The sequence below is a fragment of the Symphalangus syndactylus genome, chromosome 15, assembly GCF_028878055.3.
Source record: "Symphalangus syndactylus isolate Jambi chromosome 15, NHGRI_mSymSyn1-v2.1_pri, whole genome shotgun sequence".
NCBI classification, from domain to species: domain Eukaryota; kingdom Metazoa; phylum Chordata; class Mammalia; order Primates; family Hylobatidae; genus Symphalangus; species Symphalangus syndactylus.
The window spans coordinates 110,628,499-110,700,587 of NC_072437.2; positions in this window are offsets into that span (position 1 = coordinate 110,628,499).

The following is a 72,089-nucleotide window of genomic DNA, read 5'->3' on the forward strand; positions in this document are numbered from 1 at the left end:
AACTAAACATACTCCTACCACACAACCCAGCAATTACATTCCCGGTATTTACTTAAAGGATTTGAAAACTTACATGCACACAAAAGCCTTCTTCCCATGAATGTTACAGGAGCCTTATTCATGATCACTAAAATCGAAATGTCCTTCAGGAAGTGAATGGAAAAATAAACTGTGGTATATCCAGGCAATGGAATAGTATTCTGTCAAGCTACAGAAGACACACAGGAACCTTTAAATGCATATTGCCAAGTGAAAGAAGCCAGTCTGAAAAGTCTACATACCGTATGATTCAACTACATGACCTTCTGGAGAAAGCAAAACTATGGAGACAGTAAAGAGATCAGTGGCTATTAGGGATTTGGAGGAGATTTGTGCAGTCTAAACATGTCATGTGCCAACAATGACGTAAAGATATGTGAGATAAAGTATGACGAATTCTATTGACAAACACACGCAATGGCTTCCATTTAACTGAGAAGAAACCATATACCTAGCACAAGTCTTTTTCTGTGCATTAACTTTTTGTAATACAACTATATGAAGTTATAGCCTATTTTATATATGAATAAAAGCATTTCCAAAGGTTAAGAAAGGGCACAGTGAGAGTGAGAACCACAGTCTGGGTAGGCAGGTCAATCTAGTTTTCTATCTGTGCTTTAAACTGCTATAACCATCAACTCAATCTACTAATTTATCTTCTACATAAATTAGTAGAGGAAACGATGAACGGATGGAGCAAGGAAGAATTTTAGGAGAGTGAATCCATTATTCTGTATGACACTGTAATGAGGATTATTTGTCATTACACATTTGACAAAACCTATAGAATTCATAAGACAAGGAGTAAACTCTAATACAAACTACATACTTTAGTCAATAGTAATGTACCAATATTGACTCATCAACTATAACAAATGTACCACACTATTGCAAGATGTTAAAAATCGGGGAAATTGGGGTAGAGGCTGAGGATGACGTGTGAATGCTTATTCACTTCTTTCTACAAACCTAAAATTGCTTTTAAAGAGTCAATAAAAATTAAAACAAGGCAGGGTTTTCATGCAATGGAAAAAAACACACAACTTTAGTAAGTGACTCATAATTATGCTTATGCCACTTTGCTAGATTACACTTCATTAATAAATATAGTTTCATTCTTTATGTTATAAAGCAGAATAAAGTCAGATATCTAGAGAAATTGATTTTAATGATTAGAGTAAAAGCATTTTCACCTCCAACGTCAGAATGAGTTCTTCAGAATCAGTCCATTTTATAGTTAAATCAATCATTGATTTTAAAAAAATATTGAGAAAAACTTTAACTTCATTTTTTCCATCAAACTCAATGTCATGACAGCATTGTCATTTCAATCTAGGATTAAAACCTATTTCTGGACCCAGTGGACTTACTGTGATAGATTCTGAAAATGTCAGACGTTAAAGTCCAGTCTTTGATCTGCTGTCCTCTGCAGTTATCAAAAGGTCAGTTTATCCTGCTTCTTTTCTCTCTTTTTCATATATCTTGCACTTCAGCTTAATATTAGTATTAAGCTAAATTTCTTATTTTATTTTGATTGATAAAGGAAAACAGATTGTTTCAATACAGTTACTGAGAATAAGCAGCAAAACGTACTTATAAAGTACACAAGAGAGCTATAAGATAAAAATTTGTTCAAAAAAAGATTTGGAAATTTTTATTGCATGAATGTTCAAATGGAAAGGAAAACTTTCTGGATTCTTTTTCCACCACACAGGAGTAGCAGCACTAAAGTAGTGAATAATGTCCGTTCAATTGGTAGTTTTCATGTATTTCTGATATCAGAAATGGACTGTTAGTAACTAGTTTTAAAAGCAGAGCATTTTTGTGCATGGCATTCCCCTGAATTCCAAAGCCCAAACTTAACTTAGGCTAATTTCTCTCTGCTGGGAGCACCATTAATTTCTCATAGATAACATTTCATATATATGCGGCATTCTGATGATGTAAAGGAATTCACACTTTATGGGCCTACAAGCCAAATTTAATCAATGGCTTGCTTCATATGGCTGAGAGCTAAAAATTGTTTTGGCATTTTTGAAGTGTTTAAAGAAGGAGAAGGAAGGGGAGAAGAAGAATGAGTAGATGAAGGAGAGACAGAGACTACATATGGCCAGCAAAGCCTATAATATTTACTGTCTAGTTCTTTACACAAAGAACTTTTCCAATCTTGAACAAAACACACACATTTTCGTTATGCCAAAAAAGGACTACAATAAGTCTTCACTTAACATCATTGACAGGTGCTTGAAAACTGGTCATAGGTATATATATTTATGGTCACGTGATGTTTTGATACACGCATACGGAGGGATAGATTGGGGATGGTTAATTGGTACAAAAATACAGTCAGCGAAACCCATTTTACCATAGGTTGACATCAAAAGAGTTCAGCTTCTATGGCTTTTGGTAACTAAAACGTCAACAAACTTGTAAATAAAGATCAAAACACTTCTAATATTAAATGCTGAAATAAATTTCAGCTATTCATACGTTTAAGATTAATAAAAGCTAGTAAAATCATTATTTACCTACTTATTTCAGTTTAGGGTTGCAGTTGACCGCAGCCTATCCTGTCAGCTCAGGACGCAATGTGGGAACCAGCCCTGGACAGGGTGCCGTCGCATTGCAGGTGCACTCACACATACCCACAGTTACTCAGACTGGGACCACATAGACACGTCAATCAACCTCACATGCACAGCCTTGGGAAGTGAGAGGAAACTGGAGCCTCCAGAGAATATCAATGCAGACATGGGGAGAATACATAAGCTCTACACAGACAGTGAACCCCAATTGGAATCAATTTGTTTTTTCTCATCAACATCATAATGAAATGACATTGAATGAAACGTCGTTATTCAAAGACCTGTTGTACTCAGTTCTAAACATTTCAGAATTAAGAGATCTACACACATCCTCTTCTATATAATGGAGTGGGTCTCTTAAAATTTCCTGGCAACATACTCTTAGCCTGCCTAGGAAACACTTTAGAATACAACTGCATTATAATAAATTTTCATATTCTATTCATATCTTCATATTTCTCCCTCTACTTATTAAGGTATAGTCTTGTATATGTAATCCTTCAGTTCCTGAACAAGGTGAACGTATGATCTCATGATGTGTGTTTTAATTTCTTAACTTTGTTGAGATTTGGGAATGTGAGGATGATGGAAAGGAAAGAAAGGAATTCAGCAGCTATAAAAGAAATCTGACCTTTAATTTTTTTATTGAATTTGTTTCTTGTTTTATTTTTCCTTCCTTTGCACAAATGAGAACTTCTAGTTTTACAAAGGGTACCATCAACTTTAGGACAAAAATTTGTATTTGTGGCATAACACAAGTTGGAGACACAATGATTTAGAGATTGCATATCAATTTTATCAAATAAATGTGATAAAGTAGGTGATATGCACACACACACACATTTGTAGTGACAAAACCATTGACACAGATACCCAGATGGCACTTAATGTACTTTCAGCCTTAAATTCTTTCTCAAGGACAAGCCATTTGTTTGCAAATGATTTAGCATTCAAAAATGATTAAACACGGGAAAAAATGCATTGCACATAAAGTTCAGATTACAAGTGAATTAAAGTCACACTAATATAACTATAATTTATAATGAATTCAAATGGCTTTCAGAAGGGTCATCTGTGGAAGGTGAAGAGCAATCTGAATTTATTTTTCTGGTAACTGGTCACAGCAATGTTTTCTAGACTAGTGAGTGAGTGCTCATACAGCACCATGTGTGTTCAACAACACATAAAGTTGGATGACAAAATCTACTTTAGTGAGAAGGTAGCTATTTCCAGGGGCACCAATAGTAATGTCAGTTTTGAGTCTTGGGTTTGCTTTTGTTTGTTTACAAGGCGATGAAATGTTTAAGGAAAAAATAAATTCTACCAATCCATGTTGAGTGAACATTTCAATCCTTGTAAAGACCAAAGTCAGCTGCCACCATGCCATGCAAACCTTATAGTACATGACATGTTAAATCGGTAACCTCGAAAGGGACTTCTGAGAAGCTATGAGTAAAAGGCACATACAAAATGCCTCTGAGATGAATTCACAAATGAAATGGAAAAGGATAACTGTGTACATCCAAGAAGAATAGTAATTAACAGAAAACAAGAACACTTCTAAATTGAAAGAATCCCTAAAGTAAAAGAAGACCAAAGAAAAAGAAATAAAGATGAGAAGTGAAATGAGGCGGAAATGGTGAGCGACAAGGAGATACACTGAGAAAAAAAGTAGCTAAAGTTAGTGTGTTATTATTTCAGCAAAATTAAGTATATCAATACTGAGAAATATGACTTGAAATAGATTCAGTACCTCAAGCAGAAACATAAACAAATAACACCTGGGTTTTTCTTTTGATAACCAGTATTTTAAATACAAAAATCTAAAAATTTTGTCTTTGTGTAAGAGTTACACATTTATCATACCAATCAATAACAAAAAGGCGCTATAAATACTGTATGGAAATAAATGTCCTAACAGATGTTAACCAGACATCAGTCTTCACCGGTAAGGATTAGATTTGAAGGTGTTTGCAGATAATTAAAACTTGTTTTTATAACATAACTTAGCAGCTAAGTAGTATAATGAAAATGGGATATTCAAATTATAAGATATAAAATATTAAAGATAGAAGAACATGTTTATTTTTTCAATATAAATATTGTTACAGCTCAGAGAAACAGTATGAAATCTCAGGGCTCATGAAAGGCCACATTCTAGAGATAGTGATTGACAGGTATGGTAATTCCCCTACAGCGTGGTGCCTGTTGTCATGGAGTAGCATGTCTCCTACAGGGTACTACCAGCAGGTTCATGTAGGAAGAGCCAATAGTCCATGTGAGAAACCCCGGAAGGCTAAAGATAGAAGGAAATATTTGTGCCACGTTGAAGAGCAAGTTCACCAGGTGAATTGGCATGTGGCTAGGGTACAACTTCCCATACATATATAAATAATGAAACACACAAAAAATTATCAGAAAAGTATTTTATTATTATTAGAGTCACGATTAGCACTCTCCTCATCAGGAGAGTTTTAGGTTTTTTTCTAGCCCTACTCTATACTTTTTAAACACAGTCTCCAAGTTTCAAAATAAAAGTTTCTTATTTTTAATTCAAATCTCAATTAAAATAAAACAAAAACCGAAAATGTAGAAGTTCCTTATTTTGACCATCTATATATCATACACAACAAAAAGACTGATAAAATTCCACTAAACACAACAGCTAGATCCGTATTCCCGTTACTGCTTAAGCCCATTCCAATAAGGATTTTATACCAAATCTGCCCTTGCCAAGGCTACCTGGGGCCTTCATTTTATTATTTGCAATGGACAATTTTAACTTCACATCCATGTTGGCTTCCTTACATCCTAGATGCACATACAGCCAGATTTTTTCCATCAGATGTGATTTGATCCTCCAAATTCGGAATGCCTTGATGACCTCCTCTTTATCTAAAGATCACTTTAAAAAGCCTGAAGTATTTGGCTCTTCCCTAAATCTTTGACCAGATGTAATGTCATCCTCCCATTGGCTTTCTTTGTCCAAACTACATTAGCCTTATCTCAGATCTTCAAACAAGTTGTATTTCCTGCCTAAGATCTTTCTATGAGTGAGTGAAAGGTGTGACGAAGATAGTTCCTCTTTGCCCCCAAAGGTTTCATTGATCACGCTGATAATGAATTTACTGTTATTTTAATCTCTTACTGTTATACTCAGGCTTAAATTCTCTACCCTACACACTTCAGTTGACATAATTTTAATTTCCACTGTGATGCTTCTCTCTCTTCTGTCAACACTCTCTCCTCACAGGGTTTCATCCAGATCAGGAGTCAGTAACATTTTTGACAAAGAGCCAGATAGTAAATATTGCAGGCTTTGTGTTGCCAAGAGGCAAATTTATGGAACTTTCCCTGCTGAAAAATTTCCCTGTATTTTACATTTTAGACTTATAAATGCCACACGTACTTATAACTCATGAGCCATACAAAAATAGGTGGCAGACCAGATCTGGCTCATGGGCTATAATAGTTTTCCAACCCCTCACCTAGATTCATGACTTTAGGCATGCTCTATAGGCTACGATGATCTAACTCACATCTCTAGCCAAGTCAACTTGTCAGTGCCTACTTGATGTCTCCACTTGGATTCTAACTAGCGTCTTAATTTAAGATTAAAAAATGTAAAATCAATCACACATACGCACCTACCCACACCTCTGTCACTTGCAAACTGCCTCATGTCATCAAGACTTTGCCATATCACTAAAAGTGACCATAATCCCCCATGTCCCTAAATCCAAATACCTTGATATAATTCTTGCTCAGTAAATTCAATCATCTTCAAATCAACTTCCAATCTCAACTGATTTTCTCCAACTTTATTGCTACACTCATAATCCCAACTACCATCATCCTTCAACTGGACAGGTGCAATAGTCAGCTAAATGAACCCCCTTCCTTCACTAGTGTACCCTTCCACAATAGTACACCCTCCTAAGAGCTAACCTCATCGTATCACACATCCATCATACACTTTTCAATGTAGTTAATTTATATTCACATTTTGATATAAGATCTAGATTTGGTCCCTGAGAACACTCATGTAATCTCTCTCCATGCTCTTCCTTCATGGACATTCCAGCCAAACCGGCCTTCTTTTCTTTGTAAGAAACTATCAAGCTCTCTTTTTAAATTACAGAATCTTTATATCTGCCCTTCTTTCTGCTCAGAGCACCCCAGATCTTCAAAGTACCTTCCTCTTTGTCTTCACTCAACTCTCAAATGAAATATTACCTCCTCAGAGAGAAAAATGCTCTGAAATACCTACAGCCAGATCAGTGCCTTCCTCCTTGACAGTTTTACTCAGCCATGTTATCACATGTAATCTTCTTCGTAGTAGTGTACTTTATAGCCCTTCACACCATTGCTTTGTTGAGGTATTTGTATGTCTTCCTCCTCTTTCCCTCCTCACTACAGTATAGCCAATTGTGTCTTTGCCTTCTTCACTGCTATATCCCCTAGTGCCTGGTAGGCTTTCTATAAACAGCCATTTATTGACTTATTGACTACATGTATATGCTAATCCTTTTTACTAATTGTTGTTACACTATAAATTTCTCTTCTCCCTCTCTTCGCTTCCCTCTTCTCATGTCCCTTGATGCTTCCTACTCAATATTAACATGGACATCATTTTGTGTCTTCAGCATTTCTCTTTTCATTATATTATGATAGGTTAATTTTCCTAAGAAAACACTATTTTGACAAAAGCAAAGCATTAAAGTAAAGCAGCATAGGATCAATTTTTTCCTATTGAAAAGGAAACACCATCTTTCCGAGAAGACAATTCCACCAGGAAACAAAACAAACACACACATTTCCGGTAAGTCCTAGTTCCCAAGACTTGAAGCCAGTATGTTTTTCCACTTTCAAGTATCCTTGACTGTAGAGATAAAAGGTATCCACTTAGAGATATTAACTCATTACCGCTGCCTAAATTTGGTTTCCAGAAACACAACTTAATATGACATCAATGGATGTGATAATCATTTGAAAGTAGCTTTATCAAAATCATCCAACAGAACAAGTTACTTTCCTAATTAGCATCCTCGGTTAAATACCTAAATCTGATGAATAATAAGTTATGCATTATGCTAAATTGCATTGGCTCACTATCTTAGAATGCTTTCAAACTAATTAAAAATGAGATATTCAGTGATGAGAAACATAAAAAGATAAAAACCTATTTCAATCAGTTTAAATTAGAATTTAACATTTCTTCAATACGCTCTTTTGTAGTCAATTGCAAGAGTAATAAAGCAAAATTATTGAGTCTATAATAGTGACCGTTCAAAATTCATAGTGAATTATTAAAAAGAAAACTAAGGTCCCTGCCAACTTTCCACCTCACTTCAAAGCATAGCCAAGGTCATTACAACAGCAAGTAAAAGACTCCACACAATTCCCACTTCTTCGCCTCTATACTGTTACTTCTGGAATCTTCTACTGCTCCAAATTGTGTGTTTGCTCCAGACTCAGCAGTTCTCACCACCTTGTTCTTCCAATTGCCATCTTCTCTGTGCGGCCTTTCTTGACTACCCAGTTAAAAATTATCCTATCAAAATTATCTGATCCCCATCCAGGATTACTTTTCACCATCTAACTTACGATACTTTGCATATTTATGTGGCTCATTGTCTGTTATCTGTCTCCCTAAGTTAGAATGCGAGCTTCATGATGGCAGAGTTTTGGTCAATTTCCTTCACTCAATAATTCCTGACCCAAAGTAAACACTTCATAAGTATTTTTTGAATATACTAATATATAGTCCGAATTATCAAGGAACTTATAAATAAATAAAGACACAACCCAGCATATAGTGCAGCTTGAGAAATGTTGATAGTGTGGTACAGGAGGAGGTATGTAAACTATGAGAAGCAACAGTTAAATAAGAAGCAATCCAGAAAGACACACAGTGTGGGTGACATCTGAGTTAAAGGACAGAAGGTAAGAAGATAACCAGATGGAGAAAAGAGAGGAAGATCTTACAAACAAGCATCAGAAGTTACCATAAGAAAAGCAAGTACAAAATCATCAGAAGAAAAACAATTGCATCCCAGTTATTACCACAAACATAATTAACTATGAAAACCCAGAACAGTTCATGCTTTGATAATGCTAAAGTTGATACGTAGATTAAGATGTGATATAACAATCTGCAAATCTTAGTTTTCAGAAAACCTTTTTAGGCAAGATATGATGATTTAAGGAAGAAAAGTTGCTGATGGATGAGGCATGTTGTCCCTTAAAGACAAACACTATGAAGACTGCGTACAGCCTTTATAATGGAAAGGTGCCACGTTTTTTCTTTTTTAAGTCCTTGGAATCTCAGTTGGCAACTTTGAAATTCATGTGTAATTCATGAGTTTTTTAAAAGAAATGTAATAAGTAACACAAGTGATTCTAGAGCTTGTCTTTAGGCTGAGGTAGATATTGGCATTATAAATTGAAGTGCTAGAAAGGAACAATAAGAATTAAGAATAAGCAGTAATTTCTGCCAAGATCTGTGGCACCCAGTCTCACACATAAGGCTTTTTGGAATCTCTTGGTTTCCAAGGTTCAGGCTCTCATACTTTAGTTTGTACATAAAGGACTTAAGTTATTCTTAAAGCACAGTTTTAGCACTTCACACCAGGAGATGGTTATGAGACTGATCACAGGATAAAGTGAAATAGGATGTGTGCCTACTTGTAGAAGGAACCTCGTTCCTTTGGCCATTCTATTCCTACTTTTCTGGCAGGAAAGTCCTAGAAAAAATTTCATATACAGATTAATTTTAAACAACTTACATTATATTTTACTATTAATAGCTTCTAGAATATCTTAGCTTAGGCTGGCCCTGGTGGCTCACACTTGAAATCCCAGAATTTTGGGAGGCTGAAGTGGGCGGATCAACTGAAGTCAGGAGTTTGAGACTAGCCTAGCCAACATGGTCAAACCTAGTCTCTACTAAAAATCCAAAAATTAGCCGGGTGTGGTGATGCGTACCTGTAATCCCAGCTACACAGGAGGCTGAGGCAGGAGAACCATTGAGCCTGGGAGGTGGAGGCCGCAGTGAGCCAAGATTGTGTCACTGCACTCCAGCCTGGGCAACAGAGCAAGACTCTGTCTCACAAAAACAAAAAACAAACAAACAAAAAAAGAGTATCTTAGCTTATATATTTCTCACATCTGATCCTACCACTTTACTTCTTTTTTCCTGTTTATACCAATTATTTCTATTCCTCTTTACATATAGGCAGAAAGATAAGACTAAAATGTGTCATAGACAATGACATCTAGTAAATTGACGTATTCTTCATGTTTAATTCCACAACAGATTTCAAATACAACCAAAATCTCCAAATAAAATCTTAATTCTAAATTGAGTGCTTGTACAGTCTTCAAATATGTTCAAATAGAACATCAAAGCTCAATAAAAATAGTTATATCACTTGGGATGGTGTTTAAAATATTTTTTCCTAAATAAATTCAGCTTCAGAGGATGAGAAAACCTTCGTTAGGAGATGTTTTAAAGAACAAATTAAGTTAAATGTGAAGGAAATCATACTTTATTTTGTTGAATAGTAAGATTTTTTTTGTTGCTATTGTGAATTAATGCCATCCAAATATTGAGTGATGTAATTCAATTTAGTAAAAGAAAAAAGTCTAAATTATCAACTTCTTTCCTTATAAAAATGAAATATGCTATAACTTGCATTTTTTCCATGGCAATGACCCTGATGATCAGAGAGGTTAAAACCTAAAAACATTTAAAATCATCTAATCTAAATTATAAAAAAGAAATCCCTTTCTTCAGAAAAAATAATTTTTTAAGGAAGCACTCATAAACAAATCTCTACTAGTAGATATACAGCATACACATCTCTTACTATCTCCCATGCAGACTGCATAAACAGGCGTGCTGGCTACTTTTAAGAAAACAACATTCAGATGTCTGGAAAGTATCTGAAATGCATGATTAATCTACACAGATAATTTTCTCAAGAAACCAAATTTTGAAGACAAGTAATTCAAAAGTCTATTGTCTATAAAGTAAATCCGCTGGTATACTTAAACTGCTGTAATCCTTTCTCTGTTTACCTTATAGTGTGCACCTCTCAAGCTATGGGAATGCATGTCTTCTCTAAGAAGAGCTGACTTCTTTTGTAGGAAAAAGCTGTTGGAAATGACTGTTAGGATTTCAAATGTTTGGGAGTGTGTATTCATGTGGGTTTTACGTGTTGAATATTTGCATTCGTAATTTTAAGATGCTTAAATCAAAAACTAAAATGACCTATGCAACATAATTCTGCCATAGGATAAATTAAATTCAATTAAATGTTCCCATACAAATTATTATCTACCACAATGTAAAAATATTTATATATCACAAAGATGTAAGAAACACTGACTTCTATTATACAGCAGAGTTCAATTTCACTACTACTTAGCTTGATGATATTTTAAGGTCATGTCTCTTGGAATACACATTCAATATTCATTGCCAAACGTCTGAGCTCACCTCTCTTGAAGCAATATTCAATTATCAAAGGAAAATAATTTACCAAGCAACCTCACAAAACACAAACTCTAGGTAGCATCAAGGTTTTTCAAAGTGATTATTCCTTACTGGTCGAGATCCTAAGATATTAAAACTCATAGATCACATGATCTGAGATTTTCTAATTGAAAAGCTGTAGCTGTAAACCTTTCATTCAAAGTCGGATACTACTTTCAGCTGTCAAAAGAATTATGCAATCACTTAAACTTCTGGAATGAAAGAGAAAATGAAGGGAACAATAAAAGTAACTGAAATGCACTGAGAAATGAACATAAGGAACCAAATGGAGGCAAAGACAGAGAGAGAGAGAGAGAGGGCTGTTTATCTAACCTTCCCTTCTTGAGTGGGTTTTCTCTGATATCTCTAGAGAACAATTGGATGTGTAACAATGAAATACAAAACACAAGATACTGTCTTCGTATAATTACTTGTAATGATTCCAAGATGGCATAATTTGAGAACTTGCTAAATAGGACAACAAAGTGATCTGCTTTTCCAAAATTTTGCCCCTTAGCTTATATATTATTTCATGGTGAAGATCAATAAAACTGAAAATTGGAATTGCCAGATATTATCAGATTTTATTTTTTGAATGCTTAACAGCTGACCCAAAATCTGGTCATAAAAATGGAAGTTAAATTAAATTGTCCTCAAAATTTAAGTTTGCTACATTTGTAAGAACCACTTGCTTCTTCAAAATCTCAAACTTTCTCATATCTAGCAGCAAATTGAAATTAGGAATTTAAGCATGTAAATTCATCATGGAAACCAAATTGATTAAAATTTTCTGTGTATTCATGATAATGTTTAAAATTTTTGCTACATTTAAACCCTAAGTTAGTTACAAAAACCCTAAAATTATGCTTGTTTAAAAACTTGGGCTAACTTGCTTTTGAAAACATACTGACATATTCGTTCCATTCTTCTTATAATTATTTTTTTGTCACTCCCAAGCAGCACACCATTGTATATATCCCCAAAACGGCACTTCTTTGTTAAAGCCATTAGGACAGAAATATTTTTGAGCCAGATGCAATGGCTCATGCCTGTAATGTCAGTACTTTGGGAGGCCTAGGTTAGAGGACTGCTTGAGGATAGGAGTTTGTGACCTGCCTGGGCAACATAGCAAGACCCAGTCTTTACAAATGAAATGAAAATAAAATATAAAATAAACTGGCTGGACAAAGTAGTGCACACCTGTGGTCATAGCTACCAGGAGGCTGAGATGAGAGGACCATATGAACCCAGGAGTTTGGGGCTGAGAATGAGCTATGACTGCACCACTGCACTTCAGCCAGAACTATGGGTTGGTGAGTTAGAAATAAGTTCTCAGTTCTGAATATAATAACTGCTCCTGGCACTCCCCAGAATGAGCTGGGTTTTCTTTTGCCTCTCTATAGTCCCTCTTCCTCAGGAAATACCCCCATGGTTCTGCCCGCTGTGCTATTAATTACACCAATGCTTATTATATGTCAGTTCAGTTTTATCTAGATTCTCCCAAAGTCAGTGCTGAACTTAGTTGTTTGAAAATGTATATATTGTAATAGTTACCAAAAAGACCAAATACAGCTAGATATTTATGCTATTTGTTTTATTTCCATCGTAGGTATATTTCCTTTTAAAATTCATATATATCTTTCTCTAAGGATTGTCTCCGTTTTCAGATGTTAAGCACTTTCTCATGCACACACCACCTAAGCAGCAAAGACAGAGTCCACGTCAGGGAATGTCACATTCAGGATAAGTACCTATTATTCTGTAACTCAGAAGTAGGAAAATGGATGTCCTCAAGCAGATGCTTTTCTTGACAGATACAAAAATTTGACAAGGATCACTGACTGACTTCCAACCCACCATTCATCACTTTTATCTTATTTTGGCCCTAAGGGTCCCAGAGGGATAATGGCACTACATTCCTATTTAGAATTCAGATTTCAGATTGCATTTCTTATATCATTGTTTATAAGTAGTGGTTGCACACAGTCGCGATAATACTATGACATTAATCTACATTCCTCGTTAAATCGATTTTTGTCTTCCGTTTTTGAGCTTAGCTACAATTTCTCACACGGTTTCTCTAGGAAGATTCCTCAATGACTGAAACATTTAGAACATGGTCGATTCATAAATACGACACTGGGATTCCCCAATGACTGAAACATTTTGAACATGGTCCATTCATAAATACGACACTGGGATTCCCCAATGACTGAAACATTTAGAACATGGTCCATTCATAAATACGACACTGGGATTCCCCAATGACTGATACTTTTAGAACATGGTCCATTCATAAATATGACATTGGGATTCCCCAATGACTGAAACATTTAGAACATGGTCCATTCATAAATATGACATTGAGATTCCCCAATGATTGAAAAATTTAGAACATGGTCTATTCATAAATATGAAGAGCTTGTGTAGAAAGTATAATTTACTTATCCTATTATGCTTAAGAAATTATGTGAAATAATGTGAAAATAATCTTAAAACATTTGCATGCATATTTGCTGCAAGAGTCATCTTTCATTGATACTTAATCATAATCATGGACATGGTGGGTCCCAATAACCAATATTTAATGCAAGACTGTAAATTTAATAGAGAGAAAACCTTATTTATAAATTTTCATGTGTTCTTTTCTTGACAATAAGGAGCTGTGAGATTTGTATTTTAAAAGATACTTAGTAATAAAAACTTTAATTTTTAAAACTTTTATTTTTAAATTCTGCTTAATTGCATAAAAGTTAAAAGGTAATATTTAATATTTAATGAGGCTTATTGAGCTAAATGATGATATGCAGCTTGGGTTATACTTGCAATTATAAGATTTGCTCATTATACCTAAGCAATCTCCTTCACTCAATCTAGCTACCACTAAGGAAGCAAAATTCCCTGAATCATAGTATCAAAGCATTCCATTATGTTTTCTATTAAGTTGTTTTGTTCTTTGAATCATTGTCTATTTTAATTTATCCTTTTAGAAAGAAAACAAATTACTTAACTTGCATTTCCCACTAGAAGCTTCACTACAGCTAGACTTGGAATTGATTTCAGGCCATTTTTTAATAAATGATGGTCCCTAGTGAAAGATAGAATACTTGAGCCATCAATATTGAGTAAATAAAAGGGTTTGGGTAAATAAGAGAGAAGATACCTATTTTTCTCAAATATTTTAAATATCTAATAACCTATTCCTCATCTAAAACAAGCCACAATTACTGGAAATGATGGTCAGAGGAAGGTATTAGCAACCCTGTGTAATACTACATGTCATGTTGGATGGCTATTACAGAGAAACAGTTGTCATGCTGCATTTTAGTAATTCTACACATCACCAGAGAAATAGACAACTCTTATAGCCAAAGAAATCCAACGTAGCTACTGTCTACATATTCTTGTTTTAGACCTTTGGTGAAAAAAACTACTATGTGTATTGAATATATTTTACATTAGTTTTATCACAAAAGAAAAATGAGAATTCTATTAGATGCAAATACAAATTCTGAATGACAGGAAAGAAAAATTAAAATCAAAGCTGATCTTAATTAACAAAATGTATTATCTGCTTACATGTATATACAACTGTTCATATACAAAGGCACAGATGCATTTGTGGTTTTGAAAAAATATCTATTTCATTTCAAATCTTCATTGAACAATATTACATATGGCAAGAAAACTGATCTTTTTGAAGGATCTTTTAAAAAGTGTTAAACTTTATTAGATACTCCAAACTAGCAAAGCTCAACTTCATCACAATTATATAATAACACTGCACACTTTCAATTTTATCTGGAGAAATATATCTATCCCTTGAAATAACTCTGTAAACTTCCTGCTCACAGATTTCATTTCAAGCCTTGAAAATGCAGAAAATCAATGCTGAATATACTTGCCCCGAAAGGAAAAGAAAATTTCAGGGGTGTCAGGATGTTTTATCACATAAAGTACAGAATTGCAATTTGTATATGAGCAGGCAACACACCTCCAAAAATAATACAATACTTATCACAAAATACATTCACAGATACTAGATTTGGCACAAACCACTCCATACAGCTATTGATGAAATCAGTATTGAAAGCCTTATTCCAAAATCTATGGCCCTTTTCTACTCTCCAACTGACATTTCAGGATGCCACAACCTTGCAGCTCCACTCTCTCATTAATTTCCCCTAAATACCCTTGGCAGAAGAACGAGAAACGTCACATTTTTCATTTAATTTCTAAAGAACATCACATCCTTTAAGAATAGGTTCTTGAAATTTTAAAATGTTAAACATAAAAACCCTAAAGAGACAAACATCCAAAAACATAAAAACCCTAAACAGACAAACGTCCAAAAACTTTTCTTCAAAATCACAACAACTTTATATGCTACGTGTTCCTGTAAAATACCACATACACAAACTCACAGGCACACCCACCCACCCAAAACCCACACACTCGAATTTATATGGCCTCGTAATACCTCACATATATATACATGTCACCAAATGCAACAGAGACACACGCATATATATGGCCTCATAATACCTCACATATATATACATATCATCAATTACAACAGAGAAAAGCCAATTTCAGAAACATGGCTTCAATTTTGATGCATTTACTCACACTTAATTCTATTTCAATTTAACTGCAGAGATATTACAATACCCTGTAACAAAAACCTGACGGAAGATTGTAACAAATTGCTTAAACATCAAACCAAACACTAAACATAATTTCATCACAAAGTGAAATTCGCATCCAACTCGCAAAGAATTAGAAAATCCTTGCACTTACCTTGGCCTTGTCCATTCCCCAGATGACCCCAAAACACCACCGTCATCATCAACAGCCCCGGAGCCCACGTCCACATCCTTCTAGTGACACGCTCGTGTCTTCTGGCCATTGCATCTTAAACTCTGCATATTCAGTGGGGTGGATGTGAAAGTACAATAAATTACATTCTTAGAGAAATACACTACGACTCAAATCCCATATCTAATATGCACTGTGCATTTCTGAATTATCCTGCCTACAAGGAGGTACATTTGAAAATCATGCTTCCCTTTAGGGTTGTCATATTGATGATTAATACGAAAGCTCATTCATTTTTAATCTTTAAGCATTCATCTGAATTCCATTTTTAATATCATTTTCCAAAACAGGCCACTTAACCTATGAATGTTAAAAAGTACTCCCGATATACATATTGGAGTTCAGTCAAGCAAAAGCATGGTGTATGGACACTACTTAAGTATAACTTGATATTTAGGCAAATTGATGAATTTAACATACCATGTAATCTCTACATATATACAAAAGGACTTTTCAACACATTTATGTAAGTTTTGCATAAATACCCTTGAAAATATTCTCAAGTTTTAAGTGGTATTCTAATTATGTCAGTAATTTTAACTGAATAAAGAGATGCATCATGTGCAAAAACTAATCTTGTTTACTTAAAATTGAGAGTAAAATTAATTATAGAAGGTACAAAACACTTGTAATTTTGATTTCAGATATATGACCCACAGGAACCTTCATATATACAAATATTATACACATATATGACAATGTATATTTGAATGTTCATTTTCTAACTGCTTTTCATACTGATACATGAAAATACTTAAATGTCCACCAAAGCAAGGTTATTTATTCATACATTTGAATGATATACAGTAGCTCAAAAGAATAAACTTGAGTTGCATGTACTAATATGGATAAGTGTCCAAAATGAATAGTGAAGCAAAACTAGCAAATTTAATAATGATAAGTTCAAAATTACACCTTTCATATGTAAACATGTGCAATAGTTAAAACTATAAATTTTATGTTGCATAAATATATAATACAGTATAATAACGCATAAGAATGAGAAACACCTTCAAGACTAAAGTTAGGAAATTACAAGACTACAATTTAAATGGTTAGTAGGTGGAATTTTAAATCAGAGGTTACTCCTAAATCCCAATTTTTCCACAGTTGACAAAATAACGGAGTTAAGAAAAATAAACTTAATGATTTCCAGAATGAATGCTTTATTCAAAATGCTACGTAATTACAATTCTAATAAACTTGCAAGGGAATCCAGTCACCCAGAAATTTTTTATGCCTTTCTCCTACATCACGAAAGGGGAAGATTTAATTACCAACTTTGCATTACTTAACGTCAGACTCATAGTATCAGAGCTAAAGAGAAATTTAAGAAACACCTAACTCAACCTCTCCATTTTAAATGACCAAATGAGTTGAGAAGGTTACAATGACATTTCTAAGTTCATATGTAAAAACAGAATTTTGATGACAATGACAGTTTAAGTACTAATAAACACTCCTGGAAAAGTTACTGTAATCCAGGTTATTTTACTGTGCTAAATGCCTTACATTCTTTACCCAATTCAGTTTTCACAGAAATCCTATGAACAAAGCACTTCCAAAATTTACCACTTCACAGCTAAGAAAACAAGGCTTAGAGAAATGCTACACGATCCCCTAGTCATGAGGTTAGTAGGTACCACTGTGGAGACTGAGGCAAAACAGGACGATTTCAAAGCCTATGCTCTGAACAAGTAAACACTAAGCAGGAATTTAGTTCTAGATCTCCCAGTTGTAGTCCAATAATCAGCCAAAAAATGGTGCTGAGAAGAGGGGAAAGAAAGATGTCTTGTATGTGGAGCCTCATGTATTTGATCCCAAATACATCTTCATATTGAAAATCATTAGAGCACAAGGCAAAAGAATTATTAGTTTGTTTCTAAAATCATCAACCTTTCCCAAGTTGAACATACAAATATATTTTATCATATATATACTATATGTGTGTATAGCGTGTGTTTATCTAAGTATTCCTGTGGTTTATATATCTGGATGTGGAATTACAAGTGTTTTGTGGTTTATTATTTATTTATTATTATACTTTGAGTTTTGGGGTACATGTGCACAATGTGCAGGTTTGTTACATATGTATCCATGTGCCATGTTGATGTGCTGCACCCATTAACTCGTCATTTAGCATTAGGTGTATCTCCTAATGCTGTCCCTGCCCCCTCCCCCCACCCCACCACAGTCCCCAGAGTGTGATGTTCCCCTTCCTGTGTCCACGTGTTCTCATTGTCTCCCTCTGTTGCTCTGGCTGGAGTCAGTGGTGTGATCATAGCTCACTGCAGACTCCAAGTCCTAGGCTCAAGCGATACTTTTGCCTCGGCCTCTCAAGTAGCTCGGACTACAGGCACGCACCACCATCCCCGGCTAATTTTTTTACAGAGATGGGTCCCACCGTGTTGCTTGACTGGTCTCAGCCTCCTTAAGTCAAGGGATCCTCCCACCTGGACTTCCGAAAGCACTGAGATTACAGGTGTCAGCCACCGTGCGTTTTTTGATTTCTTCAATTAATTTTACTTATACACTTGATTACACAAGATTAATTTTGTGTACATAATGAATCTCTTTTGAGGTTTAAGTTACTGATTAATTAGAGTACCACTTAACAAGCGTGTCATCCCAGCACTTTGGGAGGCTGAAGTGGGCGGCTCACCTGAGGTCAGGCATGAGCCACCGTGCCCGGCTTACACACATTCTTTTCACTCCTGCTTGCAGATCTCTGTTCCCTTCTAATTCCAGTGGAACCACTTTCACTTAGTATCAAAATATCCAGATCCACTCATCAAAGTGTAAATAATCCTCCAGCAAATTACCTTTGCAAATCTATTTTTATGTAATATTTCCTTAACTTCTTCTTACCTACATCCAGTAGTCATTTTACAAGGCAGAATTTTTTCTATTTTATATAGAACTGAGGCAGTATTTGAAAAAAATCTCAAAACACTCTTCAGGAAGGACTGGCATCTAAAACACCAGTTCCAATATATATTTCAGTAACATTTTAAAGGACAGATGCTTTTCAAAATGTTATTATAATTTAAAAAAATGTAACCTTCCTCTCTGAGTTCATGTTTATGGAAAACTAATATTTCATAAATGCCAAGTTACTATGATGTATTATCTAAATGCTGCCCCTGCCATTCTATAAATACAAAAATCATAACCTTCTAACTAACTTTGGTATTAGTCAACAACTGTGCTGATGAAAAGTAAAATCAATTCATTTAAAATAATTTTCCATGAACAAAATCAAGTAACTTGTAAGTAGTATGGTAGATGAACCAAAAAATAAAGTAACATTAACCAGAAAGACATGCCATGGACTTCTCTAATCTTTTTTTGGAACACCCTTTTCATGCATATGAAAATAAAAATTAAATATAAAATACCTACTTTATGTATGTACTTTTACTTGTGTCTATTGTTCTTTAAAGATTAAAATAACTCCTAAAGCCTGGATAGCTGAGCCCATTGTGCTCTTCTGCCCATAAAATAGATCGGATGTGCAGTGAAAGAGGTAAAACTTAGGCTTTCAGGTTAGTTATGACGATGGAAACACAATTCTATTCAATAGTGTTCATCTTGGTCTTTCAAATGTTTAAGGTCACAAGGCAAAAGAGAACAGACTTTAAGAATGTTCGTGTATTACTTCTCGTCTTACCCAATAGCTACATTAGTTCAATTAGGCCAGTGTTTTGGAGTAAACAGCACTGTGAAATGTGTCGTGGAGTCCGGAGGCTCCACCACCTACCTCCATGTAGTTGTTCTGTCCGATGGAGCCTAGAGTAATACCTTAGGAGATGCATTACATCTACAGGTACCAACCAGGAAGGGTAGTCTTGAATTAAATGGCTTTAGAACACGTTATAAGAGCAAATCGAAGCTTCTAGGTATTAGAACCACTTCAATCACAGAGCGTCTCTGGGTTCTATCTGTGGCCAGCATCAAGTATCTGTCTGCCCTCCCCGAATGCTTTCTCTCATCATGTGGATCTTCTAGATGGTCTTATTCTTCCCCAGCCAGCCAACTTGATCAACAAGCCTAGGTATATTAGATATGTATAAAGTTGGTTCTTAAATAAAGTCCATTTCTGTATCTAGGTAAGTAATGTCTTCAGACTTACAATTTCATTGATATCTAGAAAGAGTGACTCTAGTTACCTTCTAGTGTCAGTTTTTCTAGCAGCTTCTTTAAAAACAAAAATCCTCCCTGGAACAAAGCTTCCTTGCAAGTATTGCTGTTGGCAATAGTCCTCTTTACTGAAATGCTTATCCGGTGAAACTTGCGCTGTGCCAGTGAGCCTGCAGGTTGATGGTCCTTTTGTTCAACTTCTCCATTATAAAGCAACCTCTCTGATCACTCTTTTAAAACTAAAGACCAAAGAATCAAATGAGATCAGGAAGTGACCAGAGCTCACAGGTCATCAACTCCTCTTCTTAGCATATTATAGCACACAGTCTAAGCCCGAAAAACACAGCAGAACCCATTACAGCTCTCGAGTTCCAGTTATTAACATTGATTTTTTCCAATGGGAAATTTTCATTAGAAGCTATCACAGGACTCACATTCAGTAATAACTTAGATTAGGATACATACTGGAGCCTTTGTCCTTAGAGTAGGTGCCACTGAGTCACTATTAAAAGGAGTCTTTTTGATCTTAGTAAATTCTCACAGGGCTTATCTCAGTCTAAACTGTAACTGGCCTTTACTAGTGATGTCATGTGTAGTTCAAATTAATATTGTAATGTATATAAATTGTATATATAGGTATAATACATGCATGTATTTACAATTATTTATTTTATTTTATTTTTTAATAAGATAAAAGTTAGAGGTTAAAATATGACTCTAGGCCATTGTGCTTTAGAATGAAGAGCACAGACATGGGTTGGAAATGTAAATTTTGGCCCAATTTAATTTCTGTGACAAATTCATTAATGTCTTCAAGGTTCAGGCTCTATGTATGAGACAAATGAAAACAGCTCTAAGATTCCTGAAAACCCTAAAATATTAAAATTCCACTCTGCCATTAGTTCAGATAAATCATTTGCCAATTTGCCCCACAAGAACCAGGCATCTTTAAATGGTAACATAACATGCACTTCTCTCTCCCAAAGTGTGGTGCATAAACGTTCTGCTTCTCAATAACACAGGATGCCTGCTAAAATGTGCTGTCAGGGGGATTAGTAAGGAAATGTTGTATCAAAACTTCTGCAGATGTGGCCCTGAAATACACATTGTAATAAATCCTCCAGGCCTCTCAAGTTAGGAATAACTGGTTTATAAAATTGTACTTACTTAAAAATTATAGATAAACAGATTTCACCGTAACCCATTCTTTCTGTTCTGAATGAAATAAGGCTCTATATTCAGACTGAATTTTCAGTGAAAAACAACTTAAAATAGTGACAAATCGTCTATAAGTTTAAATGAATATAACTAGGAGACCTGAAAACTCAGGTTTAGCAGTCATCTTCCAACAGTTTGAGAGCCCACAGGAGCCACAGAGCCCTCATGTCTCTCCAGAGAAGCAGGGTGATTCTTCCCCCTAAACACCATGCAATTCTTGAAGTGAGTGAAAGCATCCCTGCTCACACTGATACCCTCTCAAGTGAACTCAAAGTTAAGCCATCTCCAGCCAGACCAGATATCCTGGCCCATATCTCATTCATTAATATATGTTGAGAAGCCTTTGTTTCTTGGAAACTACATGAAGTGAATAGGCTGTGGACTCCACTGGACATAGTGGTCTATATTTAACCAATTCCCTTCACACATATGTATCAGATGCTCTCTTAGTTACGGAGCTGCAGTGGTGAATAAGAAAGCCACAGTCCTGTACTCCCAGGGTTTCAATTCTGAAGACGAAGACAGGCACAGAAACCCAACTGAGCAAAGAGAAGAGATTATTACAAAATGTGTTCACATGCAAAGTGAAGCAAGGGACTGAATATACAACAAGGGTTTTGGGGCGAACATTAGATACAATCTTAATTCAGATTATATAAGATTCATACATATAATTTTTATATATAGATATATTAATTTGGGCCGGGCGTGGTGGCTTATGCCTGTAATCCCAGCATTTTGGGAGGCCAAGGCGGATGGATCACTTCAGTCCAGGAGTTTGAGACCAGTCTGATCAACATGGCAAAACCCCATCTCTACTAAAAATAAAAAAGTTAGCCGGGTGTAGTGGTGTGCGCTTGTAGTCCCAGCTACTCAGGAGGCTGAGAAAGGAAAACTGCTTGAACCCAGGAGGCAGAGGTTTCAGTGAGCCAAGATTGTGCCACTGCACTCCAGCCTGGGTGACACAGCAAGACCCTGTCTCAAAAGAAAAAGAAAAAAAGAAATATTAATTTGGATTATACAGATTCTAACCACTTCTTTCAAGTGAGAATATTTAAGGTAAGACCTGAGAATAAAAAGAGTTAGCTTTTCATACACTACAGAAAGATTCGTCTTTTAGGAAAAACCCCCAGTGTTCATGGACCCTAATATATGAGCAAGATCTTGGCATGTAGAAGAAACCTGTGAATTGGATGAAATGAAAAACTGAAAAGTAGGAATCTGGATGAAGTACAGAAGGGAGAAAGACTAATGTGAGACGTGGCTGAAAGAGAAGGATATGTGAAACAGTACAGGTCTTCATTAGTAATGATGAGGAACATAAATGTTAGTCCAAGTACACCAGAAAAGTGGGAGAGTTGGAAACTGAAAGACATGTGAAGAGATCACTTTGGTTTCTCTGTAGCTAACAGGGTGTAGGAGATTAAGAATTAAAGTAGGTTGACTAAGGATGACCTAAGAAAATAAGCATAGGTAAGAAAATATGTGGCTCTGGCTAGGCTGGGGACATTGGAAATCAAAAGAGGTGGAGGAAATTACAGATGTATTTGGAACCAAAATATTTTTTAAATGAATGTTGAATTGGATATTGTCAGAATATTGAGGAAGGGCCAAAAATGACTTATAAGCGTCTAGCATGGCTGGCAGTGCCACTTACTGACATGTGGGAAACCAGGACATGTTACCTCTGAATTATTCGAGTGCTATTGTCATGTAAATCATCAACTCCCAGAATAAAGGTCTGGGCCAAACTCTAAGACTGGAAATTATGAGCTGTTTAGTAGTGTTTAGAGCTTAGAGAGAGTATGTGTGTGGAGAGAAAAGAAGAGCAATTAGGACAGAACCCTTAGAAACATCAATATTTAAAATTTGGGAAGAGAAACAGAAACAAATAAATTGTGGGAAAATGAAGCTCAGGGTAGTTGCAAGGGAATGCTAAAAATGAACTATGGCATTTGAGGAGGAAAACGTGGAAACTGAAAGCAAGAGAGTACGGATGGATCGTGAGGGAGCAGCAGCAGCTGTGTCCTAAGAAGAGTCTCAGTGAAAATGAAGGGTTGTAGGAATGAGGACATCTGGGCCAACGAGCTGGCAAGGAGTGATGTCCAGGAGGCAGAATATTTGCATCTAGATCCTGGTGGTATATACCCTTATAGAAAATGTTTCAGATTTGATGACAATAAAGTGGAGGAAAGAAAAAAAGTAATGGAAATAAAGATGTCAAAAAACGGGGAACCGAGGTTTGTACTGGTCCTTTCACGTGAAAGCTGAGCCACTAAAATGATGGCTGAACTTGCCTGAAGATGATATTGAGCAAAAGATCTACAGCCTTAAATAAATGGCAAGAGGCCAGGTGCAGTGGATCATGCCTGTAATCCCAGAACTTTGGGGGGCTGAGGCAGGCATATCACCTGAGGTCAGGAGTTCGAGACCAGCCTGGCCAACATGGCGAAACCCCGTCTCTACCAAAAATACAAAAATTAGCTGGGTGTGGTGGTATGCACCTGTAATCCCAGTTACTCAGGAACCTGAGGCAGGAGAATCACTTGAAACCGGGAGGAGGAGGTTGCAGTGAGCCGAGATCACACCATTACACTCCAGCATGGGTGACAGAGCAAGACTCCATCTCAAAAAAAAAAAAAAATAAGACCAGAGTGCCCAGGAGGGAGGTCTGTTGATGATGGTAATACCAAAGGGGCATGGCCGATATTTCCAAGGGGTTTGAGTTTCAAAGGAACAGTCTAATTTGCAAGGAGCGGAGAAATTAACAGTCTAGAAGTTGTAACGGGAACCAAGAACAACCACCTCGGCTTCCAGCCATAGGTATGTGGAGGGTGAGAAAAAGACCTGTCTCAATTTATGAAAGCTAGAGGAAAAACTGCACTTTAGTATCAACCAACTTTTGTTTTAAGATAATTACAAACCAATATGGAACTTAGCAAGAGTCAATTTTGACAGTTTCCTGCAGCTTAGTAAATTCTGCACAAAATTAAGATTTAACACAAAAGTAGAGAAAAATTTTAATGGCATAGCACATTTCTTCACAATTCCTTAAACCAAATAATTCCCTGTTCTTCTAACTCTCACCTTACACTATCAACTAGGCTTCTTATTCAATGAACGGTTTAAGTCTACTAAGACACACACACACACACACACACACACACGTCTTATCCAGCTGCAGATCTCATTTTTGAAGGTACATTGAAAGTACATAGATCATTCTGTAATCATCAACTATGAAGATTGTGAGCAACTGGAACAAGTATTCTTGGAAAAGAAGTTTCCTGTGTATAAGAAAAAAAAGAGTCCAACTCTGGGAACTGACTTGGCTGAGTCATCATTATATGCCACTGGCAAGAAATCAAGAAGTAACTCAGGACTGATAAACTTTGTTAAAGGAAATGGAAACAGCCTATCTGTGAGGCTTAATTCTTGATAATCTGGCCAAGATATAGCATCTGGATAAGAGTTCACTGACTCAACTAAATTTTGTGAAGGTGAAGTACTTGTTAAAATGAAAGATCTATTTAGAGAGAAATAAGTAGACATAATGTCTGCACTATGGATAGGTGTATACCTGTTTTTTGCAAAAACAGTTTGTATCTTTGAAATGCTGGTTTGCCCTGGACAGAGCTAACTTAAATAGAGACCTGGCGCGGTGGTTCATGCCTGTAATCCCAGCACTTTGGGAGGCCGAGGAGGGTGGATCATGAGGTCAGGAGATCGAGACCATCCTGGCTAACACGGTGAAACCCCGTCTGTACTAAAAATGCAAAAAATTAGCCGGGCATGGTGGCGGGCACCTGTAGTCCCAGCTACTCTGGAGGCTGAGGCAGGAGAATGGTGTGAACCCGGGAGGCGGAGCTTGCAGTGAGCCGAGATCGCGCCACTGCACTCCAGCTGGGTGACAGAGAGAAACTCCGTCCCCAAAATATATATATATAGTTTTTTTATATATTTATGTATATATACCCAAAGGATTATAAGTCATGCTGCTATAAAGACACATGCACACGTATGTTTATTGTGGCACTATTCACAATAGCAAAGACTTGGAACCAACCCAAACGTCCAACGATGATAGACTGGATTAAGAAAATGTGGCTGGATACATATGTAACAAACCTGCACATTGTGCATATGTACCCTAAAACCTAAAGTATAATAAAAAAAAAAGAAAATGTGGCACATATACACCATGGAATACTATGCAGCCATAAAAAAGGATGAGTTCATGTCCTTTGTAGACACATGGATGAAGCTGGAAACCATAATTCTCAGCAAACTATCACAAGGACAAAAAAAACCAAACGCTGCATGTTCTCACTCATAGGTGTGAATTGAACAATGAGAACACATGGACCCAGGAAGGGGAACATCACACTCCGGGGCCTGTCATGGGGTGGGGTGAGGGGGAGGGACAGCATTTGGAGATATACCTAATGTAAATGATGAGTTACTGGGTGCAGCACACCAACATGGCACATGTATACATATGTAACAAACCTGCACGTTGTGCACATGTGTCCTAGAACTTAAAGTATATATATATATATATATATATATAAATATAAAGAGAAAACCATTAAAGAAAGGCTATAATACACAGGAACACACAGACATACATACACCTGTGTGTCTATATCTTCAGTTATCACACTTTTTCTATACAGACTCCACACGAGACAAACATGTTACATTTTATGAGAAACTATAAGTGGAAAGAGGAGAATTTGTGAAATCAATATAGAATGTTCCTTGTTTAGCATAATTCTAACTGTTTCTCATTAGAGGTCTGAGTATCAATCTGTATTATATGTGGCCATGCTGGCATTTGGGAAATTCCACAAGAAACTTTTTAAATATGAATTTGGAAAAGGGAAAAGGATTTTTAAAGTGTCTTTTTTTGTTCTGCATTCTATGTGGAACATCTATTTTGTGCTAACTGCTCGTGTTAGCTTGTGATTGCCTGTGACTATGTGGAAGATATACTTTACGTGACTATGTGAGCAATAGTCTTAAAGTTAAGAAATCTAAAATTTGGTTGGTTTAGTTGCTAATTAGGTAAATTACCTTGTAATGGTTACTTAACCTCTCAAAGATTAATTATCTTCAGTGGTACATTGAAGGTTCCATTCATATTGATTTTAGTAGACTTATCCTACTAAAAAGTAAATTTAACAGAAATTATTCTAGACCTCATTATTTCAGGAGACCCCACCCCAGCTTTTATTCCTAACTTCAAGAAATGCAGAGAAATTTAAAAATTCGATGTTCTCCCAATTCAACAGAATATAACTGAACTAAATCGATTTATGTATAATTCATTATTTCAACCTTTAACGCTATATCCGAGCGGTTTGTTTTCACCATAAAGTTATAGCTGTTTAGGCCAATAATTAAAGAGGACCTTGATAGAGAATGACAAGAGAGGATGATCACCCTATTGTCTATCTTCCAGCTGTTTTCAATGCCCTGAAGTTTTATTCACACCCAAATATTAGAATCTTATCTGAGAGAGCGTACTCAAATGATGAATCATGCTAATTTCTCAAGAAAAGTGTTACAGAATAATAAATGCCTTTCTGGTCAAAGCACTGATGCTCTGGAAATAATCTTTATCCAAATGAGGTACAGGAATTGTTAGGACTATTAAAAGTTTGTATATGATATCTGCCAGGTTCGACTGAGCTTCACTTAAAATCTACCATATTAGGGCCAAGTGTAATGACTCAAATTAGTGAACTTAAAAATTGTTTTAAAATGTTTCCTGGAGACATTTCAAATATTGCTCTCTGATTTATCACTGTTACTTTTGCTGAATTCAATTTGATGCCAAGATTTATTCAGATTAATCAAATGCCATAAACTCTGATACCTAATGTTCCTTAACACCTTAAGAACTTTTAAACAGATCAAATGTTGAAGATACGCTTTTAGTGAAACTGTACCTAAGCACATGAATTCTATTGAATATAGCTTTTTAGAAGACTAACAAAGAAAGAAGACTTAGGAAATTCGGAAACATTTTTTAAACCTTCTAGAGGGAATTAAACTACTGAAAAATAATTTCAATTGGTGAATCTAATGGCATTAATCAGAAGATAAGAAAAAAGTAACCATAAAACTTTATGGGGGTAATATTTGCTATGAGGATCAGGAAAAACAACTAATGGATATTAGGCTTAATATCTGGGTGATGAAATAAACTGTACAACCAATCCCATGGCATAAGCTTACCTCTGTAACAAACCTACACTTGTACCCCTGAACTTAAAAGTTAAAATTTAAATAAATAACGTTGTGCTATTAATTTCAACCAGAGCCTTTCCAAGGTGCAGGGAACTTTTGAGAATTTTATTTCTTCAAAAGGAAACTTGATTCCTTGCTTAGGGCCTTCCTAGGAAAACCTCTATTCTTTGGAGAAGCATCATACTCCTACAATATTTAAGGACCATCATATTTGTCAGACTTTTTTTCTGTTTTACTGTGAGCAGTTTACAGAACATAAAGAAAAATCAAATCCGAAGGTGCACTACACGTGTTTTATCAAAAGGAACATTTTTGTGTACTTTTAAGAAAATACGACAAATTGAGTTTTCTGACCTATTACCAAGTTAGACATCTTGAGTGAATTGAATCTGTTGTAATCCTGTTTGGTTTTCATCCCATGGCTCTGGAAAACTGACATTTATCTCCAATTTTTCAACTCTGCTTCTTTCCAGTACCTCATCTATACGACTATTATAGTACTTTTCATCTGCTTCTACCACTACACTATGGCTGCATTACTTTTAACACAGTGTCCCACATGTTACCCATTTCTACCTTATATAAAGAGTAGAAATTGAATTGTAATTGAGTATCCAGTTGCCTCATATTCAGGTCTTCAACTGAAATAACTCCAGCTATCTCAAAACTTCAACCCTCTCTGGAAGTATTGGACCAAATTATCCCAGATTATAGCACTCTCAGGCTAAAATTACTAATGCTTCTATAGTTTCAGAGACTGTATCAGGTTATTCAACACAACATTCCATGCACCATTCCAGCCTCATATAATCAGAGGACACTTAGACGACTTTAATAGCCTTCAAAAGACACCCTCCTCTTTTACTTATATATATATTTATTTATCTATTTATTTAATGGAGACAAGGTCTCACTCTGTCACCCAGACTGGAGCGCAGTGGCATAATCACGGTCCACTGCAGCCTGCACCTGCCGGGCTCCGATCCTTCCACCGCAGCCTCCTGAGTGGCTGGGACCACAGGCGCCGCCACCACGTCTGCCTGGTTTTTGTATTTTTGTGGAGATGGGGTTTCACATGTTGCCCAGGCTGATCTGAGACTCCTGGGCTCAAGAGATCCACCTGCCCCGGCCTCCCAAAGTGCTGGGATTACATGAACGAGCCATTGTGCCCAGCCGGTCCCGCCCGGTTTTTAACCTTCGTACTGTTTATATAATCATCCTTCACAAAATAGAACACTTCATTACTCGATGGTTCTCATTATTCTAATATGAAGAACTATATTAAGAAAATAAATTCCTGGCCGGGCGCGGTGGCTCACACTTGTAATCCCAGCACTTTGGGAGGCCGAGGCGGGCGGATCACGAGGTCAGGAGATCGAGACCACGGTGAAACCCCGTCTCTACTAAAAATACAGAAAATTAGCCGGCGTGGTGGCGGCGCCTGTAGTCCCAGCTACTCGGGAGGCTGAGGCAGGAGAATGGCGGGAACCCGGGAGGCAGAGCATGCAGTGAGCCGAGATCGCGCCACTGCACTCCAGCCTGGGCGACAGAGCCAGACTCCAGCTCAGACAAAAAAATAAATCAATAAATTTCCAATATTTCCTAGCATATCCAATTTAATTCTATACATCACATAAAAATAAAAGCCGTCTTACTGTGTTAGTTTCTTACTGCTGTTACAGTAAATTAACATAAACTCAGAGGCTTAAAACAACACATTTTTTTTCTTTATACTTCTGGGGGTCAGAAGTCCAAAATGGGTCTTAGTGTGCTAAAATCAAGGTATCATCAAGTGTATATTTTGTCTAGAGATTCCAGGAGAGAATTCACCAGGTTTGAGGGGTCACATGTATCCCTGAGCTCTTGGCCTCTGCACATCTTGGACACAGCACATCACTTCAGCCTCGGCTCCAGTTTACCCAAGCTCTTCTGCTCACTCTGGTCTCTCCGCCTTCCTGTCTGAAGGTTCTTTGTGACTACAGTGGGCCCACCTAGATAATTCAGGATAATCGCTCCAGTTTAAGGTGAGGTGATTAGCAATCTTAATTCCACCTCTAACCATAATGCTTCCATGCTGCCTGACAACACATTCAAAAGGTCATCCTGCTAAGGGTCATTATTCTACCTACACACTAAGTGACTGAGAAAAAGTAAAGTTATCTATCATGCCTTACCTATGGCGAGGAAATAATAACTTATAATGATTTATCTACCAAAACCTGTTTTTAAAAGCTTTGGTCCTAGTCTATTGATTAAAGTTTTGGTATATTCCAGATAAATTTCATGTCCTTGATGCTAACACATTGTGCACAGTAGATGGCCTTTTTAAAATAGTACTGCATAAAGGAATATTTAAGGTTGTCTGGACAATAGAAAAGGAACTTTAGTTGCTATGCCACAAAAGGCCGGATTTCTGCACATTACACCTCCTACCAGTGCACACATGTGCCAAACTCCTTCCTGAAAGCCTGGTTTATGTTTCCTATGTGCTTAGCAATAGTTTTACTCTCACGACTGTTTATATTAAGTCCTATTTTTTAAAGCATATCCTCATTTGTTTGTTTTCCTGAGCCTCTGAACTGGATTTCATCTGGTATGTATTGCACAGGTTTGCACACTTGATTGTACGCTACCTAAAAGCATCCTCTTGTGTTCTGGACACGGTTATTTTTCTCCATGGTAAGGTGATAAGTGACTTCTCTGAGGACTTGCCACCTTAGAATGCAGTGGTGACATCACCTGCTCAGGATCTGTCTGCAATGTGGAATTTACTATTTTCCAACTTCTGTTCTAACTTGAACTTCATAATTAAGCAGAGCCGCCTTTTGAGGGAACAGTAGGGTGTCTGCCCCTAAACGTCTGTGTAAATGCAGAGACACATTTGGGAACATAACTGACTTTTACGTACAGAAGCCAGATGCATTTCATGCCCATGCATGCTTAGGGAAGCAAGTTCATCTCATCTATCACAATAAGCATCTGTGCCACTAAATTCCACTGCAGGATACTTTTCACACTTAGACAACAAAACATTTAAGGAAATAAAAGCTCTTTCCAATAAAAATGTGCATCAAATACTGTGTGTATGTTTAAAAAAAAACCTTCCTCTATAAGATAAGGCCACAGGAACTACTAAAAAAGCATTCTTGAAATACATTTTCTGATAGGAATCTAGGCCCTTGCCTTATATAAGATTTAAGGAAAGTGATGTGTGTGTCTTTATACTTGAAAGGCTGTTTTCAACAGCAAAGGGTATGCTTTGAGGTATCAACATAGTTTTGAGAATGCAAAAGTTTAAAAGAAATGGAATGCATATTCTCCAGGTATGAATATGCAATTGTCATTATTTTCCTACCATCTACTAGATTAGAAACAGAAGAAAAATTATGGAAATGTCTGTTTTCCCTCAATAGGAGTACCTATTTATTAAAGTTAATTAATTACTATTCTTTAAACATTTTCAAAATAGACTCATAAGTGACAACTTTCAGAGAAAACAAGGGTTTTTGGATGTAAATATTTACTTATAACATGGATAAAATAATTTTGTTAAATATTAACTCCATATTCATAATGTTCTCTATTGTTTTTGCATTTTGTTTAACAATAGAGAATCTAAGACATTTAGTGTTCATGAGTTTCATACAGTTTCCTGTCAATGTACTTTGTCTTTTTTTTATTGGACTACTAATCATTTATTTATGATTTGTTGGAACTACTCATATTTTAAATATGTCAAGTGAATTGCAAGCACTTGTTGCTGATTTGATATTTGCTTTTTACACATATTCATTGTATCCTCTGAAAAAGAAAAGTTTTATATTTTAACAAATTCCAATCCATAAATTTTTTTTTAAATTTTCTGTTATTGGTTAGGGCTATGTTTGGATATTTAATTTTAACCGTAATGTTGCAAGTGATATTTGTCTATGGTATTTTTTCTTTATATTTTGGAAAAGTGTATTTGACATCCACTACGGAATTAATATTTATTAATGACATATTATACCTTTGTGCAACTATAAAATACATATAGCCAATTATCTGAACACCACTTTATGAACTGTTTATCACTTATCCACTGATTTGAAACACTATCTTTATCATATATTGGATTTTAGGTTTATCGAGATTATGTAACATGAAATTATTTAATTATGAAATTATGTGAATTCAAGCATGACAGTCAGCTCTTCTTCCCCACCACTACCCTGTAAAAGGATGGATGGAATAATTGCTTCCCTATGGCTTAAGTGTATGAGAGGTATACAACATGGTCTTGATGAAGTGGGAACTACACAGAAACTGTTTTTGGTCCTGAAATGTACTCCAGCTTTACCAATTTGTTCTACACATATACCATTGAGGGTAGAAGCTGAATTTTGCTAATGATTATATTTACACTACTTAACATTGTGCCAGATACTGAGTAGATGCTTAGAAACATGTTTAATGACTTGTTTTATTGATAGAGACCTAATTATCTGCTGTAGTGGTGCTATCTCATTCAGAATCATTTTGACCAGCCTTTCTCCATCATGAATAAAACACTTATTTACACACTTGTGTACATGCACATGTGCATAGAAACACACACACCCTTTGCAGAGACAAACTGCATCAAAAGCATGTACAAACATTATAGTATTTTTGTTGATTCTGACCTGATTCTGATTCTATTGTATACATTTTCATTCTGATCACAATAACAATAAAAATAGAAAACTATAAGTTGTGAAGCTGGAAGATGCAGAACATGAAAGATCGAATTACCAATTTTTTTTTCTATTTTCTTTAGTTGGCTGCTGATAAAATCAGAAAAGAAATGGACACAAAAATGAAAGTATGCAATGTGTGTGCGTGTGTGTGTGTGTGTATCACATGCACTCGTTTCCATGATGTACATATGGAATTTCATAACCAGCCAAACTAAGCTTCATAAGTGAATGAGAAATAAAATCCTTTACAGACAAGCAGATGCTGACAGATTTAGTCACCATCAGACCTGCCTTCCAAGAGCTCCTAAAGGAAGCACTAAACATGGAAAGGAAAAACCAGTACCAGCCTCTGCAAAAACACACCAAAATATATAAACCAATGAAACTAGGAAGAAACTGCTTCAACTAATGTGCAGAATAACCAGCTAACATCATGATGACAGGACCAAATTCACACATAACAATATTAACGGTAAATATAAATGAGCTAAATGCCCCAATTAAAAGACATACACTGGCAAATTGGATAAAGAGTCAATACCCACAGGTGTGCTGTATTCAGGAGACACATCTCACTTGCAAGGTCACACATAGGCTCAAAATAAAGGGATGGAGGAATATTTACCAAGCAAATGGAAAGAAAGAAAAAAAAAGCAGGAGTTGCAATCCTAGTCTCTAATAAAACAGACTTTAAACCAACAAGGATAAAAAAGGACAAAGAAGGGCATTACATAGTAGTAAAGGGATCAATGCAACAAGAAGAGCTAAGTATCCTAAATATATATATATGCCAAATACAGGAGCACCAGGATTCATAAAACGAGTTCCTAGAGACCTACAAGGAGACTTAGACTCCCACACAATAATAGTGGGAAACTTTAACAACCCACTATCAATATTAGACAGATCAACAAGAAAGGAAATTAACAAGGATATTCAGACTTGAACTCAGCTCTGGTCCAAGTGGACCTAATAGATACCTACAGAACTCTCCACCCCAAATCAACAGAATATACATTCTTCTCAGCACCACATAGCACTTATTCTAAAATCAACCACATAATTGGAAGTAAAACACTCCTCAGCAAATGCAAAAGAATGAAAATCATAACAAACAATCTCTCACACCACAGTGTAATCAAATTAGAACTCAGAATTAAGAAGCTCACTCAAAACTGCACAACTACATGGAAACTGAACAACCTGCTTATGAATGACTACTGGGTAAATAGCAAAATTAAGGCAGAAATAAATAAGTTCTTTGAAACCAATGAGAACAAAGACACAACATATCAGAATTTCTGGGATACAGTTAAAACAGTGTTTAGAGGGAAATTTACAGCATTAAATGTCCACATTAGGAAGTGGAAAAGATCTAAAATAGACACCCTAACATCACAATCAAAAGAAGCAATGGAAAACACATTAAAAACCTAGTATAAAACAAGAAATAACTAAGATCACAGCAGAACCGAATGGGAGAGAAACACAAAAAAACCTTCAAAAAAAAATCAATGAATCTAGGAGTGGGTTTTTTGAAAAGATTAACAAAATAGATAGACCGGTAGCCAGACTAACAAGGAAGAAAAGAGAGAAAGATCAAATAGACACATTAAAAAACGATAAAGGGGATATCACCACTGATCCCACAGAAATACAAACTATTATTAGAGAATACTGTAAACACCTCTACACAAATAAACTAGAAAATCTAGAAGAAATGGATAAAGTCCTGGACACATACACCCTCCCAAGACTAAAGCAGGAAGAAGTCAAATCCCTGAATAGACCAATAACAAGTTCTGAAATTGACTCAGTAATTACTAGCCTACCAACCAAAAAAAGCCCAGGACCAGATGTCTTCACAGCCGAGTTCTACCAGAGGTACAAAGAGGAGCTGGTACCATTCCTTCTGAAACTATTCTGAACAATAGAAAAAGAAAGACTCCTCCCTAAATCATTTTATGAGGCCAGCATCACTCTGATTCCAAAACCTGGCGGAGACCCAATAGAAAAAGAAAATTTCAGGCCAATATCACTGATGAACATCGATGCGAAAATCCTGAATAAAATACTGGCAAGAGAATCCAGCAGCACATCAAAAACTTATCCACCACGATCAAGTTGGCTTCATGCCTGGCATGAAAGGCTGGTTCAACATATGCAAATCAATAAACATAATCCATCACATAAACAGAACCAATGACAAAAACCACATGATTATCTCAATAGATGCAGAAAAGGCCTTCAATAAAATTCAACACCCCTCATACTAAAAACTCTCAATAAACTAGGTATTGATGGAACATATCTCACAAAAATAAGAGCTATTTATGACAAATGCATAGCTAATATCATGCTAAATGGCCAAAAGCTGGAAGCATTACCTTTGAAAACTGGCCCAAGAGTAGGATGCCCTCTCTCCCCACTCTTATCAACATAGTATTGGAAGTTCTGGCCAGGGCAATCGAGTAAGAGAAAGAAATAAAAGCATGCAAATAGGAAGAGAGGAAATCAAATTGTCTCTGTCTGCAGATGACATGATTGTATATTTACAAAACGCCACCACCTCAGCCCAAAAATTCCTTAACCTGATAAGCAACTTTGGCAAAGTCTCAGGATATAAAATTAATGTGCAAAAATCACAATCATTCTTATATACCAATAACAGACAAGCAGAGAGCCAAATCATTAGTAAACTCCCATTCACAATTGCTATAAAGAAAACAAAATACCTAGGAATACAACCTACAAGGGATGTGAAGGACCTCTTCAAAGAAAACTACAAACCAGAGCTCAAGGAAATGACAGGACACAAACATATAGAGAAACACTCCATCCTCATGGATAGGAAGACTCAATATCATGAAAATGGCCATATTGCCCAAAGTAATTTATAGATTCAATGCTATTCCCATCAAGCTACCATTGACTTTCTTCACAGAACTAGAAAAAAACTATGTTAAATTTCATATGGAAGCAAAAAAGAGCCTGTGGAGCCAAGGCTAACCTAAGCAAAAAGAACAAAGCTGGAGGCATGACGCTGCCTGACTTCAAACTATATTACAAAGCTAAAGTAACCAAAACAGCATGGTGCTAATACCAAAACAGATATATAGACCAATGAAACAGAATAGAGGCCTCAGAAATAACACCACACATCTACAACAATCTGATCTTCAACAAACCTGACAAAAGCAAGCAATGGGGAAAGGATTCCCTATGTAATTAATGGCGCTGGGAAAACTGGGTAGCCATATGCAGAAAAGAGAAACTAGACCCCTTCATTATACCTTATAAAAGAATTAACTCAAGGTGGATTAAAAACATAAATGTAAAACCTAAAACTATAAAAACCCTAGAAGAAAACCTAGGCAATATGATTCAGGACATAGGTGTGGGCAAAGACTTCATGACTAAATCACCAACAGCACTTGAAACAACAGCCAAAATTGACAGATGGAATCTAATCAAACTAAAGAGCTTCTGCTCAGTAAAATAAACTATCACAAGAGTGAACAGGCAACCTACAAAATATGAGAAAATTTTTGCAATCTATCCATCTGACAAAGGTCTAATATCCAGAATCTAGAAGGAACTTAAACAAATTTACAAGAAAAAAAAAACAAACAACCCCATCAAAAAGTGGCAAAGGATATGAACAGACACTCCTCAAAAGAAGATATGTATATGGCCAATAAACATATGAAAAAAGCTCATTATCACTGTTCATTAGAGAAATGCAAATCAAAACCACAATGACATACCATCTCACACCAGTTAGAATGGTGATCATTAAAAATTCTGGAAACAGCAGATGCTGGAGAAGATGCAGAGAAATAGGAACACTTTTACACTGTTGGTGGGCTTGTAAAATAGTTCAACCATTGTGGAATACAATGTGGTGATTCCTCAAGGATATAAAACCAGAAATACCATTTGACCCAGCAATCCCGTTACTGGGTATATACCAAAGGATTATACATCATTCTACTCTAAAGACACATGTACATATATGTTTATCATGGGACTATTTACAATAGCAAAGACTTGGAACCAACATAATGCCCATCAATGATAGACTGGATGAAGAAAATGTGGCACATATTCACCATGGAATACTACACAGCCATAAAAAAGGATGAGTTCACGTCCTTTGCGGGGATATGGATGAAGCTGGAAACCATCATCCTCAGCAAACTAACACAGGAACAGAAAACCAAACACTGCATGTTCTCACTCATAAGTGGGTGCTGAACAATGAGAACATGTTGACACAGGGAGAGGAACATCACACACTGGGGTCTGTAGGTGGGTGTGGGGAAAGGGGAGGGAGAGCATTAGGACAAATAGCTAATGCATGTGGAGCTTAAAACCTAGATGACGGGTTGATGGGTGCAGCAAATTACCATGGCACAAGTATACCTATGTAACAAACCTGCATGTTCAGCACATGTATCCCAGAACTTAAAGTAAAATTTTAAAAAATGAAAGTATGCAATATGTGTATGTGTGTGTATACATACATATAAAACAAGCACTCATTTTCATTTTGTACATATATGCACATTATGAGTGTGAATATATGTTAAATAATATCCTATCAGTTTTGTATTTGTAACACATATATGTACATGCATATACAACAAATAGAGGTGTTTTGCATAATAATTTCATTTATATTCATTTCATCAGCTAAGAACTAAAAAGAATTTAAATCAAAATCAATTATTCATTTACAGGTGTTTTTAACCATCATCTCCCCCTTTATCTTCAGTTTTATGCCTCCTTGTATTGCCATTTTATGACTTTTTTGCCATAAATTATACATATTTGGAACAGTCACTTTAAGAAATTCAATCTTTGGATAAGATCTCTAAGATTGATTTAGTATGAATACGTGTGTGGGCACACACTTGACAAAGAAAGGTCAGTTATAAATATATGTGTACACTTATCAAAATAATTCACATAAAATCTCTGAATAAAATTATCTGTATGCTTTTTCTGTCAATAAAAGCAATATAGTATAATTCTTGGTAGTAAACCTGTTTGTTTTCATTCTGTTGCCTACCATGTGAGCTGCCATGTTGGTATAAAACATCGATCATTTGATATTTTACTACAGCAAATAATAGTGATCCCCACGAAATAATAAATAAATCAGTGAGTTTCACGGAAATAAGTTTTTGGATGGATCAGATAATTTGAAGTTGTTAGTTTATTCTCCAGCAAGGTGAAAGAAAAAAGCTGTTAGTTTGTTCTCTATCAGGTGATCGAAGATGAAAACTAAAGTTCTCAAGGCCAGTGCATAATAATGGTGCCGTATTCTGTGCATCAATCACCATTACCAAATACCTATATTGCCAAATATTTCATGTACCGCTTTAGTGGTGATTAATCAATGTGCCATGGCACTGAAACTGAAACGAGACTTTGTAGTACAAGTGATATTCAAAGGGTTTTGAAAATTTATCAGCTCTATAGATATAGATGAAAATTTATCATCATCTATCTAGAAATCCTGTTTTTATAAATGTTACCTAGCCAAATATTGGTTTTATTTACTTAATATTTAGAAAACATGAGTTTAGTAAAAATTGTTCAGATTTTCTTAATGTAGTGTGTGAAATTACTATGTAATTATACAAGAAATATGCTACACAGCTGAATACACAAAGAGGTCAGCAGAGGGAGCAAAAGGTGCCTTTCCCCTATAATCCACAGCAACATCACCCGCTCTTCTCTCTACATCATCGATGTATGTTATCTAAAGTCCTGTGCAAATGCCACCTCAACACGAGTCCTCTAGCCTTGCCTTCTTATCAGAAGCAGCTCGAAAGCCCCGATAATTCTAGAACCACTGAAAAATACACACTTGTTGCAAGGATTGAAAAGCCTCATATTGCAAATTCAGAATTCACAGTACTGAAAAAATTCATAATTTTTTAAAGTTACAATACTGTGAACTATACAAAATGAATTATGCTGGGATCCGATGACTCTCTTCATTCCAGCCTATCTTATATTTTCTCATTCATTTCTCCACATAGTCACAACAACAGACTCACTATTACATTTCATTAATGGCTATTTTATAATAAATGATCTCAATAGCATTTCTGAAACCTCTGCTGTTCTGGTTTTACAGAACTCTTGAATTTTTGAATGAGTTAGTTTTTGATTGAAAAAGACCTGACTCTTATGCTTAGAAAAGCCATCATTTCTTTCTGTAAGCTTTCCGTCTTCTATAAGCTTTACATGTTCCATAAGCAAACATTCGCTGGTTTTGTGATCAAACTAGAGAGGCAAATTCAGTTAATAATAACAACGTCATTTATCATCCTCAAATCTAGTGTTATGGATAATACGATCTCCACAAGGAGACGGTTGCACGAGCGACAAGAGAAAGACAATCAACAGTCTTTTACTCATACCAAGATATGTCCACACACACTTCTTTCAACAGTCAAAGTAACGCCGTATGTCCCCAGTGATGTGGGTGGGCAAAAGGAACAGTTGGCCTGCTAATGAGGGCCATATGTACACGCAGCCTATCGTACCATCCTTCTTACTTATGGTTGCTGAAAACTCAGTGGAAGAGCTTGCTCTGAGGAATGGCATGGCTGGAGGAGGAGAGGCTTCCTTAACAGCAGGAAAGGACCATTTGTTATACAACTACTCTATCTCTGAAACTGGGAGCTAAAGATATGCATGTACGTTACTCATTCTCATTAAGAGTTACTTACGCATCCGTAGAGTTCTTTACTCCAGTTTCACCTTTTTCACTAAATTCTTTTGCATTTATGTGCAAAGGGATTTTCGGCCCTTTTCAAAAATTACTTTTCCTAATCAATCTTGTTAATTTGATGTTCATTTACATCGGCTTCTCTTTATTTTTAGCTTGATTTCCAGAAAAATTATACTTTCTTTGACATTGTTAAATGTTACAATATTAAAAGAAATGAAAAAGACTTAAAAACTTAGAATATTTGAATGAGGGTTTCTGGAAGGCAGAGAGAACAATAAGGCAAAAGTACTTACTGCACTACTGTTCCAAAGTAAAAGAAAAACAAAGATTTTAAAAATGATTATAGCAGCTCTGTATCTCAACCAGGGTTTCCTTTGAAATTTCTAACACTGCAAACACTATTCAGCAATTTGCACTGATTATAAAATTTATTGTTTTAAGGTCAATTGTGATACTATGATCAGATAATATAATTTACTTTACTCTTAATGGCTTCATTTTGACAAATGAGGGAGCTTTCAGGAAGGACAATGCTTCCTGCACAACAACCAGTAAAGCATGTCACATCCATTTTCAATATAATTTTAAGAAAAATGAAGGACAAACTACTTGTGAGGCAGCAAGAATACATTTGCATTAAATTAATTTGAACAGGGCATTTCAAGTTCTCTCTGGCAACAATAGAATAAAGGGGAAAATGAATCTATCTTATGCAATGATCGTCTTCTAGGTTACAGAAAGATTTGAAAGGCTGACATGACCATTGCTAAATTTCTTCTAGAAGTCTATGATTAGTGTCATAGATATAACTCATGAGATAAAATATTCACAATGAATGTTTGTGAACTGCATCAATTATGATGGAACTACTGTCTAACATCCCTTTGAAAAGTTATATTCTGCAAAGGTTAAAAAAACACCAACCTTTCGATGCTTTCTTATATGGATGAGATTTTGTCAACAAGAACTAAGCTTCACAATTAAGCACTATGGAAGATAATGTTCTAGGTTAATTTAAACCTAACTAATCCAGGACTTGGCCTTGATAAATAATGGGTTTAATTAATATTTTTGACCCTAGAAGTGCAAATACATTTACTTATATTTTACTAAAGCTAGTTTTGACAAATCTAAGGGTATTTAATTTATCAGTATCTGTTGTCAGATGAAACTTCCCCATCAATACCTTCTAATGGTTCAAAAATAAACTGTTACCCCCACAGATACATTGTTTTTCCATGCGTAAGCAAGTACATTAATTTCAGGGTCTCAAGTCATAAAAGTGTTATTACCACTTGTGATAGGCTGCATAATAGTCCCAAAAGATGTTCTTCACCTAATCTCCAGGCCCTGGGAATGTGCTGCCTTACACAGCCAAAGGACTTGTAGATACGATTCATTTAAGGATCTGGAGAGAAGGTGATTATCCCAGATCATCCATGTGAGTCCGAAGTAATCACAGGAGTCCTTAGATGAAGTGGAGAGAAGGACTCAAAGTTAAAGGAGGAGACAGCGCGGAGACAGAAACAGAAATAAAAGCAACGCACCTTGAAAATGGAGGAATGGGGAAAAGACAATGAAGACAGGTGCCACCAGAAGCAGAAAATGCAAGAGAATGGATTCTCCCCTCAGCACCTCGAGAAGGAACCCACACTGCAGACACATTGACTTAGCCTAATTACAGTGATTTTGGACTTCTGACCTTTGAAACTGCAAGACAATAAATATGTGTTAAGTTATGTAAATGTGTGGTAATTTGTTATAGCAGCAGTAATACAACTAATACACCACTACAATAAGCAAAGGAAATAAAGTGCAATAGTGACAAACTTAAGGGATTCCAGAAGAGAGAAACGAAGTGGTAAACTCAATCACAGGATTATATTAGTAACTGTAGTATATGTTACTTGCTTACCCTTTCCATCACATTATTGCTGTAATTATCATTATCATCCCATCAATATGATTACACCAGTATGTATAACTTAGACATGAAAATTTTTTTCTATTTCACCCTTCCCATAATTCCATGCAGCTACCCCTAAGCAACTGTGTATCTGATGAAGCTAATATTTTCAGGGAAAAATCTTCCATGTTAAGCAGAAAATTTACATCTAAAATTAAATTCTTTTAAGCCAGTCTGGGGACAATACCTAGAAAATTCAAACATTACTTCTCAAGAATACCACTAGCAGTGAGTTTGTGACGCTATCTTCCGCCAACTGAATCAAAATTAATTTTAAATATTTTCAAAGCAATATTTTTAAAAATCGTGTACAAATTTTTTCCTCTTGGTAAAAATAAACCACTTCCCAACCATCCATTATATTTATGTTAATTACATGAACTCCATACATGAATTATCATACCACAAATAGAAAACTATTTAAAGAGAAAAATCTCACTTGGTGCTGACAGAATGACAGCATAAAACTGTTAAGCATGAGGAGAAAGTTGTTTGCGGTGTAAATATTTCCCTTTTCCTATCAAAGTGTGTCCTGTGATCTAGCGCTCTTCTCTCCACATGCTTAAGTACGGCAAAAGTTATAAAAACACTCATTCTAGTTTTCTATACTTTAATGGTTGTAGAACATCATAAGAGAATTGGGAGATGGGAATGTTTTGTGCTTGACATTGCATTTGAGGGGAAAATAAAAACTTGGACATAATATATGGGATGACTCCACAGTAATACATGGGAGGGCAAGCAAAAAATGCTATCAAATTTCTACCATGCGCTGAGCCCCTTATATAAACAAATATCCAGCCTTTCTAAAGTACTAACAACCACTCTTCATAGCAGGTATTCTATTCCCAGCTTGTAGGTAAGAAACAAAGCTTCAGAAAGGGATCTTCACCAGTTTCACACAGTCAATAAAAGGCAGAACTAGGGCAAATATCAATAATAAAAATAGCAATCTCATCCTAATTGGACCTGGCACTGTTCTAAGAAGCAAATCATTAACAAAGGATTTTGAGTTACCACACTCTTAGTCTCCCCGTTTTACAAAAGAAGCAACTGAGGTAAAGTGAAGCTATGCCGTTTCTTTTCAAGCTCATATACCTAACAAGATACCACTTTAATCATGGGTCTGTGATAGATCGTGTACCTCATTTCTAGCGTTTGCTGAGATTTTTCTTATTAACCCTAAGCAAGTATTTGATCCCTGGTAAGTACGCTGTAATTTTTTCACCGCTCATTCTTATCACGGTTCTTCAAGAAAAGTACAGTTCAACACATTTGTCCTATTTGGTTACAAATTTTGAAATTCAAAATGTGTATCACACTAAGCTGTTAGCTCCATTTGGAATTTTAAAAAACTAAATTTTTCACTCAGTTAAAAAAAATTGCATTGTTTACTCCCATATCTACAATATAGCTTATAAGTCTATATTTGTATTGAAAACATAATTTTCTACAACTTTTATAATATTTAAATATTATTTAAGGTTTTAATAATATTTAAATATTTAAATAATACATTTAAAATCATAGTTCAACAAGTCCGAATAATCCATCACTTACTTATGACAGAATATTTTTTCAGTATCCTCGGTTTGTTCACTCTTGTGTAATATATCCTATTTTAAGGATCAAAACTTCTCTTAATGTCAACACTACAGCCTCTTCACAATTCCTACTGATTCCTAATTACCCTTCAGGAGCAAATAAAATGAATTTATCCCAAATTTCTTTGCTTTGAAACAACTTCAGTGAAAATGGTGGTTGTCAACCATATCTACCATTCATATATCCCATTGTTTTCTGCATTAAATTTCATCTAATACTCCTTATGCCATCAGTGTCACTACAAAGGGGGACAGGGGATGAATCTCATCATGAACAAAGGTATATACACTAGATCTTAGGATGTTCAATCATCTCCTTACTGTATTATGTCCCATCTGAACTACTCATATTAAAATGAGCAACTATATGAACATGGTACTTTTAAGAAAGGATGTTCAAAAATTAATTCATATCTTGTACAAATTTGTATCCAAGAAAGCATGACCTAATAGGCATCACATATGTGAATGAAAAAATTCACTGTCAGCAATGAATGTTGATGACACTCCTTTAGCAAGAGTTGTACCGAGCTACCCACAATTCCTCAGCACTCACTATTCTCATACATGCGGTCGGACAATGTCCAAGGGTGCAGTGATTCTGTCCAGAGGCTTTTCTGGGCCGTTAGAGCTGTCTCAGCCTGTGTACAGGGTTATACAGACACTCTAGGGCATTCATGACTCTGATCACTGGAGCAGCCCTGTACTAACTGCAAATTTATGGAGGAAACTTTCAAGTCCTCTTGCCCCCCAGTTGGGGTAACTCTGTTACCTATTTCATGTGGTCTCAGTTCTCCAACAAAAATGATCTCGGCCTGCTCATCTTACTTCCATCTCACTACATGGCACAACTAGAATTTGACTAGGTATTCTGCTTTAATGTATATGCAAAGCCCTCTTGTTCAGGAATGTTTGTAGAATAATATTTCTACATTAGGAATACAATTGGTCTTGTTCTTTCCTGAGGGATAAAATGTCATCTCTCTTCTTCTCTCCCTCTCTCCTTTCTTCCTAACTCAGCTAACCCTCTATCTGAAAGAATTACAAAGGAAGAAATCTAGGGCATTGTTTAGCATTCTCAGGAGGATTGGAAATGTTGGAATGACAGCGAGTATCACACATACACTGCTTGAAGTATTTTGTAGGATCCGAGGGAAGAGAAAATTTTGACATTCCAGAAAATTTAAGTCATCCTTTTAATATCAGGACCAGAAAGAAACAGGTCACATGGGCAAGAGCCATAAAGCTAATTATGTTGACTCTTTCCAGAATACCTGAGCTATAAATGTACAGGGAATCCTGTAATCACATGCAATGTTGTGTATAATATACTTAGTTCCCAAATGTAACTATGAATTTTATGTATATAATGTGAAAAATCCTTCCAAAGTATTTGAGACTCCAAAAACTTTCCTAGCTAGCATTCAATATTCTTGCTTAACTTCTCCTTATACCCCTAACTGTATTGAGCATGCATAGACACACAAAAGCTAGGATCAACTATTACCGCTTAAGAAAGAAAAGGAGGAAAAAGGCTGTATTATAGGGATTTAGTTTTCTTCCTCAACTCTTGAAGAAGCCTATTTGTATCAGCCCGTGTCAGACAACAAAGTACTTATCAATAAAGTTTTATGAATGTGGTCACATATGAAATATAAGAGCATTCAGATTCTACCTCTCTTTTTCTCATAAATCCTACATCAGATATACATTAGCTATATCTGCCAATGTTTCCACGGAATCTTAAAGACTATTCACTGCAAAGCTGGCAGTGTAGCCTGAAAGCAAGTTATGTCTGCGTTGCAACTTCACACTAAGTGGTTTAAAAATACAACTAAATGTGGCCTGTCTATCTTGACAAGACATAAATTATCCCAAGAATATTCTTAGTAAAAATTGAGTCTCCCTGTCAAGCCACTTCTATTAAGAAGGACACAGGTCAGTTTTTAGGAGTTTAGGTGTTATTTGGAAGTTAGGAGCATCTAAATATGGAATATAACTCCATAAACTTATAGTATATTTTATATCAAAGAGAAACGAGAAAAATAAGAAATGTTTTAACTATTTTTTCATATAGCATATTCATATATAATTACTTCAGTAGTCTCAATGTAGTCATGCAATTGTTTGGGTAAAGAACTAAACTTGAAGTTAAATAGCATAGGTCTGAATTCTTATGGTTTATAACATTCATATATTTTATATGTTCCAGAATAATATGTAATTTCTAAGTTTATAACATAATAATTACAGAAATGTAGGTAGAGTAATACTTCTGTGACACAGTCTCTTCATCTACAAAATGGAATATTGCTTTTCTCCTTAAATTTATATTAAAAATTGGAGAAGTAATATATGTGAAAGAACCTTACATTAAATATGCAAGTTTTATTTGTTGAATTCAAACAGTCATGAAAGAAAGAACAAAATAAAACATTACATTTGGATTAACAAAGTAGATACATATATCTCAATCTGAGAAACCTTTAAGCTCTCTTGACCATAAAATGACATTGGGTCCTAAAAGAGAATTTGGTAAATATTTGAAAGATATTTCAATTTCACACCTAAATGTTGATTCTGACATTTATTTCCTAAACTTATCATTTGTATACTTACCTGCTATTAAATCCACAGGGGTCATGTGACTAACTGTATGCCCACCGATTTTATTGACAGGTATTCAGCAAGGCCCACAAAGTAAGTATTGAATTTTTTAAAAAAACAGACCCAAAACACCTAAAAGCAAAACACTTAGTAAATTCTTACAATCATGACGATCAAAAATTAGTGCTATTAGTAAGAAAGAAACTTCTGAACCAAATAAAGTCCTAATACCTCCAAGGAATTTTGTCTCTCTGATACACACACACACACACACACGATTAAAAAAATGAAGGAAATGTAAAAAAATAAATAAATGATGGAAGTTCTGTGGGAAATGTCCATAATTTCATGCCCAGAATTTCTCTATCAATCTCTTTCCCCAAAGTTCTTCCAAGAAAATAAAGTTGCCTTTCTCTCAACGTTAACTCATCACTTTTCTCATAGCATTTTCAAAAGAAATATTTCCTGTCAGCCGGCCACTTAAACTTTGTGCTGTTAAAGAAATCCAAAAAGGTATCAATTTTGCAACAAAGGATAAATAGGAGACGAAGTGAACCAACATGGCTTTTAAGCTAAATTGCCGTCACCTGTCACAGGCTGTCTAGCGAGCCTCAAGTTCCCTCTAATAAGCTTATGGAGGGTGCGGAGCAAAGGCACCTCAAGGTGCTCTGCGGGTTTTCCCCTGGTAAATTAGGCTGAAAGGAAAAGAGTCCCACCCCCCACCCCCAAACTCGGAGACCAGGGCTGCCCTGCCGCATTCTGTGCGCACATCTCCTACTTCCACGCCCTTCCAGTCCTTTCCTCGGCTTGGAAAATTGGGCATGAGGCAAGCAAAAGGAAGGACAGAAGGCCAAAACGGGCATCCGGGAAGCCAAATTTCTGTCTCAAAAGCTCGTCTAGAAACGCGTACATAGCGCGTGCCTTGCGGACATCTCCTAAAACCCCGTTCACTGAAGCTAATTCCTCCCGAACGCCCCCACGCTGGCTGAGGGTCGCAACCGCCCATCCGCCCCTCCAGCCTGTGCAGCCGCCCCCAAAACCTCCCGTGAATCGGGAAATGTCAAGGCAGCAGCGCCTGGGGAGCCGAGCAGCCTCGCCAGTTCCACGTCTCTGGTTCGAGACCCCTCGGTTCACCTCTTTGGGGAACTCACCTGGAGTCATGTTTAGACGGCAGCCTCCACCCAGGGGACCGGGAAGCGGCACCGGGAAGCGCCGCCGCGTCCTGTGAATAACGAGCGCAGCGCAGCGGAGCAGCTCCCCCCGGACCGGCCGCTCCCCGATTCCTCCCGCTCTGTCCGGGAACCGTCCCTCCGTTCTTTCCTCTCCCTCCCCTGCCTGCAGCCACCGCGCTCCCTCCTCCTGCTGGCGGCGCAGGGCTGTGCTTCCACCTCCCTCCTGCGGGCGCACGAGCTGCCCGCGCTGCTAATGAGCAGGCTCCAGGCTCCGCCCGGCCAGGGGTGCGCACACGCCCCATGCCGGAGAGGAGCTCCCGGGAGCGGAGCTATGGATACGCCTGGTGCGGCCGCTGGAGAAATGAACTGGAGGAGGCATCCAGCATCTCACACATTCTGGCCACTCAGCTTAACTAAGCCATAACCCCAGACTTCTTCCTAAATCTCCAGTAATTTACAGGTGCTGAAAAGTCAATGAGGGGTTTGAGCACAATCTGTGTTAACAGTATTGTCAGTATAGAGATGCTAATCTGGCTAGATTCTAGGGATGAAATGTTCAAGGGACGTTATATGATTCTTCCTGGTTGTTATTTTGACATATTTTGGCCATACTTACAGATCTGTAAAATAAACCAGCAATCTTCTAATCACAACACAGATTCCTAATTGAAGGCAGCTGATACTTATTAAATACCAGGCTCTGTTTAATAGGCTCTTCTTTCCCAGCTGATCTTTACTACAATTCTGTGAGCACTGCTAGCACCCCTATTCTATATTTTAAGAATTTGGGACTAACTTTTAAAACAAGACGGTCTTAAAACAAGACTAAGGAACATGTCCAACCTTGCAGAGATTCTAAGTTTCTGAGCCTAAATAATAACTGAAATCTGTAGCTCCCACAACCCATACCCTGTGTATAATGTGTTGCAGCATCTTGGATGGTACTGTGTAACTGAACCAACAAAGATAATAGGACCATCAGCAAATACACACCACGAGACTAATGAATACCTAGAATCCTAGTGAGACTTGTAAATAGTCAAGCACCCTAAGTAACAATAGTTCAAGTGCATGCTAAACATGGTGATTACTTATAAAAGAACAGCAACCAGTATGAGTGAAGACAGGCAAATAATGTTCAAAATGTTCAGAATCAATGTCCAGCCACTTATGAGTTGTATTCCCCACTCTAAAAACGAGGCCAGATGTGATGTATTCTAAGAAGTCTACAATGGGCGTGGTCTTTTTGCAACCAAAAGGGCTTTTTAAACACTTATTTCCCATTAAGAATATGCAATAGCTAATTAATATTAAATCTGAAAATCAATGATAATTTATTTCAACTAACCTTATATGAAAAAATCATTACTCATTCAAGCTTTTAGAATTAGATTAAATAGCATTGAGTATCAAATTTACTTCAACCCATAGAAATAATAGACAGTTAATTAATAAAGTAAGTAATTTAATTAACTTTACTTTTGTGTCATGATGTATTTTTTCTTAGGAAAAGGATAAGACATTTTTTCCATGGTATAAAGTACTAGAATATGACTTTTATATTTTTCTTCATGAAGATTAAAGAATTAATAAAATAAGTACAGACATATTTATTGTCAACAAATCTATCCAGATCATTCATTCTCCACTCAAGAAATTATGCTAGGCAAGCTTTATTTCTCCATATGTACAAGGCAATTCAGAGGTCAAAAATTTGAAAACACTTCAATGAACATCAACCATTAATTAACTAAGAGTAGATTTTATTTATAAACAACTTTAAAAGACTATAAAAAAGGTATAACAAACTTCTACTTTATCAGTACTGCTACTCCTGTTGAACACAAAGATACATAATTATAGTTTTCTCCCTATTTAAAATATTTATTGATTCTGGCATAATAATGTCATACTCATCCCTCAATAATCAGTGTACATGGAACCAGAAATCTTTCCTTTCACCTAGTCAATTTAAGTATTTCTGTGTTTTGCATGTTAACACTCTATTTATTCTGTGTTTCTAGTGCTTATCCTCAAAATTTTTATAGTTCCGTTCACATATGAATTCTACCAATCAGCACTATATATAAATAATGCAACGTATAAAATGTGTTAAATAAATGGATGTAAGGTTTATGCTAAATTTTTCACATAGTAAGTACTTCAAAACCCTTATTATTTTTCCTTAAGCTTTTATGTGCATATATTTTATCTCTCCAACTAAAGAATAAACTTCTAAATAAGAAGAGTTTTGTCTATAAATTTTACGCATTTTAATACATTATTAATCTAAAACCTTGGACTAGAGTTTGGAATTCTTTTATGTATTCATTTATTGATTCAAAAAATAGGTGTCCATGCCATTTTTTCTAAACCTTGTGCAAGATGTAGGGTATACAATGATGTCCAGACTTTAGAGTCCTTGACCTCATGGAGTTTAAAGTGCAGTAATGTACAGTAATTTTAAAATCTATTTATTATTATTTAAAACAATAAGTGAATACATTCTTGTCGAAAAGAAATGAAAAGTCTGTCTGAATTCCCTGGCCAAGGCCAAAACATGAAAGCAAAAGAGCTGCCTGAAAACAGTGCAAGCCACTCTCCAGAGGGTTTCTCTGTTGAAACAGCACATCGCATTATGGAAATAATGAGAAAAATTAGTAACTGTGCAAACGACAGCACATATGCATCTTTGTGGTTTCTGACCTTTTAGCATCGTCGAAGCAAGACCACAAACCTTTCAACACCATGCGTGGTATTAATCTTGCACAGAATATAATGTTTTCACATATTTTATTCTGATTTCCTACAAAGTAATTTCAATTTCTAGCTAAAGCTAATGGATTTTTCTAGTGAAAACATTGTGTACCGAATGACTTTCCAGTGAGATCCGCGTACCATGCGCCATTTTCATGTTCGTGCTTATTTCTCTGAAGTCTGTTTGCCTTTAATTCACCATAATAAAATTCCTTGTGTACTTTTATTGGCAACCATCGCATAGTGACACTTGCATCCAAATGTAATTCCATTTGAGCTTGGCAGTGTTTGCTTTTTTATCAGAAGAGGAAAGTTATAGGGATCAAGGGGCAAAGATGTGTGTAAGAATATCTGAGGGACCATCACAGCATCATCACAAATTCAAGATTTTTTTGAAACATTAGACAAGGGACTGACAGCCATGTCCTGGGATGGCTGAAACACTTCACAACCTGCTCATGTTTATGACCAAAATCATCACCTAAAATGAATTCAATGTGTCAATATCATAATATTGTTTGTGTATAAGTAATCATGAAGCAGTTAGGGAAGAGTGTATAATCTAGTAAGAAATTGGAACAAAAAGTGTTAGACAAAATTCAAGAAGATTTAAAAGAAGAAAATTAACCTGTCTGATCTGAACAGAATTGGAAAAGCACATCAATCATAGCTCTATACATTGACCATAGACTTAAAGCATAACATAAAAATAAAGAAGGCAGATAACTCAGGAAAACATTTCTATTAAATCTACTCCGTAAAGTTTTCCCATACTTTTATTTTACTAACAGGAGCATACATTTAAATCTGACAAAATCATATATATTTTGTTGATTCAATTTGTAGCAGATAGAGGAGCATGTCCCAGTGCTATGACAGTGAGTTGTCACTATAACATACCACTGCTTTACATCTTACCCACAGGCTAAAATGTTTACCCCTAGAGTCGTGACTTTGTATATGACAGGAGATTGCTACTAAAAGTAAATATATTTGGCTGAAGGGTAGATACATCTTTAGGCAATTATATCATTCACTAAAATTTAGCAGGCATTTACATATTTACCTGCTTAGTTCATATGACAAATATGTTTGAGAGACTGCAATATACAAAAAAAAAAGGTGGAACCATCTTACAAATTTAGAGATTACTTAAAGAAATGGAACTGATGGGTAAACTGTGATGGCAAGAATGAAGAGAGCAAAACCAGAGGGTACTTCAAGGAGAACAGGCATGAGAGAGGCATTATAATTTGGAGGGTGCTATGATTTGAACCTATGTGCCCATCCAAAGTTTGTATGTTGAAACTAAAATCCCAGGACAATGACATCAAGAGATGGGGCTTTTGGTTAAGTGATTAAGTGAAGAAGGATCCACCCTCATGAATGAGATAAACGTCCTCGTAAAAGATGCTTTAGAGGAATGCCGGGCTCCTCAGTCTCTTCTGCCATGTCGTTACATTGTCCGTTTTTGCCCACTTTTGTCACGTGAAGACGAAGCAAGAAGGTGCCACCTCGGGACCAACTGCCAAATCTCCGCTGCCTTGATTTCGGACTTCTCAGCCCCAGAACTGTGAGAAATACATTTCTGTTTTTTATGAATTACTCAATCTGTGGCATTTTGTTATAGCAGCATACAGACAAAAACAGGGTAAACAGCCTGGTGAGAGTGGATATTTTAGAAACTTGAGATGATTCAATGTCGCTGATTCTCCATTTTCTCATATGTAAAATGAAGGAAATAATGCTGATTACTTCATAGTTCATTGTGAAAATTAAATTAACTATGTAAATAAAGCAAGCAATATAGTTCCTTTTATCTAGGATACATTGTTTAAGTGTTGTTGTCATTACATGAGGAAAACAAGAACTTCCCCAAACAGAAGGATCTGGGAACCAAAACTAAGATATAAGAAAGGACCAAAGTTCACTGTGACAATCTGGTCAAGCGCTGGTTAGGGAAGATAGCATAATGTTACGCATAGATATTATTTGAGGATAATTTTCCTCCACCCCGAACTCCTCTAGCACTTTCCCTACGTCTTTCATTGCACTTCTTCATTTGTCTCTTTATTTACGGTTATTTATATAAATCTTTTAGCTTCCTACAAAAATAAGCTTGTAGTGGGACAGATTCTTGAGGATCTATGTCAAAGCAATTTTTCTATTTCCTACAGCAAGTAACCCAGTAGTAATCATCCAGAATTTGTTAAAAGAATAAACATAGGAAGATTAATTTCCATTTTTTTCTTTGCCAATTTTTAATCAGAATTATACCATTGTTAGGGAGGGAGAAATTATAAATTGAGGACATGAATATTAACATTTAAATCTGTTATTCTGCTTTATTTTAGAGCTTGCCATGTTTTGTGATTAAAAAAAGAAACAGGACATTCTATATAGCTGTTGCAAAACGTGTGGTCTGTTGGTGAACTAGCAGCAACAGCATTACCAAGTGTTCCTTAGTTTGCAGGACTACTGAGTCAGAATTCGCATTTTGACAAAACTCCAGGTGATTCATGCTCTGCATTTAAGTTGGAGAAGCACTGTTCTATAGTTCTGCTTATGTCCTAAATGCATTGTCAGTGAAAGAAAATACTATACGTATGATAATAATAACGGTAATATTAACAAAAATGTAACTATTAGTAATTTTCTATGCTCTCCCAGATACTAAGTCCTTTATTTAATACTTGTGATAATTCTGCGAAGTTGCAATTGATATCACCTACTAAACTGATACTCAGAAATCTGAAGTAATTCTCCAAGGTCACAAAGCTAGTGAATCACAAACAAGATTTTTAAACTCTTGCTGCTTCATTCCAAAGACTAAACCGTTTCTAACTCACGGTTAATACATTTGCTTCTGCCTTCCATTTCCTAAATGTGGTTTCCTTTCTATTTCATTAACTTTACTTATACATGACTGATTTTTAACCCTCTCTAATATTTGCAGAATATGGTGTACTATGGTTAATAAGGACAATACCAAGTAATATCATGTTGAGAAAGCGTGCAGAAGTAGCATCAAAAAACAGACTTTTTCCAAAATGTTTACTAAAAACGTTCAATAAAAACAAGATTTTCTACTTAGAATTTCTACCTTGCATAACTCAAATGGAGCATGATTATTAAAATGACAAAAAAGATTCCGTAATTGCCTAAGAGCTAAGAATAAGAATTGCTATATAAAAAAGCATAAATATGCCATATGAATGACATCTCTAAGAATCATGGGAGTGCTATTTGGTATTTAGCATTTAGTTCCATTCTGCAGCATGATCAAAAAGAAGCATCTGTATAGTTCACTGTGCATTATAGCACAATAAATCACCTCATTAGGCTCAGATATATGTAAAGATTTACAGTCTGGGAAAGTCCACTAGATATTCTTAATCACTTCTTAGACTGTACTGTCCCCCATATTTCTCTTTTTCTATAGAAAGGTTGCACATGGAAAGGCTTTATTTGAAATCCAGCAATGAATGGAATGTCTGTGAAGCAAGAAATAGATGGAAATTGACATTTCAAAAGAAAGTTTGGCTTCTGAAGAGATACAGCTGTGACCTTGGTCTTTTTGTTGGAGAGAAGTATTCCCTAGCCTTACTGTACTATTTTTCCCAAAGCACCCTCTCTATTGTTCTCCCTTCATCTCTGGCTCGTATCATATGGCCCCTCCCTCATTCTATCTGGTGAGTTCTGAGAAAAATGCTTAAATTCTGCAGAGAAGATTGAGAACAATGCTAAATATTCCTCAGAGAAGCAAAATATTATGTTAACAGTTTATATTTTCACATGAAATTGTCTATCTCTTCTCTCTGTCTCATGTGTGTATGTGTGTATGTGTATATATATATATACAGTATAATATACAGTAGATATGTATATATAGAGTATAATATTCAGTATATATGTATATATATTATAATATACCGTATATATGTATATATATACAGTGTGTCTGTGTGTGTGTGTATATATATACATATATATATATATACTACCATTTACCTCCCAGGCTATACATCCTGAAATCTTAAAAGTAGAAAGCCCTCATAGGCCGCAGTTGCTCACGCCTGTAATCCCAGCACTTTGGGAGGCCGAGGCGTGCAGATCACCTGAGGTCAGGAGTTCAAGAAGAGCCTGACCAACATGGTGAAACCCCAACTCTACTAAAAATACAAAAAATTAGCTGGGCGTTGTGTTGCGCGCCTGTAATCCCAGCTACTCAGGAGGTGGAGGCAGGAGAATCACATGAACCCGGGAGTCGGAGGTTGTGTGAGCCGAGACCATGACATTGCACTGCAGCCTGGGCAATGAGAGCAAAACTCCATCTCAAAAAAAAAAGGTGGAAAGGCCTTAAAATACTTTTGAAAATGAGATTTGTCAAATATTTATTAGAGATGAAGAAAATAAGTGCGGACCCACACGTAACTTGTCTGAGGTCACAGAAGTAGGGACACTCATGTAACTTGTCTGAGGTCATAGAGGTAGTCATGATGCAGCAGACTTATTGGTTTTCCTCTATGACATGCATAATTATTGTTTTTGATCATTTCAGGAGGTTTCTAGTCGATAGTGGGACAAAATTTCTAATTTGGGAACCTAATTTTCTCTGCAAATCTTCTTTACATCTCTAGCTTATTAATACACCTCAGAAGTGTTACAGGAATTAATTCGCAGGATTTTGAAGAATATTTTGAGGTATGCTGGGAAAAATCATGTCAAGTATCAATGATTAGAAACTCAACAATCAATATTAGATATTGTAAAATTATATTTAAACTTCCATATGGCATAAATAAGTTATTTTAATGTACAGTCGTTGTACTTTGTAAACTTGCATATAAAATATTTGAAAAAATAACTTTCAATATGTAAAATGTAAATATACAAAGGAAAGGATTGGAAAAAATAGGTAAAAATAATCAGGCTAAGAAAACACTACAGTGTCACCCTCAGAAGACTATAGAAGGATTCTCACCCTCGAGAAACAGAGGAACTTGAACATGGAAATGACCCTCTACTGGCCATACTGATTATGGTACATAATTTTAAAAGGCTTTTGGAGAGAAGGGAAATGTTTTATTATGCATTCAGCACAGTGTTATGGTGATGTTTCTTAACTATCAGCTATTTTTTAAATTCCCATAATCTTTCTATAGATGACAAAGTTACATAAATATGAAGGATAAGAAGGGCCCCTGCAAACCTGATAATACAATTCTCTTTTCAATGATAACGTATTTCTAAGCGCGCATCTCCTAATCATATTGATGTGCATTTAGTGTTCTTTTACCTACACCAGTCAAAGTGGCTAAAGTAATCCTTCATGAGGAGATAATTTTTTCCTTTAGGTGATTTTTTCCACATAATACTCTAACATTTCCAATTCCATTTTTCTCGAAAAAGTTTACATGATATACATATACAATTACTAAAACTTTGGCGGCATAAATAATTTAAATGGACTTTACTTCAAAGATAATATTTACTTTTAAAGTTGTAAACCTTTGAATCATCAATTAATTAGAATTATCTTTTTCCTTATAAATAAAGGTTTTTGTCCCTACATATTTATGATTTGGAAATTTTCACCTGGAAAATTTCATTTTCATTTGGATGCCTTGTCTTTACTATCAAATTCAGTATTTCAATTTCAATATAATTTTTTGATTGATTTTTACCTGAAATTATGATAAAATAAGAAAAGTGAAAAATAGAGATAAACTTTAAGTACAATGTTATTTGTGCTTAATAATAAAACCAAGAAAGTAAAATATCTAAAATAATTATAACTATTGAAATAAACAAAGTATCATGTAAAGGGCGAAATATTCTTCTGGCTCGTTTTTGATTCTGACAGGTTGTTTACAGGTTCTGAAGTTCAGTTTGCTCATCTCTAACATGAGGTTGAACTAGGTATGGCTTGTTTGGCTGAACTCTGTAAAGCTGGTCAAAAAAGTTGCATTTGCATTCTTCTTCCTGTTACTGTATACAATAGAATCCTTCCTGTTTCTACCATGAGATTCAGAACACAGTCTCTGACCTTTCTGAAGTTTCCAAGTCTCCTTTTTCTCCTGAAGCCTTCTCATAAACGGCTCTACCATGCACCCTTCTTGTCAACACCAAACTCGAAGTATACCTGATGTCATCCCTTCCTTTACCATCTTCCTACCTGTTTCCAATCTTTAGCTCAACCATATCAAACTTGAGAAATCTCTCTAATGCATCCATTCTGCTCATTCTCTATAATAACCACTCTAGGTCAAACCACGGCCAAACCCATCAGTTCAGTTCAATATTTTGATGGATCCCTAATGTGTCTGCATATTTCCACTTCCCCCTTCTACCATCTGTACCCTAGAAAGCAAAGAGAGTAATCACCAAAAAAAGAAAAAGAAAAAGAAAACAGGAAAGGAATAACATCAGGTTATTGCCCTAGAAAAATCTTGCAGAAGCTTCCCAATACTTGTGCAAGAAAGCTCACACCCCATATTCGGACCCCCTAACTCTAAATGGGTATATAACCTCACGTCATGCATCACTCACTTACTATGCTCCGGCCACCATGGACTTCTATTACTCCTACACGCAGAACATTCTCTTGTTAGAAGGCCTTGTCATGTGTTCTTCTGGTTGCCAGGAAATCTCTTGTCATTTTCTCCTCTTTCAGGCCTGAGATTAATTTCCTCAAACAGGCCTTTCTTGATCCCACCTTATCTCACTTCACCTTCAACCTCTTTTAAAAATCCTCAATCTGATTTTTCTTCATGGCATATATTATAATATGTCAATATCTCGTCTATTTATGTGCTTACTAACTTATACTGAGGAGAGCCTTTTGAATAGAATCTCAATAGGCCGAGTTACTACAACTTTGTCCTCATACCTCAATCCCCGGAACTTGGCACAGGATCGAGTACAGCAAACACTTACTGACTGGATAACGAACTACATGTAAGATAAAATCAAACCTTGCGGAATTGCAGGCATGTTCCCTTACTGTTATACTCCCATGCTTAAAGTGAAAATATATTCATGTTGTATTGCCCCGAATGTCCAATTCCAGTTTCTACAGAAAGAGCGTTTCACAACTCCTCAATCAAAAGTAAGGTTCAACTCTGTTAGTTCAACGCACAGAACAGAAAGAAGTTTCACAGAATGATTCTGTGTAGTGTTTATATGAAGATATTACTTTTTCCACTATAGGCCTCTAAGCGCTAAGAATGTTCACTTCCAGTTTCTACAAAAAGAGTGTTTCAGAACTGCACAATCAAAAGTAAGGATCAAATCTCTAAGTTGAATGCACATATCAGGAAGAAGTTTCACAGAATGCTTCTGTGTAGTTTTTATTTGAAGATATTCCTTTTTCCGCTATAGGCGTCTTAGCGCTCCGAATGTCCACTTGCAGTTTCTACAGAAAGAGTGTTTCTGAACTGCTCAATCAAAAGTAAGGTTCAACTCTGTTAGTTGAATGCACAGAACAGAATGAAGTTTCACAGAATGCTTCTGTGTAGTTTTTATTTGAATATATTCCTTTTTCCAATATAGGCCCCTTAGCGCTCCGAATGTCCACTTGCAGTTTCTACAGAAAGAGCGTTTCTGAACTGCTCAATCAAAAGTAAAGTTCAAATCTGTTAGTTGAATGCACAGAACAGAATGAAGTCTCACAGAATGCTTCTGTGTAGTTTTTATTTGAAGATATTCGTTTTTGCAATATAGGCCTCTTAGCTCTCCAAATGTCCAACTGCAGTTTCTACAGAAAGAGTGTTTCAGAACGACTCAATCAAAAGTAAGGTTCAAGTCTGTTAGTTGAATGCACAGAACAGAAAGAAGTTTCACAGAATTCTTCCATGTAGTATTTATTTGAAGATATTCATTTTTCCACTGTAGCCCTCTTAGCGCTCCGAATGTCCATTGCTGTTTCTACAGAAAGAGTGTTTCAGAAATGCTCAATCAAAAGTAAGGTTCAACTCTGTTAGTTGAATGAACAGAACAGAAAAAAATTTCACAGAATGCTTCTGCGTAATTTTATTTGAAGATATTCTTTTTTCCATTATTACCCTCTTAACGCTCTGAATGTCCACTTGCAGTTTCTACAAAAAGAGTGTTTCAAAACTGCTCTAGCAAAAGTCTGGTTAAATCTGTTAGTTGAATGCACAGATCAGAAAGAAGTTTCACAGAATGCTTCTGCGTAGTTTTTATATGAAGATATACCTTTTTCCACTATTACCCTCTTAGCACTCCGAATGTCCACTGCAGTTTCTACCGAAACAGTGTTTCAGAAATGCTCAATCAAAAGTAAGGTTCAAATCTGTTAGTTGAATGCACAGAACAGAAAGAAGTTTCACAGAATGCTTCTGTGTAGTTTTATTTAAACATATCCGTTTTTCCACAATACGCCTGTTAGCGCTCCGAATGTCCATTTGCAGTTATTACAGAAAGAGTGTTTCCAAACTGCTAAACCAAAAATAAGGCTCAACTCTGTTAATTGAATGAAGAGAACAGAAAGAAGTTTCAGAGAATGCTTCTGTGTAGTTTTTAATTGGAGATATTCCTTTTTTCACTATATGCCTCTTAGCGCTCCGAATGTCCACTTGCAGATTCTACAGAAAGAGTGTTTCAGAACTGCTCTATCAAAGGTAAGGTTCAACTCTGTTAGTTGAATGCACACAACAAAAAGAAGTTTCACAGAATCCTTCTGTGTAGATTTTATTTGAAGATATTCCCTTTTCCAATATAGGCGTCTTAGCGCGCCGAATGTCCACATGCAGTTTCTACAGAAAGAGTGTTTCAGAACTGCTCAATCAAAAGTAAGGTTCAAATCTGTTATTTGAAGGCACAGAACAGAAAGAAGTTTCACAGAAGACTTCTTTGTAGTTTATATTTGAAGATATTCCTTTTTCCGCTACTACCCTCTAAGCGCTCCGAACGTTCACTTGCATTTTCCACAGAAAGAGTGTTTCAGAACTGCTCAATCAAAAGTATGGTTTAACTCTCTTAGTTGAATGCACAGATCAGAAAGAAGCTGCACAGAATGCTTCTGTGTAGTCTATATTTGAAGATATTCCTTTTTCCAATATAGGACTTTTAGCGTTCCGAATATCCAATTGCAGTTTCTGCAGAAAGAGTGTTTCAGAACGGCTCAATCAAAAGTAAGCTTCAACTCTGTTAGTTGAATGCACAGAACAAAATGAAGTTTCACAGAATGCTTCTGTGTAGTTTTTATTTGAAGATATTCCTTTTTCCAATATAGGCCTCTTAGGCCTCGGAGTGTCCACTTGTAGTTTCTACAGAAAGAGTGTTTCAGAATTGGTCAATCAAAATATGGTTTAATTCTGTTAGTTGAAAGCACAGATCAGAAAAAACTTTCACAGAATGCTTCCGTGTAGTTTTTATTTGAAGATATTCCTTTTTCCAATATATTCCTCTTAGCGCTCCGAATGTCCAATTGCAGTTTCTACAGAAAGAGTGTTTCAGAACGGCTCAATCAAAAGTAAGGTTCCACACTGTTAGCTGAATGCACAGAACAGAAAGAAGTTTCACAGAATGCTTCTGTGCAGTATTTATTTGAAGATATTCGTTTCTCCACTATAGGCCTCTTAGCGCTCCGAATGTCCACTGCAGTTTCTACAGAAAGAGTCTTTCAGAAATGCTCAATCAAAAGTAAGGTTCAACTCCATTAGTTGAAAGCACATAACAGAAAGAAGTTTCACAGAATGATTCTGTGTAGTATTTATTTGAAGATATTCGATTTTCCAAGATTACCATCTTAGCGCTCCGAATGTCCACATGCATTTTCTACAGAAAGAGTGTTTCAGAACTGCTCAAACGAAAGTATGGATAAACTCTGTTAGTTGAATGCGAAGATCAGAAAGAAGTTTCACAGAATGCTTCTGTGTAGTTTTTATTTGAAGATATTCCTTTTTCCAATATAGGACTCTTAGTGCTCAGAATGTCCAATTGCAGTATCTAGAGAAAGAATGTTTCAGAACTGCTCAATCAAAAGTAAGGCTCAACTGTGTTAGTTGAAAGCAGAGAACAGAAAGAAGTTTCAGAGAATGCTTCTGTGTAGATTTTACTTGGAGATATTCCTTTTTCCACTATTACCATCTTAGCGCTCCGTATGTCCACTTGCATTTTCTACAGAAAGAGTGTTTCAGAACGGCTCAATCAAAAGTAAGGTTCAACTCTGTTAGTTGAGTTCACAGAACAGAAAGACGTTTCACAGAATGCTTCTGTGTAGTTTATATTTTAATATATAGCTTTTTCCACTATTACCCACTTAGCGCTCCGAATGTCCACTTGCATTTTTTACAGAGTGTTCAGAACTGCTGAATCAAAAGTATTGTTTAACTCTGTTAGTTGAATGCACAGATCAGAAAGAAGTTTCACAGAATGCTTCTGTGTAGTATTTAGTTGAAGATATTCCTTTTTGCACTATTACCCTCTTAGCGCTCCGAATGTCCTCTTGCAGTGACTACAGAAAGAGTGTTTCAGAACTGCTCCTTGAAAAGTAAGGCTCAACTACTTTAGTTGAATGCAGAGAACAGAGAGAAGTTTCAGAGAATGATTCTGTGTAGTTTTTATTTGGAGATATTCCTTTTTCCACTATTACCCACTTAGCGCTCAGAATGTCCACTTGCATTTTCTACAGAAAGAGTGTTTCAGAACTGCTGAATCAAAAGTATGGTTTAACTCAGTTAGCTGAATGCACAGATCAGAAAGAAGTTTCACAGAATGCTTCTGCGTAGTTTTAATTTGAAGATATTCTTTTTCCCAATATAGGCCTCTTAGCGCTCAGAATGACCAATTGCAGTTTTAACAGAAAGAGTGTTTCAGAACGGCTCAAAAAAATGTAAGGTTCAAATCTGTTAGTTGAATGCACAGAACAGAAAGAAATTTCACAGAATACTTCTGTGTAGTTTATATTAGAATATATTCCTTTTTCCACTATTACCCTCTTAGCGCTCTGAATGCCCACTTGCATTTTCTACAGAAAGAGTGTTCAGAACTGCTGAATCAAAAGTATTGTTTAACTCTGTTAGTTGAATGCACAGATCAGAAACAAGTTTCACAGAATGCTTCTGTGTAGTTTTTATTGGAAGTTATTCCTTTTTCCAATATAGGACTCCTAGTGCTCAGAATGTCCAATTGCAGTTTCTAGAGAAAGAGTGTTTCAGAACTGCTCAATCAAAAGCAAGGTTCAACTCTTTTAGTTGAATGCACGGAACAGAAAGAAGTTTCAGAGAATGCTTCTGTGTAGTTTATATTTGAATATATTACTTTTTCCACTGTTACCCTCTTAGCATTCCGAATGTCCACTTGCATTTTCTACAGAAGCAGTGTTCAGAACTGCTCAATCAAAGATATGATCTAACTCTGTTAGTTGAATGCACATATCAGAAAGAAGTTGCACAGAATGCTTCTGTGTAGTTTTTATTTGTAGATAATACTTTTTCAAATATAGGACTTTTAGCGCTCACAATGTCCAATTGCAGTATCTACAGAAAGAGTGTTTCAGAATTGCTCAATAAAAAGTAAGGTTCAACACTGTTAGTTGAATGCACGGAACAGAAAGAAGTTTCAGAGAACGCTTCTGTGTAGTTTATATTTGAATATATTTCTTTTTCCAATATTACCGTCTTAGCGCTCCGAATGTCCACTTGCATTTTCTACAGAAGCAGTGTTCAGAACTGCTCAATCAAAAGTATGGATTAACTCTGTTAGTTGAATGCACAGATAAGAAAGAAGTTTCACAGAATCCTTTTGTGTGGTTTTTATTTGAAGATATTACTTTTTCCTATAGAGGACTCTTAGCGTTCAGAATGTACAATTGCAGTATCTACAGAAAGAGTGTTTCAGAACTGCTCCATCAAAGGTAAGGTTCAACACTGTTAGTTGAATGCACCGAACAGAAAGAAGTTTCAGAGAATGCTTCTGTGTAGTTTATATTTGAAAATATTCCTTTTTCCACTATTACTCTCTTAGCACTACGAATGTCCACTTGCATTTTTCACAGAATGAGTGTTTCAGAACTGCTCACTCAAAAGTATGGTTTTACTCTATTAGCTGAATGCACAGATCAGAAAGAAGTTTCACAGAATGCTTCTGTGTGGTTTTTATTTGAAGATAGTCCTTTTTCCAATAGAGACCGATTAGCGCTCCTAATATCCAATTGCAGTTTCTACAGAATGAGTGTTTCAGAACGGCTCAATCAAAAGTAAGGTTCAACACTTTTAGTTGAATGCACAGAACAGAAAGAAGTTTCACAGAATGCTTCTGTGTAGTATTTAGTTGAAGATATTTTTTTTTGCACTATTACACTCTTAGCGCTCCGAATGTCCTCTTGCAGTTACTACAGAAAGAGTGTTTCAGAACTGCTCCTTGAAAAGTAAGGCTCAACTCCGTTAGTTGAATGCAGAGAACAGAAAGAAGTTTCAGAGAATGCTTCTGTGTAGTTTTTATTTGGAGATATTCCTTTTTCCACTATTACAATCTTAGCGCTCAGAACGTCCAGTTGCATATTCTACAGAAAGAGTGTTTCAGAGCTGCTCAATCAAAAGTATGGTTTAACTCAGTGAGCTGAATGCACAGATCAGAAAGAAGTTTCACAGAATGCTTCTGCGTAGTTTTTATTTGAAGATATTCTTTTTCCCAATATAGGCCTCTTAGCGCTAAGAATGACCAATTGCAGTTTTAACAGAAAGAGTGTTTCAGAATGGCTCAAACAAAAGTAAGCTTCCAGTCCGTTAGTTGAATGCACAGAACAGAAAGACGTTTCACAGAATACTTCTGTGTAGTTTATATTTGAATATATTCCTTTTTCCACTATTACCCTCTTAACGGTCCGAATGTCCACTTGCATTTTCTACAGAAAGAGTGTTCAGAAATGCTCAATCAAAAGTGTGGTTTAACACTGTTAGTTGAATGCACAGACGAGAAAGAAGTTCCACAGAATGTTTCTCTTTAGTTTTTATTTGAAGATATTCCTTTTTCCAATATAGGACTCTCAGCGTGCAGAATGTCCAATTGCAGTATCTACAAAAAGAGTGTTTCAGAACTGCTCCTTCAAAAGTAAGGCTCAACTCTGTTAGTTGAAAGCAGAGAACAGAAAGAAGTTGCAGAGAATGCTTCTGCGTAGTTTTTATTTGGAGATATTCCTTTATCCACCATTACCATCTTAGCGCTCCATATGTCCACTTGCATTTTCTACAGAAAGAGTGTTTCAGAACTGCTCAATCAAAGGTATGGTTTAAATCTGTTAGATGAATGCACAGATCAGAAAGAAGTTTCACAGAATGCTTCTGTGTACTTTTTATTTGAAGATATTCTTTTTCCCAATATATGCCTCTTAGCACTCAGAATGTCCAATTGCAGTTTCTACAGAAAGAGGGTTTCAGAAGGGCTAAATCAAAAGTAAGCTTCAACTTTGTTAGTTGAGTGCACAGAACAGAAAGTAGTTTTACAGAATGCTTCTGTGTAGTTTATATTTGAATATATTCCTTTTTCCACTATTAACCTCTTAGCGCTCCGAATGTCCACTTGCATTTTCTACAGAAAGAGTGTTCCGAACTCCTCAATCAAAAGTATTGTTTAACTCTCTTAGTTGAATGCACAGATCAGAAAGAAGTTTCACAGAATGCTTCTGTGTAGTTTTTATTTGCAGATACTTCTTTTTCAAATATAGGACACTTAGCGCTCAGAATGTCCAATTGCAGTATCTACAGAAAGAGTGTTTCAATATTGCTCAATCAAAAGTAAGGTTCAACTCTGTTAGTTGAATGCACGGAACAGAAAGAAGTTTCAGAGAACGCTTCTGTGTAGTTTATATTTGAATATATTTCTTTTTCCACTATTACCATCTTAGCGCTCCGAATGTCCACTTGCATTTTCTACAGAAGCAGTGTTCAGAACTGCTCAATCAAAAGTATGGTTTAACTCTGTTAGTTGAATGCACAGATCAGAAAGAAGTTTCACAGAATTCTTTTGTGTGGTTTTTATTTGAAGATATTCCTTTTTCCAATATAGGACTCTTAGCGTTCAGAATGTCCAATTGCAGTATCTACAGAAAGAGTGTTTCAGAACTGCTCCATCAAAACTAAGGTTCAACACTGTTAGCTGAATGCACCGAACAGAAAGTAGTTTCAGATAATGCTTCTGTGTAGTTTATATTTGAAGATATTCCTTTTTCCACTATTACCCTCTTTGGACTCCGAATGTCCACTTGCATTTTCTACTGAAAGTGTGTTTCAGAGCTGCTCAATCAAAAGTATGGTTTAACTCTGTTAGCTGAGTGCACAGATCAGAAAGATGTTTCACAGAATACTTCTGTGTGGTTTTTATGTGAAGATAGTCCTTTCTCCAATAGAGGCCGCTTAGCGCTCCTAATATCCAATTGCAGTTTCTACAGAAAGAGTGTTTCAGAACGGCTCAATCAAAAGTAAGGTTCACCTCTTTTAGTTGAATGCACAGAAGAGAAAGAAGTTTCACAGAATGCTTCTATGTAGCATTTAGTTGAAGATATTCCTTTTTCCACTATTACCCTCTTAGCGCTCCGAATGTCCACTTGCAGTATCTACAGAAATAGTGTTTCAGAACTGCTGAATCAAAAGTAAGTTTCAACACTGTTTGTCGAAAGCACGGAAAAGAAAGAAGTTTCATAGAATGCTTCTGTGTAGTTTATATTTGAAGATATTCCTTATTCCACTATTACCCTCTTAGCGCTCCGAATGTCCACTTGCATTTTATACAGAAAGAGTGTTTCAGAACTGCTCAATCAAAAGTATGGTTTAACTCTGTTAGCTGAATGCACAGATCAGAAAGAAGTTTCACAGAATGCTTCTGTGTAGTTTTTATTTGAAGATATTCTTTTTCCCAATATAGGCCTCTTAGCGCTCAGAATGTCCAATTGCAGTTTCTACAGAAAGAGTGTTTCAGAACGGCTCAACCAAAAGTAAGGTTAAACTCTGTTAGTTGAATGCACAGAACAGAAAGAAGTTTCACAGAATGCATCTGTGTAGTTTATATTTGAAGATACTACTTTTTCCACTATTAGCCTCTTAGCGCTCCGAATGTCCACTTACATTTTCCACAGAAAGAGTGTTCAGAACTGCTCAATCAAAAGTATGGTTAACTCTGTTAGCTGAATGCACAGATCAGAAAGAATTTTCACAGAATGCTTCTGTGTGGTTTTTATTTGAAGATAGTCCTTTTTCCAATATAGGCCGCTTAGCGCTCCTAATATCCAATTGTAGTTTCTACAGAAGGAGTGTTTCAGAACGGCTCAATCAAAAGTAAAGTTCAACTCTTCTAGTTGAATGCACAGAACAGAAAGAATTTTCACAGAATGCTTCTGTGTAATATTTAGTTGAAGATATTCCTTTTTGCACTATTACCCTCTTAGCGCTCCGAATGTCCTCCTTCAGTTACTACAGAAAGAGTGTTTCAGAACTGCTCCTTGAAAAGTAAGGCTCAATTCCGTTAGTTGAATGCAGAGAACAGAAAGAAGTTTCAGAGAATGCTTCTGTGTAGTTTTTATTTTAATATATTCTTTTTCCCAATATAGGCCTCCTAGCGCTCAGAATTTCCAATTGCAATTTCTACAAAAAGAGTGTTTCAGAACGACTCAATAAAAAGTAAGGTTCAACACTGTTAGTTGAATGCACAGAACAGAAAGTAGTTTCACAGAATGATTCTGTGTAGTTTATATTTGAAGATATTCATTTTTCCACTATTACCCCCTTAGCGCTCCCAATGTCCACTTGCATTTTCTACAGAAGCAGTGTTCAGAACTACTCAATCAAATTATGATTTAAATATGTTAGTTGAATGCACAGATCAGAAAAAAGTTTCACAGAATGCTTCTGTGTAGTTTTTATTTGCAGATACTTCTTTTTCAAATATAGGACACTTAGCGCTCAGAATGTCCAATTGCAGTATCTACAGAAAGAGTGTTTCAATATTGCTCAATCAAAAGTAAGATTCAACTCTGTTAGTTGAATGCACGGAACAGAAAGAAGTTTCAGTGAACGCTTCTGTGTAGTTTATATTTGAATATACTAGTTTTTCCACTATTACCATCTTAGCGCTCCGAATGTCCACTTGCATTTTCTACAGAAGCAGTGTTAAGAACTGCTCAATCAAAAGTATGGTTTAACTCTGTTAGTTGAATGCACAGATCAGAAAGAAGTTTCACAGAATTCTTTTGTGTGGTTTTTATTTGAAGATATTCCTTTCTCCAATATAGGACTCTTAGCGTTCAGAATGTCCAATTGCAGTATCTACAGAAAGAGTGTTTCAGAACTGCTCCATCAAAACTAAGGTTCAACACTGTTAGCTGAATGCACCGAACAGAAAGTAGTTTCAGAGAATGCTTCTGTGTAGTTTATATTTGAAGATATTCCTTTTTCCACTATTACCCTCTTTGGACTGCGAATGTCCACTTGCATTTTCTACAGAAAGAGTGTTTCAGAGCTGCTCAATCAAAAGTATGGTTTAACTCTGTTAGCTGAATGCACAGATCAGAAAGATGTTTCACAGAATACTTCTGTGTGGTTTTTATTTGAAGTTAGTCCTTTTTCCAATAGAGGCCGCTTAGCGCTCCTAATATCCAATTGCAGTTTCTACAGAAAGAGTGTTTCAGAACGGCTCAATCAAAAGTAAGGTTCAACTCTTTTAGTTGAATGCATACAACAGAAAGAAGTTTCACAGAATGCTTCTGTGTAGTATTTAGTTGAAGATATTCCTTTTTCCACTATTACCCTCTTAGCGCTCCGAATGTCCAATTGCAGTATCTACAGAAATACTGTTTCAGAACTGCTCAATCAAAAGTAAGTTTCAACACTGTTAGTCGAATTCACGGAACAGAAAGAAGTTTCATAGAATGCTTCTGTGTAGTTTATATTTGAAGATATTCCTTTTTCCACTATTACCCTCTTAGCGCTCCGAATGTCCACTTGCATTTTATACAGAAAGAGTGTTTCAGAACTGCTCAATCAAAGGTATGGTTTAACTCTGTTAGCTGAATGCACAGATCAGAAAGAAGTTTCACAGAATGCTTCTGTGTAGTTTTTATTTGAAGGTATTCTTTTTCCCAATATTGGCCTCTTAGCGCTCAGAATGTCCAATTGCAGTTTCTACAGAAAGAGTGTTTCAGAACGGCTCAATAAAAAGTAAGGTTCAACTCTGTTAGTTGAATGCACAGAACAGAAAGAAGTTTCACAGAATGCATCTGTGTAGTTTATATTTGAAGATATTACTTTTTCCACTATTAGCCTCTTAGCACTCCGAATGTCCACTTACATTTTCCACAGAAAGAGTGTTCAGAACTGCTCAATCAAAAGTATGGTGAACTCTGTTAGCTGAATGCACAGATCAGAAAGAAGTTTCACAGAATGCTTCTGTGTAGTTTTTGTTTGAAGATATTCTTTTTCCCAATATAGGCCCCTTAGCGCTCAGAATTTCCAATTGCAGTTTCTACAGAAACAGTGTTTCAGAACGGCTCAATCAAAAGTAAGGTTCAACGCTGTTAGTTGAATGCACGGAACAGAAAGTTGTTTCACAGAATGCTTCTGTGTAGTTTATATTTGAATACCTTCCTTTTTCCAGTATTACCCTCTTAGCGCTCCGAATGTCCACCTGAATTTTCTACAGAAAGAGTGTTAAAAACTGCTCAATCAATAGTATGGTTTAACTCTGTTAGTTGAATGCACAGATTGGAAAGAAGTTTCACAGAATTCTTCTGTGTAGTTTTTATTTGAAGATATACCTTTATCCAATATTGGATTCTTAGCACTCAGAATGTGCAATTGCAGTATATACAAAAATAGTGTTTCAGAACTGCTCAATCAAAGGTAAGTTTCAACACTGTTAGTCGAATGCACGGAACAGAAAGAAGTTTCAGAGAATTCTTCTGTGTAGTTTGTATTTGCAGATATACCTTTTTCCACTATTACCCTCTTAGTGCTCCGAATGTCCACTTGCATTTTCTACAGAAAGAGTGTTTCAGAACAGCTCAATCAAAAGTATGGTTATCTCTGTTAGCTGAATGCGCAGATCAGAAAGTAGTTTCACAGAATGCTTTTGTGTAGTTTTTATTTGAAGATATTCCTTTTTCCAATTTAGAACTCTTAGCCTCCCAAAGTGCTGGGATTACAGGCGTGAGCCAGCGCGCCCCGCCCAGTCTCAGCTGCTATACAGTGTTTATAAATGTTCTTAATCAAGGGAATTTATATCGATCTAGTAGAATAAAGTAAAATATTTGAGTTCTTAATTTCCTTTAATTAGGATAACCTTTTTCTTCAAGTGAAGAGAACGGCTTTGTTACGTATTTTTCTTAGGACAAGATAGACTGTATTTTCTAGCAGTTACGCATTTGTTATATATGATGATCTGGTTCTTGGAACATTCTTGAATCTAGTGTCTCTAAGGCAGGCGTGTACAGCAAGAAGTGAAGAACACAGAAATCAATGATGAAAGCATTAGAAGACAAGTGAGTTTGTCAGAACTGCAAAATATTGCTGAGCGTGGATTGCTCTGAAATCTGAAAACATTACTTGTGAATTGCTTCTATCCAAAACTCAGACACAATGCCGCGTGTTGGTTTACTTGTTTCCCATTTTTCAACCCCCTTTTCTAGGCAAAAAGTGTCCAAACCATGCAGACCCACAGAATCGAACCGATGTCTCTAGATTCCTCCTCCTAGAACTCTCAGGGGATCCAGAACTGCAGCCAACCCTCGCCGGGCTGTTGCTGTCCATGTGCCTGGTCACGGTCCTGGGGAACCTGCTCATCATCCTGGCCATCAGCCCTGACTCCCACCTCCACACCCCCATGTACTTCTTCCTCTCCAACCTGTCCTCGCCTGACATGGGTTTCACCTCCGCCACGGTCCCCGAGACGATTGTGGACATCCAATCTCACGGCAGAGTCATCTCCTAGGCAGGCCGCCTGACTCAGATGTCTCTGTTTGCCATTTTTCGAAGCATGGAAGAGAGACACGCTCCTGAGTGTGATGGCCTATGACCGGTTTGTAGCCATCTGTCACCCTCTATATCATTCGGCCATCATGAACCCGTGTTTCTGTGGCTTCCTAGTTTGGTTGTCTTTTTTTTTTTTTTTTTTTCTTCTCAGTCTTCTAGACTCCCAGCTGCACAACTTGATTGCCTTGGTAACGACCTGCTTCAAGGGTGCGGAAAATCCTAATTTCTTCTGTGACCCTTCTCAACTCCCCCACCTTGCATGTTGTGACCCCTTCACCAATAGCATAATCATGTATTTTCCTGCTGCCGTATTTGGGTTCCTTCCCATCTCGGGGACCCTTTCCTCTTACTATAAAATGGTTTCCTCCATTCTGAGGCTGTCATCGTCAGGTGGGAAGTATAAAGCCTTCTCCACCTGTGGGTCTCACCTGTCAGTTGTTTGCTGGGTTTATGGAAGAGGCGTTGGAGGGGACCTCAGTTCAGATGTGTCCTCTTCCCCCAGAAAGGTTGCAGTGGCCTCGGTGATGTACACGGTGGTCACCCCCATGCTGAATCCCTTCATCGACAGCCTGAGAAACAGGGATAGTAAAGGTGTCCTGCAGCGGCCACATGGCAGCACGGCCCAATCTCCATATCTTTTTATCTGTTCCATTCCTTCTGTAGTGTGGGTTAAAAAAGGCAGTCAGGTCAAATAAGAATGATAACACAGGGTGAACACCCACTGTGACATTAGGAGTAATACCTCCTTAGGATATAAAAAACACTGTCACAGAGTATACACACGAGGGGTCCACCCACTGTGATATTAGAAGCAATATCTCCCTATAATATGAAGAACAATATCACAGGGTGATTTCATTCCGGATGTTGGTAATAAAACAATGATAAACATTAAGATTAATAACTAATATTAAAAATGGCATTAATAGTAATAATTCTAATCATGCATAATCCTCTCTTTAAAATAATCATTAATGATTAATAACGTTATACTATGAATTAATATTAGCATTGATAGTTATTAATGAGACTGATGTTTAATAATTCACAATATTATGACTCCTAATACCGCAGGAGGTGTACACCTGCCTGTGATATTGTTCCTAATATCCAGAGATGGACAGCATGATATTAGTTTTAATATCGCAGTAGGTGTACACTCACCCTGTGACACTGATCCTAATATCCAGCGGGTAGAGTATGACATGACTGCAACATAGCAATGAATGTACAGCCACCCGGTGATATTGCTCCTAACATTCACGGAAGAAGCGTATGACGTTACTCCCAATATCGCAGGGAGTGTCCACCCCTTTTGTGATATTGTTCCTATTATCCCGAGGGGGAGAGGATGATAATAATTCCAGCATCGCAGGCTGTGTTCACCCACTCTGTGATATTGTTATTAATATCGCAGGGAGTAGAAACACCCCTGTGATACTGTTGTTAATCTTCAGGGAGGAAGAGGATGATGTTACTCGAATACAGACGGGTGTACGTCCTCTGTAGAAAGCCGGTGTACACCCGCCTGTGCAATAGTTGATAATTTCCAGAGGGGAAGATACTAGTCACAATATGGTAAACAGGCTGTGAGTCCACCACGGGTCCTAAGAGCCAGGGGGGCAGAGGGGCTGGCTCTCAGTCCCCACCTCGCGGGGGGCGCCTCGCCCCTCTGCCTCTCCCGCCCTGCATATTACGAAAAATATCACAGAGTGGGTGTACACCTCCTGCGATATGGGGGGTAATATCATCTTGTCTTCTTTTGGATAATAGGAACAATATCACACGGGTTTGTACACTTTCTGTGATATTGGGAGTAATATCAACCTCTCTGCCTTGGAATATTAAGAACAATGTCACAGAATGGATGTACACCCCCTGCGATATTGGGAGTAATAGCAGCCTCTCCTCTCCGTGGATGTTCGGAGTCATATCCCAGGGTGGCTGTACACCTCCTGCTGTATGCACCCTATTTGTAATCTTTTATCCCTCGCCCCCCTCCCTATTAAATAATAGACAAAAAATAATGGGTTTAGAATAAATGAGTTCAAACAAATTGTGAAACATATGTGGGAAAATTGGAATCAGTTTCTGAGGAAAAGCAAAAAACTCAACAGAAATGCTCATAAAGCATCATCCCTCCATGGCTAGAGCTGCCAGGACACCAAAACACCAAAATCAGCTAGGGAAATTTTGTAGACGTCCTAGATGTACTAACTGTTCTGTGAATACACAGAGATGTAATTATAACTGTTACCTGCATGTAGAGTAAAGATGAGAAGGGATTGGTCATGGTGGCAGCTACCTCAGGTGTTACAGAGCAGACGTGGTTCCAGGACAGTATGTGTCAGGGCAGAGGGGTCCTCGGAGGCTATTAGAAGCTGGTCATGGCACAGACATTGTAAGTCACATGGTCTCATTACTTTCAATGACGAAAGCAAAATTGCTTTTGCATCAGCCTAATACAATGGCCTGGCAAGAGCACAGGAAACGTCCCTGTGGTGTTAGATGGAGACCTCTGATGCAGCACAATTCCTTCATCCCCTTCTCAAAAACCCCCTCTTCCAATTCCACTGAAGAGAAAATCTGATGCAAATCTGGTGTAAGCAGGCTCAGATATATCTACCACTATAGATAGTAGAGGTGACTCACAAATCCAAGCCTATCAAATACATCACTAACAAATTACATGTTTAATTTTTTTTTGAAATTAGGGATCATGATATGAAAGTTATCAGAATCAAAACTGTCACTAATGTTTAAAAGGAAAACACCTGGACAAATAGATTCAGAGAAGGCCTTGAAGAGAGGGTTCTCATGCTTCTAGGCCTGATAACAAAAACTATCACAAAATACCACAAAAACCACAACCTTGCACAAAGGCCATAGCAATCTTACACAAAATACACTTCTGTGAGGACATCTATCCAGCAACCACCTGCCCAACCTTCAACTGACATCGACCTTGTTGTTGATCTGTATAGTTGAAGATAACTGTATCGAAACAATTACATAAGCCTCTTCATTTTTCCTTTATTTGTTTCTACTCCCCCATGCTTCCAGGTTGATCGTTTTTCTGTTAAAGACCTTGTCTTCCTTCACCATTTGAATCTACATAGTTTCTTTTGTCAGGCGTGTTCCCATTGCAATGTCCTCCTCCCTAAGGTCTGTCTTTTTCCATCAGAGAGCCTTTCTCTGTTTTCTAGGTTTACAATGAGAAGGGCTCTAAAGCGTTTTTGTAAAACTTTTACTGTCTTCCTAGGAACAAATCATTGACTTACAGTATTGATATTGACTTATTTACATTTCTGGGGATGAGGAATTAAAGATTTCACAAATTTTCTTCTTGAGAAGATCCAAGTTTTCACGTGAGCAAAACTGAATATGTAAATTGATATGTAAATTATGCTGCAGATAATATAGTCAAATGTTTACTTGTATTTAATTTGTTACACATGGAAATTGCATATGTGAGATAATATACTAAGAAATTATCACATTTAATGAAACGCTTTCATCAAATTCCCGATTGAATTTTTGATATCAATATCTTTTTCTTTGTTTAATCCATCTTTTGAGTGAACAGGGCTGTCTAGGCCAAAGCCCTCACTTCTATCTACATTGTCTGAGTTACAGAACTTTTTGAATTTATTATGTTGTCACAGGAAGTTTCCTATTGCTTGTTTAAAGGAGTCTCTCTCAATATGATGCAGAATCCAAAAGCCCTGAAAGACAGATATCCTGAGTTTCTGTTACCGGAGCCAAAGGTTGCCAATTTCTTGTAGATCCTGCTACAGTTAAACTTCATTTAAGTAATCATTAAAAGCTGCATTTATTCCCTCACTTGAAATTTTGATTTCACACTATTAGGACT